The sequence below is a fragment of the Scardinius erythrophthalmus genome (assembly GCF_964197995.2).
Source record: "Scardinius erythrophthalmus genome assembly, chromosome: 13".
Classification (NCBI taxonomy): Eukaryota; Metazoa; Chordata; class Actinopteri; order Cypriniformes; family Leuciscidae; genus Scardinius; species Scardinius erythrophthalmus.
In genome coordinates, this window is record NC_138233.1 from 24,319,509 (window position 1) to 24,391,597 (window position 72,089).

Consider the following 72,089-nt stretch of genomic DNA (forward strand, 5'->3'; position numbering starts at 1 on the left):
AATGGTTATTGCCAACATTGAAGACACCTGATGTTAACAAGCAGAATCACTGAAGGAGAAAACCGTAAGTTTAAGTCACCATTATGGTGATCAGTGTTTGTTTTAGTTGGGCTCTTGACCCTTAAATCATTTACTTTAGATTTTGTTTGGCTGCTGTACCTGAGTTATAACAGCCAGATGAACAACGAGAAAAGGTGATCTGATGGTGTTGGTTGTGTTTTAATATAATCGTTATTTCACAATCATTTAACCTGAATCACTGAACTGTATTCATTTTTACAGTGTGTTACCAATATATTATAAAATAAACAGTCATTGTAATTAGTACAGTGACAGTAAATAACAGCCATTATGATTAATTTAGTCTGTGAAAGTGATTCAAGACTTAGTATGTCAAAATAATTATCTGTACAATACAAGGAACTGTCAAAGAGACTGTTTTCATGCATTTTAATTGCTGTAGAACACTGCAGCCAAAAACACATTAATCACTGAAAATGTCATCTAAAGAAAGTCTCTTGTTTATCAGAAACAGAACACAGATAACTCTTTCAATATGTAGGCTACTGTAAATTTTTGCCAAATATATCTGTCAGAAGTATCAAAGCTACTTTTTCCATAACTGTATTATTATCCTTTGTTATGCAAGTTCAAACGTTTGATAAATTAAAGAATAAAGGGGCTAACATATGGCTTTTAGAGATCTGATTACTGAAGTGTTTCACTTTCCTCTGAAGCGGCCTTGCACTGCATCGAGAACAACAAGCAACAAATTCCATAAAGACAGCACCCAAGATGCTCTTATCGTGTATTTGCCATCTGTTCCCTATAAAACGTGTGGATGTCTGCCTGCAACATAAACATCTTTCACTCAGCAAATCTGTACACACCACCTGCCTTTTCTATACCTCCTAAATACAAAAGGAGAGTGTGACTGGGGATCAAAAGATTAAGCTGTCTGAAAAGAGCTTTTTTGGGGGGTTTTCAGTCAGCTACTCAAGAGATGAATTATTTTCTAATAGACCTTAATATGTCACGCTGAATCAAATGGCTTGAGAATGTAACGTGTAAACATCTGTATATTGAATTTAGAATCTAGGGTGGGCCTATATATATTTTTTTTTAGATATTTGGGGAATACAAAATCACCTTTAAAGCCACACTGTGGACTTTGTGACCTAAAGAGTTGACGCATACGAGTTATTTTAAATGATTCCTCAGCCCAATATACAGCGTTTGACACTATTAATGCTCCGAGCGGGGCTGCCCTCTTGAAATACCGCCTATGTAAGTTTGGAGGAGACGGACCGTCGTGTGACCTGGAGAACGTATCGCTTTACGGCCGTCACGTGACCATAGGCTCTGATATACTAGCTGTGTCCCAAAGTGAAGGCTGCATCCTTCGAAGGCCGTATTTGAAGGCCGGATGGCCGTATTTGAAGGCCGATTGCGTCACCGCGGCGCGACGAAGGACGTCCCAATTCAAAGGCTGCATCCTTGGAAGGTCGCATTTGAAGGCCGATTGCGTCACCGCGGCTCGATGAAGGCTGTCCCAATTCAGTTCTGCATCCTCCGAAGGCCGTATAGAGCTGGTAAGTCCCGCCCCTTCCGTAAAACCCCGCTGGACCTCAAAGTTGAAAAACCTTCAATGCAAGTGAATGGGAGAAAATAATTATTTTCTGATCCCGTTTGAATTGTGCCATGAATTGAACATATGTTGTCTGTGAATTTTTTATATAACTCTCCATGCTACGAGTTTGACAGTATATGGTATGATTCTTCAGCTAGCAGTTGTGGAAAAGACATAACGAGAAAGACTACATGTCGCCTATGTGACGTCACCCCATAAAGTTGACTTACCCGTGTTTTTCGCCAACCTCAACGATTTTGTCCTCTCCCTGAAAGAAGGCGGTGAAGTGCACCAAAGACACAGCCATGTTTAGCGGGATCCGTGAGCTAGTCCGTGTGCTAGTGGTGTTGACGTTTCAAACGCGTCGAGAGTTGTAGTCCACAAAGTGCTCTCACACAAAGTCTAACCGTATCAAACTTCTACCCGCTAAATTGTATCATTCTTTACACGAAAAGTTATATAAAAAATTCACAGACAACATATGTTCACATTCATGGCACAATTCAAACGGGACCAGAAAATAATTATTTTCTCCCATTCACTTGCATTGACGGTTTTTCAACTTTGAGGTCCAGCGGGGTTTTGCGGAAGGGGCGGGACTTACCAGCTCTATTCGAAGGCCGGTTGCGTCATCGCGCCGCGACGAAGGCTTCCCTGATTCAAAAGCGACGCCAAATGCACCCTTCGTTTCCCAGTGAAAAGAAGGATACATAAATGGACACTTAGCGGCCTATTCTACCCCATAAGTCATTGCGCGCCGTTGACGACAGCATTTATTTATTTATTTTTAAAGGCGGCCGAGACTAGAGATCGGTGGTGGACAGCAAATTCACATTTAAATGTAAGTATTATGTTTTCATTTACTCAAAAAGCTAGCAAAACCAGAGTTAAAGTTTCTTATAAACTTAACTCCTTCGTCACCATTGCGTGGCTACATTTATCAGGTAGTTTTAGGCAACTTGTGGTAATAACGTTATTAGTTTAACGACCTATTTGTAATATTTGCACTTGTGTATTATAAAAAATATCACTCACCCAATAAAGCCCAAAACAATAAGAAAAGCAGTAGATAAGGCAATGGGATTTCACTTTTATGTGTTTTTGTAGTGCTGTCATGCAAGCTATGTGGTTTTAACCAAATTTTAGTATACAGAAATATGATTTCTTAAGTATTTTGTATGCGTGTCTTGATGTGTCATATTTTTCAGTGTTAACAATGCATTTAAGATTGCTCCTCTGTGTTAAGTACCCTTTTCTGCTTTTTTTTAGAACAATTCAGGAAAAAATGGGTATATATATATATATATATATATATATATATATATATATATATATATATATATATGAAAAGTAATACACACATCTTTGCTAAAAATGTATTGTCCTGTTGTTGTTAACAAGCCATGGTTCATTTGCTCTGCCCTTAGGATTGCAAGTGTCCTGGGACAGGTGAGGGTGTGAGTGGGAAACCCACTGCTGAAACTTGGCCCTGGTTTGTCCTCATGGATGAGGTGTTGGGACAGAGGCATTGCACCAACCCCCCTGTCCTCATCGCCTTAATCCCTGAGGACACACCAGGGCCGAGTTCAGTAGTGGGTACCCACGATGATGAGGAGCCAGGGGCAGCAGCACCAGCCCCACCAGTAGCACCAGCAGGAGCACCAGCACCAGCACGAAGGCGGCGAGACAGGACAGGTTTTTGGACTTGATCGGAGAAGAAATGCAACTACAGAGGGAGGCAGAGGCGAGGAGAGCACAGGAAAGAAGGGAGAGGATGGACAGGCTGTTTTCTCTTCTTGAGAGAATGATTGAAAAATATATACATTTTCTACATATTCTTGTTGAACTTTTTTCACTTTTATTTTTTAAAATAAAAATTATGTACATTTATTTTTATGCAACTTTAATTGTGTAAATAAAAGAGAATGAATTGTTCTGGACATTGCTTATTTTTGTAATGACAGTAATACTTTCTGCATGAAACAAATTCTATACCTTTTTATTTTTTCAAATAAAATTGGTAAATGAAAGTCATTTGTTCTATAGGCTACATTAAAGTACTTTTTCCAACTATTTACAAAATACGTTAAACATATCCAAGTCAACATAAACATTTAATTTTACAATACATAAAATAAGAAAAAAATGATGTAGACTCTATTGAGCTGAGCCGCTGGACCGGAATGGGCTGCCCCTGGTAAGGCCTCCTGCTGGTGGGACATCATCTGGGACGGTCTCCAGAGCGTTTGAGTGCATATTTCCACTATCCACTAAGTTGTCTACCAACAGGTTTGCAGGGCTGATTCAATCGACGGCTTTCTGAAAAAAGTACTTTTAATAACTACTGCATTTATATTAGGCTACTACTGCATTACTGCGTAGGCTATGTTGCATTTTACTTCTGTATATTTTCAATATACAGTAATATCTGGTTGTTACATTATATACTTTTGTGTAGTTTAATTATATTGTGATGTGAGGGAAAAAAGTACTTCAGTAGGTTACTTGTTACTTCACATTTGTCAGTGAATACTTAACGAAATATGCAGTTCCGAAAATTAAAGTAACAAAATGTAGGCTTATTGTCACAATATTAACAAATTGTTGCTAACTACAGCAGCGTCCCATTTCAAAGGGTGCATCTGACGCGCTCGGACCCGTCTAGCCTACGAAGGATTGTTCTTGTCGCCTGGCAACTGTGACAGCTGCAGATGACGAGCGCGAGAAATACTGGACTTTTTATATTCAACTGGGTTTTGTATTCAGACAGGGCTAAACTGAAAATACATGATCCGGCAGCGGATCTAAGGCTAAAAAATCCTCACCATGTCCTCCAGTAAAATATAAACCATAAAAATGACAATAGCCAATTCTGGTTCCATTGCTGTTTACTCAGTTATCAAAATGAATGATCAGGATGGCAGCTGTCCTCTCGCACCGTTGCTTGGCGCCAGGAGCGGTGATCGGGAACACCTGGTTGCACAATTAGGAAATCCTAGGAAGGCTACATGGTGCGTCCTTCAGAGGACGCATAGGCTGCATCCTTGAAGTCTGCGTCCTTCAAAGGATGCAGCCTTCAACATTGGGACACAGCTAGTCTTCTAGACTTTCGCAACAGTGCTGCGGCGCTTGTGGCCTCTAGGGGCGCTAGACGTGAAAGTTCCAGGTCTAGTGCCCCTAGCGCCCGCAAAAGTTCCGCGGTGTGGCTTTAAATGTTGTCTTTAAAGGTACACTATGTAACTGTTGGCCCTCTAGTGGTTAAAAAACAAAACTGCATGCATTTTGCGGAAGAACATTGTTTTGGTTGTGCTTCGGCTCATTAGAAGTATTCGTAGACTGGTAGGGTTAGTGTTAGAATACTGTAAGTCGACATGTAGTTGCAAAGTTACTTTTTAAAAGTTATTTTTTAATAACTGTGCTTGGAGACATTCATGTGAAATCATATTAATATTATCAGATATGAGAAATTGTAGTCCTTAAATTTGTCAGATACAAAGGGACATGGTGATGGGGAAAAAATTAGATGGGAGGAAAACTATTTCAATGCGTATGTGTTCACTTGCAAAAGTATTGTGTTCCCCTGAGAAACTTTGCGTTTGCTTGCTAAAACTTTACTTTCCACTGAGAAACTTTGCGTTCGTTTGCAAAAGTTTTTCCTCCTAGCTCATATTATTTCCCTCACAAAGGTTTTGCGAGCGTATGCAAATTTTCTTGGGGAAACGCAAAACTTCTCAAAAGCATTGAAAGCATTTTTTTCTTTTGTCCCTTTAGGTGCTAGGCAGATAATCAGAAGAACCATACCATACCTCAAAACTATAAAAGTTATTGTATAACTACAATACCCCTTCCAGATCAGAAAAAAAATCTGATGGGAAATTTTTAGTGTCAAATAAACATGAATCACATCAAACAAACACTGCTTTCAAGGGAAATCTGGAAATAGGGCACAAAAGAATGCAAGAATTTTCCATCTGAAATGAACTATTCCTACATTAAGACTGACTAAGTTAATTAAACCATGGCCATAAAAACAATCCAAAGCACTAAAAGGTACTGCAGACCCTAAATGTCTCCAGTATGCCATAATGAGTAGGGCTATGGGCCTCGGCCCACCACAGGCAAGAAGGCTCTTAATGTAGGAGTTTTGTGCTATTTAGAGAGAAAGCCATGGTGAAGACCCTGTCAACTACTGAGGCCAAGAGGGGAGAATGCAGGAACTATGGCTGAAAGCCAATATGAGCATTCAGTCCTACTTACGGCAATGACAGAAGACAATAAAGCCTCAAGGCCAGAGAGGAGAGCATGAGATGGAACAACAAGCCCTTTCATGGTTGATTTAGCAAACAATAGCCTTGGCACAGGATAGAGAACTCTAAAAGGATGAGCTGATTATGAACAATCTTTTATTCTCTTTTGTTTCATCACTTAATCTCAGACTATCCAAATGCATAAAATGATTTCAGAAATCTAAACCAAACTGAGAAAAGAGCCAACAAAGAACTAGATTCAAGCCTAGAGGTCCCGAGAGAAATCCAGCTGCCTCAAAATGTAGAAGTATGTTCTGTAAAGCACAGCGTAATACAACTTTCCCTTCAAACTATAGAGTTTCCACAGACAGGAATGAAGGTCATGATGCATGAGGCTTCCAACATCCCCATGAGATTGTGTCATGTTCCAAACTGGTGCACATGCAATCCTTTCCACAAGAGGGGACGCACATGTGTCATTGCACCAAAGAAACTGACAATTCAGGCAAACACATTCTGTGGCTCGCTATATCCAGACCGAGAGAATTGCAGTTTTCCACACACCTGCCAATCAAGACTAGCTTCCACTAATTACATCCTTTTTAAAGGATCAGTCATAGCCGTCAGATAAATAATCCTTTTTTTGAACAAACTAGAAACCTAGATATTTAGTCCACTCCCAAAGGTGCATACCAATTCGCATACTTACAGTATGCACTGTTCTATGCAATTTTGTAGTATGAGAAGAGTAAGTAGTGTGTTCACAATGAAAATTCAAAAAAGAAAAAGTGCACTTGACAACCAGTGAATGTAAACAGTCTGTGGTCTCCCAGTCACTTACATCATTGGATGTTGAGCATTATGTGAATCTACAACAAAACAAAAGAAAACATGTCTTCAATGCCAATAACATTATTATTATTTTCATTTCACTAAGTAGCCATTTTCCGCCAAATCTTTTTTTGTGTTTTGGAATGTGTGCAAAGGATTGTGGGTGTTTCACAGTTGATGTAGCCTTCAAATTACACCAAATGAAGGATGCCTTCCAAGGATTTTTCAAATTAAGATGACCTTCAATGCTTGATGACATGTCGGCAGAGAAATTAAGCTTTATAGGACACAGCCTTCCAATTTATAAGCACCCGATGTGTGTAATGTTGGGCATAAGCGAACGCTCCCCTCATGTAGAACAACGTTCACTTAAATCCCGCTCCAACAATACATTTCTCTGTAACAAGTCTTTCTATTTGTAATTAATTTCTTGAATAGTCTCAAATACAGTCTCATGTAAAGACAAGTTATGATATTTCATAGCGGCGCTCTGATTTTTCATTGCTTATGGGTTTAGCGGTGCAGCATGGTGCTCTGATCTTTCCTTGAGCACATGCCAAAGGCATTCTGCCAGAGGTGGACAGTAACAAAGTACATTTACTTGAGTACTACTTGAGTATCTATACTTTACTTGAGTATTATTTTTTTCTGGAAACTTTTTACTTTAACTTCACTACATTTGAAAGACAAATATCATACTTTTTACTCCACTACATTTCTGTCAAGGTCCTTGAGTAGAGAGTCGTAACGTTAGTCAGGGGATAAAATGTGATTGTTTTTTTTTTTGCAGGTGACAGACAGCCTATCATTAATCACTCTTGTTGGGTCACATGTCGTGAAGTTCAGCGATTTCCCATCATTTTCCTTGAACACTAATCAACTGGTGGTAAAATGGATGAAGACAGATCCTCTGTGCATGCGCGCATCCATGGCAAATAGGTATTTCTGGTTAGCTGTTTGTTTAATTTCTGTAGGTTTTATAACATTCTAAAATCTCTTAATTCCACAGATACTACTAACTGGTAGGTGTATTCACTAGGTTGCTTCAGAGGCATAATACTGTAAGTATATAATAACAATAATAATATTATAACAAAAATAAAACAATGCATTGACATTTACTTTTTACTTTTGATACTTCTGTACTTTTACTTGAGTAAAAATCGGTCTTTACAACTTTTACTTGTAACGGAACGTAATATTTGACCAGTAGTAAGGAAGCTATAGTTCACTCAAGTAAGGAAGTTGTGTACTGTGTTTTTTTCCTCTCCATTCTGTCACTTTGATGGGGTTTTGGTTCCTTGCCACTGTTGCCTTGGCTTTTTGCTTGCTTAGTTGGGGACATTTAATATTCAAGAATATTATTGATCTGTGGACGATGACGCAATTTTCTTCTAGAAACAAACTTTGTTGTATTATTTTCATCTTATCACTGTGAAGCTGCTTTGATACAATCTGGGGTGCGTTTCCCGAAAGCATCGTTAGCCAACTATGGTCGCAAGTTCCGTCGTTATCAGCATAGTTCAACGATTTGGTGTTTCCCGAAACCATCGTTCCAACGAACGTTCGCAAACAGCATCGCAAACTTGTGTGGTTGAAGCGACAGCTCTCGAGCTGTGGTTAGAAGCATAGTTTCTAGTTTACATGAGATGTAGACTGAATAAATCCTTATCTTTAGCAAAATAAGCAAGCTGACATTCAGTACAACCCGTGTTATTTATTTAGAATACATACACATGTAATTTACGTCTTTTAGTTTGTCAAGAGATTTAAAGCACCGTTTTTGAAGACTGCGCATGTGCGAACGTGCTCTACTATGTAAGAACGAGCCAAATATTGAGTCTGGTAATAAAGCAAAATAACTGAGAAAAATTAGAAATGGTCTTCAGATGCCATGTCTGTAACTTATATGACAAAATCTAGCGTTAATTCGATCTCAAACAGATTAATTAAAATAAGTTATTAGTCCACCACGTGCGAGACGTCATAAACCAACGTGGTTGAACGATACTTTGCGACATATGGTTTTGGGAAACAGTCGTGACTAGCTAGTTGATTACTCCAATGATGCATCGTACTATGGTAGTTAAGCAGCGAGCTATATAGTTGTACGGAAACGCACCCCGTATTGTAAAAAAGTGCTATATAAATAAAGGTGACTTGACTTGACTTTGTCCACCTCTGCATTCTGCTCTAGTGCCCTTGGCACGTGCCCGGTGGGTCCGTGCGTTAATCCATTCCTGGTTACACCAGTAGGTGGTGACAAGTGACTGCCTTTATGGGTAAGTCATTAAATCATTCATTCATCCAATTCATTCAAAAACACTGATTTAATCAGGAACAAAACAAGTTGCTCTCTTTATGAGTGAGTCACTAAATAATGTACTTGATTTGTTCAAATTAAAAGCACTGATTAATTCAAGAAAAGCATGTTGCTTCCTGCTTTGGCTTTGTTTATTAATATGTTTATTGGCGGAGCAAAAAGGGACAAAGTAACTGGCAAAAAAGTTATAAAATGCAAGTTAATATTAGCTTTTTGTTTACTGAAGTGGTGTGTTAAAGTCATATTAAATTCGCAGTCAGCATGCTGGCCTGAATATTTTGCTCTCTTGGATGTGTCATATTGCTTATAATAGAACACAAGTCAGCAAAAACAAGTTGATCAATAGCATTTTTATTACATTTTATAATTTATTTTTACTCCTGAGATTACTATGGGTTGGTGTTTTTAGTGTAAATTTTAGTGTTTAAAAAAAAGAAAAAAGAACTAGCCTTAGTGTGCAAATGAGGACATAGTTAAATACTTCATGTCCACCCATATAATATATATATATATATATATATATATATATATATATATATATATATATATATATATATATATATATATATATATATGAAGAGTTCAGATGCAAAAGCCTCTAAGTGCCATCTGAAATTTTCCTCTAGAATGATCATTTTTATCAAGCTTGTATATTTAAGTTCAATAATTTCACTTAAATGGCAATGCAAATTACCTATTAATTGTCATTTAAGTGAAATTACTTAACTTAAATATACAAGCTTTATAATGATCATTCTAGAAGAAAATTTCAGATGGCACTTAGAGGCTTTTGCATCTGAACTCTTCATATATATATATATATATATATATATATATATATATATATATATATATATATATATATATATATATATATATATATATGTATGTATATGTATTACCAGCATAAAACTATTGATCTACGAAGTTGTCACAACGTCAAAATTAATAAGTTACATTGTCAGTAATTGGGAAATTATGACAATAAATAAAGGAATTTCACTTTTCCAAGTTTTCACAATGTAGCTAGTTATGAAAACTATGAAAGTTTGTTCATCAGATTACATTGCAGTTATATATTTTAGTTAGCCAGGCATAGATTTATGCCAAAATGGATTAATAAAACTCCCTTTTTATGTTCTTGATAAACCAGATGAGCACAACTGGAGGCTTTTTTTTTCTTTTTTTTTTCTCTCTTTTTAATCTTCGCTGCTAGTGCGGATTATCAGATGAAATCGAGGTCCTCGGTACCCCGTAGACGTATTAAAATGATTGAAAAGCTTGACAGCTCCCAGCTGCACATGACCAATGGAAGCCAGAGTCTAGACCGAGCAGCGTCCAGGCCTGGCAGCGCGGGGAGGAAAATCCAGAGATGACTAAGCACAACAGCCTGCCAGCTTTAAACTGCTGCTGGAGGACTATACATCCAACTCTCCCATGCTGGACCTCTGTCGCCTCAGATTTGCTCACGCGGTGCATGTAAATACCATGCAGAATTTCCACTGATTCGCAACCTCATTCTTCTCAAAGTGGCTCAGATCCTTCTTTGCTAGTGAGGATTTCACTGTTTATACAGAGGTCAGAAACACGGAGAGACAGCCAGTGCAACAACACCCCCTTAAGGAGCCTCTTTTTTGTTTATTTCTGTGCAGGTGGTGGAGGGAAGAGGCAGGACTGAAGGCAGGTCTCCAGAGTGCGCCGTCAACACTAGGTGTCAGGAATCTTTGCATGAGACAGGAGCAGCAAGATGGCTCTATTCTCAACGCTCCCTTCTGCAGCTTGAAAACCTTTCCTGGTTTGTTAGACAGTTTTTCAGCTCCTCCTTGGGTGTCGTTGTAGATCTCGCAGAAATCTTTGTAAATCTGTGGCCAGTCAGCGGTGCGTTGCCATACCACGACACTCTCAGCCAGTTCCGTTAGGACTGTCACTCCACATTAAGTCGCTTCTCCTTTAATCTGCTGCTGTAGGGTAAAATGCAGTCATGCTTTTACATAAGAAATTTGTTCTTGTAGAACTTTGACTGCTTCATCCACCCTTGTGTGATTCACACGGTCTGTTCATGTGACTCAAGGACAGCGCTAACCCTTCCCTTCAAGGACTGTGTCCTTCTACGGTCTCTAAATTTAGCGGTCGATCTTGTTTTGTTTCAGCACGCAATCGTGTTGCTCCAAGAGTTGGGTTCTTGATTTATGAATTATACATCGGTTTAATATTTGTAGTTGCTACTACTACTGTACGGACAGTATAGACGCCCACAGATTTTCCTGTCTGCTGTTTTCCGTTGCCCTTCACTGTGATTCTCGTTGTATGCAAATGAGCTTTACACTCCCTAGCCAATACAGTGGTCATTTCCTTGTGTAATTAGACTAGATTCCTGGATTGCAAATTACGTTGAAGCGCAAAGGTAAATATTTTACAGCTTACACTAGTGAAAACAAAATCTGTAATGCTATGAGCACACAATGTCATTGTCCCTGTAAGCCGTAGTTAATGGTTTTACTTTCAACTGATTATCTGAAAGATTGTTTACGCTCCAACTGTCACTGCACAGTTTCATATATTTGTCAATCTTGAGTTTAGTTTGCCTGCACACAACTGTTTTTAATAAAAAGAAAGTTTTTTTTTTTTTTTATCCATATGGAAGTCATTGGCTATTTGTCTGCCATCAACTGTTTGGTTACCCACATTCTTCAAAATATCTTCTTTTGTGTTCAGAAACAAGAAAAACGTGATGGTTTTGAACAAACTGATGGTCAGTAAATGACAGAATTTTATTTTTTTTGGGTGAATTGTCCCTTTAAATTGATCAAAGGTGAGAGTAAAAAGTTGTTCATTGTTACAAAAGATTTCTGTTTCAAATAAATGCTCTTCTTTTAGACTTGCTGTTCATCAAAGAATCCTGAAATTATCATTGATAATAATAAGAAATGTTTACTGAGCAACAAATCAGCCTATTAGAGTGATTCCTGAAGGATCATGTGACACTGAAGACTGAAGTAATGATGCTGAACATTCAGTTTACAAAAATATATATTAAAATGGAAAACAGTTGGTTTAAATAGTAACAATATTTCACAATATAACTGTTTTTACTGAATTTCTGCTCAAATTCAGCCTTGGTGAGAATAATACTTTAAAAAAATTCCCCCAAAAATTCAAAACTGTAGTGTATAATTAAATAGAAAACATGAATATAGACATTTTTGCTGCTATAAAAAAATAATAGGAACTTTTTTTATTCCGGTGGTGTGATGGTGTAATCAGCTTCAGAAGAAATAACCATAAATGATAAAAAATTTAAATAGTTTCAATTGTTAATGTAGGGTTACATACATTTATATATAAAAAGGAGAATGAAAGAGAGAGAAAGACAAGTGAATTGTGGGAAAAAGGATATCATTATTACAGAACCAATGAGTATTCAGTTCCATGATCCATCTGCAAGGGCAGAGGAGTGCGCGCTGGAAAGATTTATAGGAAATTTCACCTTTCCACATTTCCACTGAACTGGAGGGATCGGTCCGAAGCCTTGTGCTCCGTGATTAGAATCTATAGTAAGAGAGAAAAGGTCAGTGGTAATTAAAGTACAAAACCATGGAGAAACCAAACATTTTGTATAAGGTTGGCAAAATAATAGATTATACTATTCTGCCCCCTTGTGTTCACTAGAAGAGAAACATGCTTGAGTTATCAAATAACTGCAGTTTGTACACAAAATTACAAACTTATCTCTCGGTTATAAAACCTCCCCAAAAATGAATGTGCTGTTTTTTCTTCTTCAGTGCAGACCCAATACAGTAACAAAAGTGGTTATCGCTAACATATACAGGCTTTTTTAGGTTTGCATAATGATGAATTAGCATTAGCCATTTTACCGAGCTGAATCTGAATTTGCTGTGAGTGCGTTTGATAGCAAAATACAGTATTCACAACAAATATTTGATTGGACACATACCTTGATGGTAACTACATACATAAGATGGGAAAAGTTTTTTGTTCTATTTTTTTTTTAATCCTAACAAAACACACTTATATGGTTTAGCATTGTTTTTTTCCCTACTGTCCATACGAACACACCACTGCTGTCTTGTAGAAAATTAATCAACTAAAGTGCTCTTAATTCTTTAATCTGGCAAATTTAGAGGCCATGCACTGAAGGTGTGAGGCACATAAAAAATAAAACAATTCTCCTTGTGTACCTATTGATGTGATATATATTTCTGAAAAATAATGGCTATTGCACCACACAATAAGTGGTAACCTAAATGACTGTAAGATTATACTAATTATTCTAAGATACCCTTAAAAGTATTGTAAGAATTGCACGTGCACTTTGACCTGATACCTGGAATATTCTGTAGTTCGTGTTTGTGGAATTACTGTCCAAATGGCGACATCTTGTGATCAGAATATGTCATGTGCCTACAACGTGATTTTAGCTGTGGTGCCTTTGAGTTTAATATATCACCTGTAGTCTAGTAGCCAGCCCATAGAGCCCCATTGTGAACCCGGAAATGTTGAGTACACCAAAGTTTTATTGCAGAAATGTGAAGTATGGGTCCCCAGCATACAGAAACTGTTGGATGCTAATTTACATATGTTGAGCAATTTGCATAATTAGCATAATTAGCATTATTAGCTTAATCGTCCATTTTGACCACATAATTTGCACTGTATGGGCAATTTCTACAATGTGTGAGTGGTTTTAGAGGTTTTAGTGGATGCTGATTTCATTTCTGGCACTTTCAGAATTCAAAATGGTAATTCTATAACAAATTTGGATAAATTTAGACATTTTTTATTAATTTCGGTCAAAAGTTTTGGTTATTTCCATGGTAAACACAATAATCTCACATTTCAGAATCACAAGAGCTCTTGCTCTTTGATGTGAATGTTGCTAACCTAAATTTGTTTACATTTCTTGAGGCCCAGTTATGTTTTTATGCAAATAAGCTGTTGCAGCTTGCTGGTGTAGTTGTAATAAGTATGTTGTAAATCAAGGGAGCATAGTCTAGTTTTAAAGTCGAAATTCACCTTGCAAATATTTTTTTCTTATATCACCTTAATAGTCGTAAAAGTCAGTCAAGGGACTTAATGTTGACATTTTAATGTTGATATTTCTTATGTTTTCACATTAAGATAAAAGGTGGACAGTTATAGTGACAGTATTGTTCAATACATTGTACATTTCTAGTCAGATCCATTTTGTGGGTGAATCTGGTGTTCTAAAATTAGTTACCATTATTTAAAAATTTCGGATTCTTCTTTTTTTTAAATTCAGACTTCTTGTGGTTTGATAAGGAAAGGATTAAAAACAGTCGATATTCAGTGTTATTGCTGCTTTCTCAAGTTGTTGTGGAGGATTATTTAACCATTCAACTCTAGGGTTAAGTACTTTCAAAACAAAGAGAGATGGTTTGATCAGGTCGAAATGTCGGGAAAGAAGTGTCTGTTTGCTCCATGCAGTGGAAAAGTTGGCAACTTTAAAATATCTGGGTCCAAAGGAATCGCTACTATGCTAATTAATAGCTCGGACGTAGACACAGCCATACATGAGACTTTGTCAAACATTATTGCTATTGATGGTGCTTCATCAGCTTCTGTGCTATTTGTCACAAATCTTGCTACAGCTCATATACTACTAGCTCTAGAAACGTGAGCAAACGCAAGTCAGACTCATGTCAGAGTCAGCCAGGAAAACGAATCATTCGTTCTCAACTCTCTGCCTTTGAGCATTCAAAACAGTGCTTGTTCTGTGGTCTTATTTGTGAAGAAAAAGACTCTAAAAATCCTAACAGGTGGAATCCAGTTAAAAAATGTCAGACTTTAGATAGGCCAGGCCTTCCACCCTTGAAATATGTGATTTTGTCTAAATGTGATTAACGGCTAGCCTAGAAATCTAGATGCACCCTACCGGAAGCAACATTTGTTTTGAAGCCAGTGTAGTCTAGCAACTCTCCGTTGACTTTCGAGCTGGAAAAACCAAACTCTAGTCAGGCCAATCAAATCATGTATAGAGTCGGTGGGCGGGCTTAACAATGACGGCAGAGTTGTGATGGTTCTGCGTGAATTCCCTGCTATTTGGAAAACAAAGAATGGCAGCTGCTGCTGGCGAACAGCGGTCTTTCCATTCGGCTTTGACCGCGACTCTGGAGGACTTGGAGTTAAGCTTTTCTTTGAGAAAAGAGCAAAGTATGACACTTAAGTCATTCTTAAAAAAGGAAGATGTGTTTGTAGTTTTGCCGACCAGATACGGCAAAAGTTTAATCTATCAACTAGCTCCGCTGGTGGGCAAACACTCTGGTTGGTTGTAGCGCTATCCTATTGCGTGAAGAGGGAATTTAAAAGACAACCATTTATCCCGCCCCTCGGAATGAGCCGTGCCAATGGTGAGTTGCCAGACCTAACATCTTGATGTAGGTCTGGCTTTCCAGGCTAATGAACGGCAGGATGATTGGGCAGAAGCTACGGGTGAATGGCATCATGGACCTACCTGCAGCTGATGCTCAGTATCACTCCAAGTGTTACAATGCTTTCAGGAAGGTACCTATTGACTCTAATGCAATTGCTAGTAAACCAATTGACAGCTGCCTAGCTTTGGTCATAGACCACATGAGTGCAAACAAGTCAGTGACTTGGACTGTCTTATAATTACATGATGTTTTTGTAGCTAATTCTGGGAGATTGTGCCGGAAACAAATGCTAGCACACCTGTGTGATTATTATGGTGATGCCGTTATTGTACTGAGAGTTGAAGGATGTCAGACGATTGTTGGCTTTAGGCCGTACATTGCTATATAACTCAAATTAGTAGTACAAACTGGCCTTTTCAATGATGACGATGATGATGTCGACAAGTAGGATTTGTCGTCAGAACAAATCAGAAAAGTACTACTTGCTTTGTCACCTTGTCAGAAAAGTGCGGGGAGAGGTCCAGAATATTCCATTGCCTCGTGAATACGACCTGGGCAGCTTTAGGCATGAAAGGGTCATTCAATATACAAGTCCATCTCTCCTAAGACTTGTCTCCAGTCTTTCTGTCCAACGGTGACCAAACCAGCACTCAACACTTGCTCAATGCATCAGCACATCCGTAAAAGCTGGAATCACACAACTTTGGGGCTAGCTGTAAAACTTCATCATAAGGTAGTTCAGAACTGTTTCGGGACCTAAATGAGCATGGTCTTGTTGTAACATATGATGAGGTCCTCCGGGTTCTGGAAATCAGCTGCCAAATACGCCTCAGATGATGCAGATACACTGAAATAAATGATTTGTTGAATTTAATCCATTTTTTTTATCGTAAGTGGTTGCATTCAATTTATTTTACCTACATTTAAACAAACGTGTTAAGCTGAACTAAAATTGATTAAGTTCAATGAATAATTTTTTTCAGTGTAAGTACCTGCGGGTATGGACTGAAGAGGTGCATTGGCCCTATTCACAGTTGGGGTGACTTTGATCTTGCAGTCTTCACACCCAATGGTTGCCGCACAAGACATGCCATGGCCACTCAGTTTGCGCAAAATCCTGCAGGGATCCTGTTCCCTGGAGTGGCGACTTCAGACGATGGGATTACTTCACTAAAAGTTCCCCGTCTGACAAAGCTCCAAGCTGAGAAATTCTGTCCGATAGCTAACAGCAGTCTTGCCATTGAACATTATACATGCCCTAAGAAGCTGACTCCACCTGCTCTGAAAGAAGTGCCAAGAACAGCTACTGTCCAAGAGAGCATCCGAGAGAGGGCTTCTAGAGCACAGAGGAGGGATGATGCTTCCATTCTACTCCTCTTCCCCTGGACTGGTCAGCCTACAGTGTTGTGCAAGATCGTCACAGTGATGAAGGTGTGTCTAAAATGAAGAATATAAGTGTCTTTGGACCATTGCTCGACTCACCAGGACAGACGAGGATAGTGAAGATGATGAGGCTGCCTTTTGTTAATTAATTGTGAGGCATAGCAGTTTGCCTGAAGGTGGTAGCCAGTGTGTGCTTTGTGTGGTGCGGAGGTGAGGCCCTCTTGGTTAGCCTTTGGTGTGGCGGGCTGACCCGGGTTGGCCAGACTCAGTTTTAACTCTTGCATCTGGCGGAGTTTTAACTGGGTCCCCGTTGGATCTTACGACTTGCGGACCATCCTGGACAGCCCTTCTGCCATTCGGGAGTTGCCCTAGCGACTTGCGTGGCATGTCTTGAATGGCATGTATACAGTGAATATTTGTACATAGTTTGTTGATCACACATGGTGATGGGCTTAGGTGATGTCATCTCATTGGGTGTCTTAAAGAGCTACCCCATTAATATGTATCGTACAGTTGCAGGATCCAAGTTAGGTCAAATACCCGTATTGCTTTTCCCTCCAGAAATGCATAACATTCAGCCTAACAAAGATTCATCGTTTATCCAAAAAGCAATTTTGAATCTTCAAAAGTGTCAGGAGGGGATTCAGCCTCACCACACTGTAAACAATGCATCAATATTCACAAGAGCACTCAAGATTCTGAAATGCAAGTTATTTTGTATACCATAAAAATAACCTAAAATTATAACTGAAAGTAATCAGAATTTGCCTAAATAAATCAAAATATGTAATAAAATTAGCTCTTTGAAATCTGAAAATGCCAAAAATGAAATCAGCATCATCTAAAACCTCTAAAACAACTCACATATTGTAGAAATTGCCCATACAGTGTAAAATATCGATTAAGCTAATAATGCTAATTATGCTAATTATGCAAATTGCTCAACATATGCGAGTTAGCATCCGGCAGTTTCTGTATGCTGGGGACCCATACTTCACATTTCTGCAAAAAAACTTTGGTGTACTCAACATTTCCGGGTTCACCTAGTTGGCTACTAGACTACTGGATATCGCAGCAAATACAGCACTTTTTAGCTGCACAAACAGGAGACTTTTTAAAAGAAACTAGAAACAACAGACAGCAAAAAAAGTTGAAATTTCATATTTTATGAACATCACGATTACTTTTATAAACCCTTTTAATTGTTTTGATTTTATTATAAGTGTTCTTAATGAATGTTAATAAATCAACAAACAAACACACACACATCACTAAATTTCATAACAGCACCAAAATCAGTGATCAGTTTATAATAAGCTTCGGTTTATGTATAATTAATTTCATCATACTGAATGTTTAAATTAAGACATCAAGAATCATTTAGCTTCAGCTCTTTCTGATTATCATGCCATTAAAAATAAAGTGAACTGTTTTACTGAGTTCTTCATTATTTTGTAGCCTATATGTCTTTCGGTTTCGGTTTATTATTTTGTAAATAAGGTTTAAACAGTGATTAACAACAATTGATCTGAAGGGTGGGGTCTGATATAAATGATAGAAACCAATAAAGTTCATTTGTTTAAAGAGAATAACCACCCCGCCCTCTTTTGTCAATCACTGCAATGCGTCATGAACATGAAAAGAATGTTCGGAATCGTTGATGAAGCTTCTAAATGACTCTTTGTGACGTCAGCTGTAGGAATCCCGTGGATTTAAACTCTCGAGGTCAGTCACAATCTCAAACTTTTCACAAATCTTTTGTCAAATCGGCTTAGATTCACAAATGCTGTTAAGATAACATAATATTTTGGGTGTCTGTTGAATAAACTAATCTCCTTCTTTGCATCATCAACTCAAATTTTTTGTTTAGATGAACTCAAACTTTTTAAGTTTGAGTTAAAGGCATACTATGCAAGATTTGTACCTTAATATAACAGCTTCGAAATCATTTCGATGGTAAATGAACTCGTAGTAGGGTGATTCATCCCGATAGCAAAGCTGGCAAAACCAGCAATGCAAGTTTGAGAGGTGGCGCCCCGACAAATCTTGCGAGAATCACGACGTGCTTTACGGCACTACGTCACATACATCAACAACATATGAAGCAGCCTCTATGGAAGACACTAGCACGCATTTCAGACATGAATCATGGCAGAGTCGGCGAAGAAAACAAAGAAATTGCGGTCGGAAGAGTGCAGAGACGGCTCTGCGTGAGTGGTATTTCCGACAGTAACGTTAAATACAAGTACTCCACAGCGAGTCTAGGGGGCGCTGTTTGACAAAAACGGAAACTGCATAAACCAACAAATCATTTTTTACAGTGTATTTAATAATTTATGTGCATGATGTTACTCTAAAGCCACATCCAAAATAATGCGTTTTAATTAAAATAAAATAAAAATTCTCAAATGAAAATACCATTCTCTAAAGTATGTCTTCACATTCCATTTTCGCAGGAGGAAAACAACTGTAAGATGAGGGGTGTGAACGCAGGGAAAACTTTACAGTGGATGTAGACCTATTGCTCCCGCATCATCCAAACTCATTTTATGATAAAAGACCTGCATGCAGATATAACAATCTATCAATAGACACACCTTGTCCTCTGCTTCTACCAAAAGAACACACGGAACGCGCTGACTAAAAGACGGGAGGAGCTGCTGAAGCCCTCCTAAAAAGGGCTTAGCGAAACCATTGGTTTGATTGGCTGTCTGAGTTGCATTCATAGTTCATGATGACAGTGGTGTATCTTGAGAAATGTTTTTATGGCAAGATGCCATTCAGGATCTTAGGCTGTATAGGCTATATCTGCAACACTTTGGTGCACTGAGATGGAACTGGTTAAAGGAGAACTCCGGTCAATTTTAACATTGAGCTCATTTTTTTGTACATTTGGAGTGCTGTCAATACAGAGAACAACGACAAAAATCGGTGTTGCCTACACAGAGTTATTCTATTTTTAAAATTTGCACCCTATTGACTTCAATGGGGCAAGTAGTAAGCCTGCTTTTTAGCCTCTTAACATCCTTGATGTGTCATTACAAGTGCACAGAAAATGTGAGTGATTCCTTCCGAGTGAACACGGGTGAATCTGACTGCAGTAGATGTTAGAGATATTAATAAAAATGAAGTTAATACAGCCAGCGCTCATACCTCTGTTTACATCCTGTTTTTGGTGGAAGGCCATAGTAATCGATTGTCGAGTTCACACGCGTGATCATAGGCACTAAACCTATGCGCGTGAACTCGACAATCCACCGAAAACAGGATGTAAACAGAGGTATGAGCGCTGGCTGAATTAACTTCATTTTTATTAATATCTCTAACATCTACTGCAGTCAGATTCACCCGTGTTCACTCGGAAGGAATCACTCACATTTTCTGTGCACTTGTAATGACACTTAAAGGATGTTAAGAGGCTAAAAAGCAGGCTTACTACTTGCCCCATTGAAGTCAATAGGGTGCACATTTTAAAAAGAGGATAACACGGTGTAGGCAACACCGATTTTTGCCGTTGTTCTCTGTATTGACAGCACTCCAAATGTACAAAAAAATGAGCTCAATGTTAAAATTGACCGGAGTTCTCCTTTAAGTAACATTGTAATCATCCCCTGACAGTTTCAATTTAATTTTCACAATGACATGTTCAAATAACATTTTTACAGATAGCTCGCTCAGCTCTTATAATTGCTGCTTGCTGCTATATTCATGGGAATTCTTACTCATTTAAGCTGATAGTTATTTTCAAGTAAATTACATATCTCTCTGACAAGAAGACATTATTGCACAAAGGATGTTGTGCAAACATGTAAGGCGCGCGTGTGTGTGTGTGTGTGTGTGTGTGTGTGTGTGTGTGTGTGTGTGTGTGTGTGTGTGTGTGTGTGTAAATACATCAACATGAAAATATACTGTATAGAATATAGCAAGAGAGGAAAAATTATATTTATTTATTTTTAGTATATTTAGCACTTTAGTATCGTACTTTGCACATCTCTTTGTGGTTTACACACTTGACTTATCAGGCTGGTTACTGTTAGTCTGGGCTGTCCAAAAAGTTTATGCTTGCAATAATGCTGTTGGGATGTACAGGTGTACACCAGGTGATCAAAGCATAACAAAAAGTATCACTGTTCTACAGTTGCAAAAATGACCAGACTTGACAGGGCTAAAGCTGAAGGTCTGTGGCTTTTATCTCTGTGCACTGAGAGCCAATGGGAATCAACAAGTTTAACACACCCTGATTGTCAAGGTTTTACAATGACGTCTAAAGTGACTCAACATATTTCATTTTATTTGAATTCTGTGAATTGAACATTTACGCAACTTTGGGGTCAAATGAACTATTCCAAGTGGAGGGGAATTCTAGAAAGGAATAATTGTAGAATTCTATGTGTGTGATTGTTTGGATTAAACTATTATTATTGTTGTTGTTGTTATTTATAATTGCTATAATATGTTATTATTACTATAAGTAAGAATAATATAATTAATATAACATAACACAACACAACATAACATCATATAATATTTGTTCTATTTAAATATATCCTTCTATTTGGAAGTTTTTTCATTCCGGATAGGGTTTTGTACTGTCAATTTCAAAAATAACAAAATCAAAGGTTACCGATGTGTGGTTGCGATTCACTGTGATCCGTGTCAACACTTCACTTCAAAACAGGCTGAAAACATGTTCAGGTCACTGACCTATATTTCTTTGTGATAGGACAAAATGAATATGTCAGTATTGAACATTTTGGTTTTAGGCTGTCACAACAACAGTTTTTTTTTTTTTTTTTTTTACAGTATTGTTATCATGTTGTTTCTCTAATTCTGAGATTAAAGGGGGTCATGAACAAAACAATTTTTTTTATTATAATGTTCTCTATTGTCAGGAGTTTTACATCAAAAAGCATTCAGAAGTAATATGTTATTTTCTATCCTGTTTTTGACCCTCTCTTTCAAACACTCCGTTTTGATATTCGTTCCACATTCAAGACTTGGAAGTAAATGCCCACTGCTATGATTGGGTAACAGTTTTGAATATTAAAATATTTTCAACATCCCCACCATTACACGTGTGGAATTGTTTTGAAAACTTCCGATGTTTAAAAATATCTTGTTACATAATTGAAACATTTGCAAAAAATGTAAAACATTTATGCGTATTATGCTTTATAAGTCTTGGTTGTGGTTAATAAAGTTTAACTAGGCCTGCTGACTTACCACAATTATATTTGTTTCATGTAAATGGAATTAAGAATGAATAAATGTACCATAGTTTGTCACAATGTCATTCTTATAGGCTATTCATAGTTCATCCTTTTCGATAAAGTGAAAAACGTAGGCTATATACAGTACATTGTCATTTGCAGTGTTTAAATAAAATGAAACGTGTTGTAATGTCTTAATGATGGCAAAACAGATGTCGCTCACTGAAGCTTTTATTCAGGATTACAGATAATAACAAAAGCAGCGTTCCCATATGTGCTTTCTCCCATATCTGACAATCTAACGCATTAAAGGGATAGTTCACTTTGAAATTAAATTTTGGTATGTTTTAGCTTACCTCAAGGGCATCCAAGATGTAGGTGTCTTTTTTTCCGCAGTAGTTTCAATTTTGATATTTTTAGGTCAAACCGTTCTTGTCTGTCAGTCATATAATGCAGGTCTATGGTCACTGTCTCAAAGAGCATGCACAGAGTCCAAATTAAAACAATTCCCCATTGTCCAAATTAAACAATTCCCCATCGTAAGTACACATTGATGGCCTAAGACACGAAACGAGCGGTTTGTGTGAGAAAACGAACAGTATTTATATCGTTCTTACCTCTTGTAACACAGCCACGTCCAAGTGATCTGAGGGCGCGGGCGCATCCTGGTGTGTGACGTGTGCGCAAACTGGTGCATAGATATATATACACTAGATGTCGCCTTAAAGACATTTGTTCCAATCAACTGCCGTAGCCAAGGCGATATCTAGTGTATATATATCTATGCACCAGTCTGCGCACACGTCACACAGCAAGCCTGCACCAAACGGTATCTTGTTTAAAAACTAATCCACAGTATAATGAAGTGAACAAACGAGTGTCTTACTGACATCCACTAAGTTCATCCACGCTTTCTTATAGGCTCACAAGGATGGCAATGCAAAGACTGTTTTTCCACAACTTGGCACTGTAAAACATCTTGTAATCCTCAGAGCATCTCTATGGTTTTGTTGCTGCAGTAATCCCGTGTTTACGTCTCTCACATTTACTACTACGTGAAACACGTGGATTGGTAGACGGGGTTAAATAGGCAACGATGTAGAAGTATGCTTTGATCTTCTGAGAGTTGGTCTTTCATCGCACTATGACGTTACAATGTGACAAAATCCGAAACAAGCTGTTCGCACAGGTTTCAATAAAAGCTGTTTGGCGACTACTGAGGAAGTTTTGAGTTCTGAAACTTACAGGAGATTTCTCAATTCATGACCCCTTTAACTATGTCAGTGGGTCAAGAGCACATGAGTTGGTTAAAAAGAGTTTATCTTTCATTGCACTGAAACCAGAGACCTTGACCTGTCCAACTTCTAATAGCAGACTCAAAGAAACCTGACCAACAAGAATGCTCAGCCTTCTGAAATGAATTATAACCAGAAGTATCATGCACATTTTTTCTTTGGTCATGTCTTACAGTATATTTCTGGGGGATGAAATGATTCAGACCTGCAACTGCATGTGATTTTTTTTTTTTTTTTTTTTTTACCAGAATTCAAAAGAAGTGCATGTCCCAGCCTATTTTAGTTGTTTGTTCCTCATCCCTCACCTCAGACCAACAACTTTTTACAGTTGTAAAAATGCAAAATTGAAAGCTTAAGAGAAAACATCCGAAGGCTGCAATCTCACAGGCATGCACTACTCATTCTGTGTCAGAAACAAAGACTTTGTTTTGTCCACACAATGTTGGCTTTTAATTTATTCTGCTGACGTTTGACAGAATTTACAGCCAAGCCTCTTCTCAACACCCAAACAAATACTCATTAGTAGTCAAGTCTACAACAGATGCACAGGAGACCTCTTGTAGTGCATGAAAATGAGTACAAGTACATTTGAGCTGCCTAGTCAGTTATTTGCACAGGCAGACGGGGCATTCTGTACCTTGCATGCAATCCGGTATGCTGTGATAAGACGGCTGTGTTGTGTGGTTAAATATTGATCACTTATCACAAGAATACCTGTGCTCAGAGACACTAATCAGAGAATCCTGATTTGCTCTTTTCAAAATCCTTAAAAAACCTTTTATTCCACAAACTTGCATTTCAAAGCAACCAGGACACGGATTGCTGCAACACATGAGTGGATTGCATCGTGGCCTCACCCATCTCAGGTCAGGTGACAAAGCATAAAAAGGCCCATACAATATGACTTTATTACTATGAGTGAGTTAATGATAAGTCACAATGGGCCAAATAGTCAAACAAAACATTAAACCAGATTTTCTGCCATTTTGACTGCACCATTAGTGTGCAACATGAAAAAACAACATCTTTTTATTTTATTTATTAATATTTGTATTTATTTTGCATGTGTTCGCTCTCTGTATAACTAATTTCATGCAGTTGCAGGCAAAACCTGATTTCACCAAGTGTAACATTTCAATCAACCAATCAGATTTGATGGGCAAGTTTACAGTTTATGTCAACTTTAGGTTTACAACTACGGTTATGCTTCTACATCAGTGTTATTCACCTATCATTTCCCTCTAATTTTAAGGATACCTTATTAGGTTTTGGGGTAGAGATATGGTTATGATTTCCCGGCTGGAGTGTTGTTCCAACGCGTCTAACTCGACAAACTCAGGATGTGGCAGTTGAGCCTTGCCAAAGTTTTTAATATTGTTTTGCCCAACCCCATGGCAACTTCTGTACATTGTGTTTAAGATACAGTACTGTATGTTCTAAGAATGTTTTTCTAACCGCCCTATTAAGACACATTATTTCTGAATGTTCTCTAAACGTTAAAAGAAATCTTTGTTCTTTGTTATGGAACACTGCATTTGGCAAACATGGGAATGTTCTCTGAACATTCTGAAACAAGTAGTAACATTTAAAAATTGTAACAAACATTTCAACAACAAAACAAAACAATTCCATGAACGATGTAGAGATAATGTTTTTGGGCTAACATTTCGAGAACTTTTTATGTGTGTATGTGTTCACTCTCTAAAAAACAAAATTCTTCTTTAAATTCCATAGTATCTGCGTGCCCAAGTTGATTTTTCCAACCAACCTGCAAGGCAATCTCTTTATTATGTTTGTTGTGTACAGCATATTTTCACATACGCTGTAAAAAGTGGTAACATTTTGACAATATTAAAGACCAGATAACTTTTAACGAAAGCTCTATTAAAATAACTTTTTCATAACTTAGAGAGAAAACCTAGCCTAAACGTTAGGGAAGTTCTGAGAACATTCCCTGTTAGTTGGATTTACAACAGTGTTACAGCTATATGTCATAGGGTTCATTTTCCTTCTGAGACTCATAGTTTGTGCCAAAACTTCTTGGAGAGCATGTGAATCAACAATATATTTCACAATGAATTGAACAAATGAAGTTTGTTCACAAGAGAGAGATTTCAAGAGAGGATTTCAGACTGATTCAGGTTGCACATTTCCATCTAGCCTATATGGTGCAGGTGATATTAGCTAAGACCTACAGTATATCAGCCAACAAAAATTCCTGTCACAAAAATTTCTGACATTTATTGACTACTTGATTCTATGAGCTTATGGGTTTCAATCAGAATCAGAAATGAAATTGAAAGTGGACTAAAAAGTGCAATGAACTCACTGTTGGTTGTACCATTGGCATCATTTTGATTTAAGGCACAAACTACATTTTCAGTTTTTGTGGGTTGAATTTTTTATAGTGTTCAATTGCTCTTCTGATAAGTCCTGCATATAGATGTCCACATACAAAAGTTCGCAAAACTTCAGTACAGAACTATTTTCCATTATGTCAGTGACACTGACTTGTAACTTTCCACGTGGACTGAAGCATATTTACAGAACGTTTGTTTACATCTCAACCTATAACGTTGCATGTCAAGGCCTTGAGAGTAAATGATTGTCAAGATTATCATTTAGATACAAATTAAGCATTATTTTCAACGTTTGTGGTTTGTGAAAAACATATTGGTTTTGTTTTATTTTCTGTGAGCATGGACAGCACCACATTCCAGGCATTCCTCAGTCTATAGAGGAACTCCGAAGCTCCGTAAAGAGTCACATGATTCACGCATTTTACCCATTATATTAGCCTACTCAATAGTGAGAAATATGTTTGCAGCAAATTGTTTTAATCAAGTCGTTATGGGTGTTGGTGGACAAAACTATTTTTGTATGCCTGCAACGCCCCCATACACTCCCTCCTCGCCGATTTAAATGTCTGGATGAGACTGAAGTGAACTAACTTACCTTTGCTTTTATCGATCTGACGAACTGTTAGATGAAGTTTACAGATGATTAACGTCAACATTTAAACCGTATCAACGCCGACTCTTATGTGGAAATCTCCAGTGAAGATTCAGTCTGTTGTACAATGACAGTCTTTCATCTGGATGATTTTGTAGCAGGATGGATTGGAGGTGAGTTTTATTTGTTTTGCATTTAGTAAGAAGCTTTGTATGATTAACATTGCAAACAAACCCAACCCGTATACATTTTCGGAGAGCAATAGGGCGATTTAACAGATTGTATGCGTCTTTACTGAACAGTTTACTTTTTTTTTCGTGAAGTAGCCTAGTTCTAACATATTTGTACGTTTCAATTAAACTACCACTTTTAAGCGGTGTAAGAAGCATATTATCAGCATTTTTAAAATGTTTTTTTTTTCAAGTAGGTCCTACCGCAAAAATGGGAAAATTGTCAATTAAAAAGTAGAAAAACACGTTTGATTGAGAGATGGCAAGAAGCCGCGTAAGGGGCGTCGTTGAGTCGTTGTTTATGTTTATTAGTTATGTGTTGTTTCTGCTGTTAAGTCTTAAATTAATATACATCCATGTCTATTTTAACGAAATGTGTCACTTGTAGGCTACGAAACCATTTCAGTAAAGTGTTACAAATCTTTGCTCCATCAGACAAAAATATTTAACTATTTTTCGCGCTCTTGCAAACAACGCAGATTTCGTTGGCACAGTTTTTTGGCAAATGGTCTACATTTCTCAGCCTTAAACGATTTTTGGTGGAAAAACGGGTTTTGGTTCTCCATTCAAAGGAAGAGTCTGTTCTGTAAAGCCCTATTGTGCATGCCCTGCCCATTCACCATGAAATGTTCAAAACAATGTAACTTGTTCATGAAAACGGACACTGTGTTCTGCAAGAAGAGCCTCCTACAAAGCTATGCAATACATCTATCATTATAATTGTCTTTGTACAGTTCAGTTTTGACATTTTGAAACCAAGGTATGTCACTGTTTTTGTTGCAGGAGCATCCAGTGTAATTGTAGGACATCCGCTTGACACAGTCAAGGTAAAGTTTGTGATTTGTTTTGTACAAATGTAAGATGGAATAAGATATGTACTTATTATATATTTATAAATAGTTAATAGGTTTTACACTGCAAGTAACTTTATTAGGCATTATTTTTCTTAGGAATGAAGTCAACCCAGGAAATAATGAGAAAAATTAATTTGTGCTCTTTTACAGACTCGTTTACAAGCTGGTAATGGATACAAGAATACTCTCCACTGTATTGTATCCATCTACAAAAAGGAAAATGTAAGACTTTACATATTTATAGACTAAATGAAATAAAAAAATAACTGAAAAACATTTTTTTTATAACCGTATCACAATTAACCCAAAAGGGCAGACAGCCTTGTATTTATTGAGCCATTTCTGTTTTGCTATACCTTTACAGCTATTTAGAGCTATAACCTCAGGCTCTTTAACTTTATAACTTATATAAAAAACTTATTTACAGAATGAAAAGATGGCTATTACAGCATGGTATCAGGAAAGTTAGCCATTGTTTTAGAGATTGACACTCAGCCTATATGAATAACTTGGAGTTACAGTAATTTAGGTTTATTTAATTTAGAATTTTATTTACTTTAGATAATTTATATTAGTCATTTATAGTTTTTTCATCCTGTTCTCAAATGTTGTTAATACCATACTACGGTAGTCAACTTTTAAAGTGGATCAAAACCTTTCATCAAAGTTATACATGAATTTTGAACAATACCCATTCTTGTCTTAGGACAACTTTGATTAACTTTTTTGATCCACTTCAAATGTTGACTACTGTAATACCAAAGATAATGTCACTTCCTAGAGGATTATTGAAAACAAAATAGATGCCAATAATGCCAAAGAAAATATTGGTAAACCTTCTAATTGAAAAAAAAAGAAAAGACATCTGAAATATTTCCTAATAAATTGCCAGTTGTTCATGTTGCAGCATCTTGGGATATAAATGGCAACACCATATTTTTACTTAATTCTGTATAATATATTAAGACGTATAGGATTGACCAAAGTCACCAATAAATGTCACAGAGCATAGGACAACATTTGTGTAAGTGTGCCCCCTCACCCCCCAAGCCCAATGAGTAGGCTATACTCTCAATCACAGGGCCTGGGTCTATGTTCCCAGTTGTCCCCAGGATGGACTGCATATAACATTTTTTACCTAATTTATGGTATGAACAGACTTTTCCTTTGCTTAGAAGCAAAAGTAGACAACTCATGACAAAGACATCTATCTCTTTTGTGTTGTCTTACAGGTTACAGGGTTTTTCAAAGGCCTGTCCTTTCCACTGGCTAGCATCACCCTCTATAACTCAGTGGTGTTCGGCATCTTCAGCAACACACAACGCCTCATTAGCAGATATCGTTATGGTGACAGTAGACACCCTTGCAGCATGCTTGACTTGACTGTAGCGAGCATGTTAACCGGTCTGGTTTCGGTGGGGGTGGGTGCCCCTGTTGACCTTGTCAAAATTAGACTGCAGATGCAAGCCCAACCTATTCTTGCAGGTAAGTTGGAGTCTTGACATTTTAGCACCCTGGAGCTATGATGGAGTAGAACTGAACATATACATGTTGACCCTTTCAAGCTTGATTTATGATAACCACAGTCAGTATGTGATTGTATTGCTCTTAGGGCATGAAAAACAAGATTTGAACTTTTTTTTACACATATTTTACAAGTGGACAGTATGCGTTTTAACTGGAGATACTGTATTAAACAATACAGTAATAGCACCGTAATACTGTGTGTATTTAACAAACCAATTAATAAAATTATATAAAATCATGTGAAAACTATAAAATATATACAAAAATACAGATTCAATTATTGCAAATGCACTCAAGTTTGTTCTTGAGTTTGCAATTCACGTGTGTTTGATATCAGAACACGAGGACGTGATTCCACCAAAGACTTCTACAACCGGTGAAGGTACAACTCTGTGGAAACCCAACTCAGACTGTAGATAATGCCCATTTACAAGTAAAGTGCGTTATAAAATCAGATTACTTTTTGATGTAACAAGTAAAGTAACGCATTAAAAGTCATGTGCATTACGTAATCAGAATACTTTTTTGATGTAGGCTAACTGCAAATTACTATGTAATAACACAAATATCTTCAGCCAAAAATGATACTGCAGATGAATACAGCATTCACAGTAATAGTATGAACTGTAGCTGAGATATAGCTAGTGATCCTTGAAAAAATCCTTGCAAGAGTCTTCTAGAAGGAATGGATGGATATTCCAGTGCAACTTGGCATTTCTGACTGGCCATTGGCAATCTTGGTTTGGAGAAAACCAAAAATCCACATATAAGGATTGCCACTTGGTGGCACTGTAGTGGATGATGAGCAACTATGCCATCAAAACCCATGCATATGTAAATAAATGGCTATTTAATTAGATGCCCACTGTAGTGACCTCTATGCAAGAAAGGGTTAAAGGAAACAATCCGATGTAATGATTACTGAAAGCTAATCATTTCCAAGGAAACGAACAATTGTGAAAAAACATGTCTATGAAAAGACACAGTATTGCTCACGTGCTGTTTTGTGTGTTTTCAGAGAACTTTAACATTGCTGGGAATGGGAGTGTCCCTCTTCGGTCAATTGGAATTCAGTCCCAGTCTATGTACAGAGGGCCGCTGCACTGTATTAGTTCTGTCCTGGAGAACGAGGGCATTCAAGGGCTCTACCGAGGAGCGGGCGCCATGATATTGCGGGATGTACCTGGCTACACCCTGTACTTCATACCATACACATTATTCTGTAACTGGCTAAATCCTGATGGCAATGGCACCCCTCATCCCTGCAAAATATGGCTAGCAGGAGGTTTAGCAGGTAAATGAGACATGAGAGCTGTTCCAAAACCTAGTAGCTGCTATACTGAGTGGAACCTAATAAGTGACTGATTTGAAACCCTCTCGAATGCACGGGCTCGCAGTAGATTTCAATAGAATTTGATGTTAACATGTTGCTAGGCTAGTCCAACAATAGTCCACTTGAAATATATTGCACTTTTGATTTATGAATTATATTATATAATGAATTATATCTATAATCATTTTCTTGTTTGGATTTGTTTTTGTTTGGATTGCCTTCTCTGCAAAAGATACATGTAATGCTGCCAAACCAGTTCAGAGCAAATCCCACTCTCCAGCCAATTCACTGGTGAATGTTAGGGTGTAGGGTTGGGTTAGGGATTAAATTGTTGTTAGCTCTGTGTATGCAATCAGCACTGAGATTGGCATAACCAATGACGTCTTCGGAATCGGCTGCGGGCAGAGATTGCGCTGAATTGGTTCGGAGAAAAAGAATCATGCCCTTAAAATGTGGTCAAATATTATCTCAGAAAGCATTATCATACCATAAAACTTTAAAATGCTCTCTCCAGAGTTAGTTCACTAGGTTTAAGAGAGCTATTCTTTTCTTGCCTGAATGTGATCCTTACTTGCACTCTTTTAAATAAAGGTTCTTTCTTTATTGCCATTAATGGGTTTCATGAAGATCCTTTAAAATCCATGGTACCTTTCCACTGGGATTTTTTTTTTTTTTCATGATACAATTTTCATCACACAAAGAAAAAAATAAAAGTTTATTTTAAGAACTGGTCACTTAAAGTTTATTTTGGGAACCCAAAAAGGTTTTTCAATGGCATTAGTTAAAAAAAAAACCTTTTAGAACCTTTATTTCTAAGAGTGTAAAGAAACACCAGATGTAGTGTTTTTAAGTCTGTTTCAAAAAACACAGCTGATTTCCAAAATTGTTTTCTCAAGTTCAACTGAGTTAAAAAGATGTGTCAGAACCTCTGTATGACACCAAACTACTTCTCAGCAGTCATGCACAGATTAGCAAGTGTACTGTTGGCGAAGGGGAGTCAGAGGGTGGATTGTTTTGAGATTTCTCACTGTACTTCCCATTTAAAATTCCCCTCCTATCGCTAAATTACGGGAAGCGCTTGGTTTAACCTAAATATGATTCTAGTGGGAGTCAAGCATTTTAAGGATACTCTACATGAGATTTCACTTGTGTTCATGCTGTTGTTCCACAGGATCCATCTCATGGGTAACCGCCACACCTACGGACGTGGTGAAAAGCAGGTTGCAGGCCGATGCCATGCAGCAGAGGAAATACAAGGGCATTATGGATTGCATCATGCAAAGTTACAAGACAGAGGGAATACATGTAAGTTTGTGATGGATGTTATACAATATTTGTTTAAGTAAGGTTGAAAACAAAGTTTTAATGTAGCAGCTGCATAGCTGCTAAACAGTTACGAAAGGAAAAGTAAACGAGTACACTGTCAAACACGTTTGGTCAGCCTAAAAAAATGTGCTTCATGTGGTTACATCCAAATAAGATTAAAGTGCCCCTGTTATGCTTTTTTTGAATATTATCTTCCATGTAGTGTGTAATATACCTGAATGTAAAAGGCCTGCAAAGATCAAAGTGCACGATAAATGGAGTTATTGTCTCATAAAAGAAAGAATCGATTTTGAGTTGCCGAAACGAGTCGTCAGCAATTCCAGTCTCATACCCACGTAACAATGCAACAAATTTGCACAATGCCAGCCTATGGTCTTCATTGGCTGCCTTCGACCGGCATCTACTTTAACCCTCAAACACTGCAGTAGTAGGTGAGGCCTGGAATTTGAGCCTCCGGAGCTGTAATTCAGATATGGTAGTTTAATTTATGACATGCACGGTAAGCGTTAGACCAGTGGTTCCCAAACTTCTTTCCAGGAGATCCATATTTTAACATTCAAAATCTTTAACGACGAGCTTGGTGACCCCTAGTAAATCTTTTGCGGCCCCTAGGGCAACCAATCACAACAGACTGGGCCATGTAACCAATCAGAGTAGAGTAGACCAATAACAACAGACTGGGCCATCTAACCAATCAGAGCAGAGTAGACCAATCACAACAGACTAGTCCATCTGACCAATCAGCAGAGTAGATCAATCACAATTGACTGGGCCATCTGACCAATCAGAGCAAAATACTTACACCATGGCATTCACTATTCCCTATGTTAGTCCACTAATACTGTTCACTTGAAGGAGTGAATGAAAACGAGTGAGCGAATCCGGACAGCCGTTGAGTGTACGTCGGCTGTACACACTCGCTATTGCGGTGCAATGTGGGATTGAATGAGTGCACTCAATAACAAGACAGCACTATGGTTTCGGACACCACTATAAATGGCTGTCCCCTCAAATAATGCCCTATTTGAGGGTATAGGGAACGATTTCGGATTCAGCCTGACGCGACCGTTGACGTATCGCATCACGCCACTCGGCAACAGCTAGAAGCTGTCCATACTGGACACGACAAAGCGACCATTGCAAAACCATTAGTCCTTCCTATGAGAAGTGTTGGGGATTTGTTGTGTCGCGCCACATCCAGTGTAGACAATATCACTAATGCTACTATTGTCTTTTGTTGTGTCACATAGTGCCACTCTCGTCCGGTTTAGACACAGAGTTAGAAGGGAGGGATTTAAAGAGACTAAATTAATGTTTTCAGACTTTTTGAGAAATGAGGTGATGTGCAATGTATATATTATACTTTGGGTGCATGTAAACGTATTGTAGGAGACCTCCAAAACAAAATTAGGAACCTTAAAAATAGCAAAATAGGGGCACTTTAAAATGAGGGAGTCATTCAAATATGCACTATATTACACCAGTAATGTATATACAATATATTACACTAACTGAAGTAATTTAAAGGTCAGACCAGATAAAATAGGTCACGGGCACAAATGAAGTTAATTGCTGTTTATGTTTAAACATGCTGATTCAGAGTTAATGAATTATATGAAATATAATACTGATGCTTTTGTTTTTTCATTTGATTGTCAATGTCCAATGCAGGTTTTCTTTCGTGGGGCGACCGTGAATGCTATCAGAGGATTTCCAATGTGCGCAACCATGTTTCTTGGTTACGAGCTTTCCCTCCAATTTTTCCGCAGTTCCTAACACAGACTCTGAAACAAGCTAACGCACAATATATGCTCTCAGAAATGATTTTATAGGATTCGTGATTTTAATGGCATGTAGACTTACATGTGGCATTTATGTGAGTTCATTGTTGATACAATGAAGAGTATCAGGGAATCTGTGTTTCTTATATTAAGAAAATAGTGAACAATTTTGAACATTGCTGAGATTTTAATATATGATTATCTTTTTAGATGAGTTCAGTGGGCTTTCACTGTGGAGTGCCTTTAGGTTTATCTGCTAATGCAATAATATGCAAATGGAAACAAATTATATAGTGAACCTGTAATATAAAGTGTTTGCATGCTTGTTTGTATGAATCACCTTCAAATGTATTTTACTTGATGTAAATAGGAATTTTTATTTTTTTAGAATAAGTTTGCACTCAGCTGTGGTATGTCGGAAAATGCTCATATGAAAACATTTTCATGGGTCCTTGAAAATACTTTTAATGCTTTTTTACACAACCTCCACTATCCCCTTATCATCTAATTATTATGGAAAGGGGAATATAAGGTCAAGGAAATATATGTAAAAGTAATATAAATATAATATATAAAGTGTCCTTTGAATAAATCGTGAATGATTTTGGTGTTATTTCTGATTCTCTAGGTAGCGCTGTTTCATTATGTCAGAAAAGTGAGCAGTTTCATGGAAATATAAAGACAAAACGTTTCCACCAGATGGTGACACTGCATCTAAAACAAACCTGCCATAGCAACGTTTTCAAATAAGCATTGATGAGGGGTCATCAGTATGTCTGAATAATTACAAACCTTATTCAGAAACAAAATTATTTCCTCTGAAAACATGCTGCAACCCGACCTTCTGAGCACAGTCCCAGATCTCTCGTATATGCAGTAATAGCGGTCTCCTTTTATGTAGAGGCAGTGGAGTGATAGATGAGGTTTAAGTGAAAACAGCTGAGGACACAGGCAGCGTTTAAAGCACCAGCCAGCATTGTGTTACTGTCAACCTCACTGCAGCTGAATGGCCTCTGCCAAACTCCACCACCACTGAAAATTTACGCTGCTTTTCCCAAGCCACAAGCAAAACACCATAAGTCCAAGTCAATTAAGCCACATAGATGCTGCCAAAAACCCTTTTAGTCGTGCTTCAGAAATCATAAACCACAAATGGCATTCTGTTTGTATATTATGTCTCTATTTTAAATCCATCCATGTTCATCTAACGCTCATTGTTTGGCTTTAGCTGTGTACACACTAAAAAAGAAAAGTAAAGTTTAATGTACCAAAATTAATTTCTAAATGTTACTATTCTGAGAATAAAAAAAATAGATGGAATAATGATAACACCTGCAATTAAAAACTCTAGACAGACAGCAACGATGACTCAGATGTGGGGGCTCATATGCAGCAGAGATTTGATCTATTTTTGTTGTTCATCTTATTAACTTATTTGCGTGCATGAATATTGACAACTTCACATGTCACTGAATTCCGGACTGCGTGAAATCCTAATGAGGATGGATGACCTGCTTTTGTTCAAATAGATGATGTGTGTGCTTGAGATATCAGACCATCATGTAATAAAAATATTATTTTCTATAATTTATATATAGTGTGCTGAGCACACAAAGTAAAGCAATATGTTGCATGTTTTTTGCAGGTTCCCTGCTACTACTACTACTAATAATAATAATTATTATTATTATTGAAACACCCCAACAACCACCCATCTACCGCCAAACAATGAAAGTGTATCTATTACGGGTATTACTATCACCATGTTGTACGGTTCAAAAGTATTGAAAGTATGCTAATAAGTTACTAACACAGAATGAAAAAGACTCACCATGTGACATGGCGTTATTGGCGGCCGAATGCACACCAGACATTAATCTGTCCAAAACCTTCAATATGGATTTTATCTTTAAAGGGTCCCTCATGGCTCACTCAGTGACATATTAGGATTATGATTTAATTGTGGCTCCCATTACAGCTACCTAAACTTCATTGTTCTCTTGTTCCAGACGTGATGTCATAAAGCCAGTTTTAAATGGAGCAGATCTCTGAAATCAGACCCCATATGGCTGGTGCATGTTCTGCTTTGTTTGAACTGATTGTGTTACTCAGTGTAGCCCGAGCACCTGTCAGTAATATTTGTTCAGGTCTATGTCCAGGAGGTAATGAGGGATCAGTAATCAACTGTACACAGCGCTTTCACAACCAGATCCTGCTGACCTTCAGAAAGGAAAAACACTATGTCTAAAATAGCTGAATGCACATAATACCACACTGCTGACAGATAGTGTCACTGAACATTTTTCTTTATTATTTGTATTGTTTATACTCAACACCGATTCAGCACCTTTGTTGCACCTTTAAAAAAAAAGTTTTTTGTCTTAAAGGCTGTTAAGCTTTTTAAAGTCAGTTACATAAAAATGCAGATTGATCTAATTTGATACCGAAAAGTAACACTGGTTGCCCTTTGGCTATTGGCCATACTTCTTGAGACAAAACTTAACATAATGGCTATATATATCCAGGCCATGCCATATACCCACAACAACACTATTTTTTGTATGGCTTATAATGGTCTAAAACCAAGCTGGGATTAAAGGTTCTCTCTTGAACATACCTTCACTTCACTTTTCCTTTTCTTCATTTTACCTTATATATTTACCAGTTCAGGAGGCCTACTGATAAACAGAACTGTCTCCACCTTGTTGCAAAAAAAATAAAAAAATAAATAAAAATGTTTGCATCGAATCTAAATTTATCAAAGTATTAATATATGTGTTGATGGATTTTGTTTTTATATTGGAATGACTAAACAAAACTTTATTTCATACAAATATAGTAAAACTAATTTTCCAAATTGCCTAAATAAGTAGGCTACATCATGACAGTATCTTTTAAGAAAAAATCTAATAATGAATCATGTATTATGATAACTTTTTGTGTTGTCTGCCCAAGCTCCCTCCCTATAAATCGATGTGAATATGTCTGCTAATGTAACTTTACAATAGAGATAATAATGATGTCCTTTTGCATAGGCTACAGTATTTTTATTGAAGAAAGTAATGGATAGAAGTTCTACAGCTAACATTTGCTAGCAGTTTTTTAATACTTCGCTATTTACAAATGAAACTGACCTGCACTTGAAGCCCTGAACTGCTCAGTAATTTTGTCATATTTTGCTGCTCCTTCTTGAAGACATTTTCCTTTCTTCTCCATCTCACAACTTTCTCCATCTTCGACTCCCTCGCATTTTTTTCGAAACCGTTTTGGCACAAATATAATATAAAATAATCAGAATAATAATAAAAACAAATAAATAAAACAAAAACAGGGCAGCGGCAACAAATAAAATTTTATTCAGCAGATAAGATTTAAGTCATTATTCAGCATACAATTTCCCAAACACCAAAGCAATGGAATTTCATTTGCATTTACATTCAGATTTTTAAAATGCTGCGATTTAACTTTTAATGTTTTAAAAAATAGGAAATCCTCATGGAATCACGATTTAATCTTGACTCATGTCTCGAACAACACATTGTAATTTGGCGCGGTGAGCTAAATGCTAATTAACGTTAGCACATTTAAAAAACAAAAACAAAAAACACTAAAGTTAGATTTTGATATCTAGCTACATACAATTGGAAGATATTAATGGCCGTGTTTTGGTTTTGCCGACCGCAAGTGCTGAAGCGGCGTATTGTTGCTATGACTACCTCTTACTAACTTCCAAATCTAACCTTAGTGTTTATTGTAAGGTTTGAAACCCCGGCTGAAAAACGTATGTACAATTGTTTTTAAAATATATATTTACCCCGCACCTTTGTTTGTACTCTGGAGTTGTTTTAAATCTCCTCATAATGCTGTAGGATCAGTTGTTGATGGCAGAGGGTGGAGGCAGAGAGAGAGAGAGAGAGAGAGAGAGAGAGAGAGAGAGAGAGAGAGAGATACGATACGATACGGAGCAGCACACACACACATCACATCAGACGCTGAATTCAAAGCAGTCAGGACCACCTCGCGCTCTCTCTCTCTCTCATCGCGGAGGTTTGTAAATGTTCGCTCCTCGCATGCTCTCTTTTCTCCACCCTTTTGCTCAGACTCGGCGCGATGTTGCCATTGAATGCTGCATGTTCCTGGTGCTGAACGCACTCGGCGATGGAGAGGGTTGGGCACGCAGGGTAAGGCGTGATCTGCCAGTTTCAGCTCCATGTTTGTAAGAAAAGGGCAAGTGAAATGTGAGTTGTCAAGTGCTTTGAGAGATGCCTTGTGTGTTTTCAGGTAAACGGTAGAGATAGAAGCGCGCGCGACGTGCATGATCAGGGAGAGAGAGAGAGAGAGAGAGAGAGAGAGAGAGAGAGAGAGAGAGAGAGAGAGAGAGAGAGAGAGAGAGACGACTATATGCGCAGGTGCAGCAATTGATGAATCTGATGGACTGCATGATTGCATTGTATACCGGTGGAGAGGGCAAGGCCGAAAACAACTGAATAAGATAGGCCTACATTATTCTACTGTTGATCTTTTCTAGTACAGTGAGATTGAGCTTCTCTGATGTACAGTGGGTGTATGAGAAACCTGTCTGTGATTACAATTGCCTTGAGCTCCAGGTCTTCTCTGGTGCACAGTGGGTGTATGAGAAACCAGTATCTGTACAATTGCCTTGAGCTCCAGTACAGTATAGCATAGCTGGTATACAGTAGGACAGCCCCTTTCCTATATATATGCTACTTTTACTGTCCATTGCATTGGTTCATTATGTAATTCTTCAAACATGAACACTTAAAGCATCTAACTGTCCTTAAATAAAAATGTTGGAAAGAGTTTATAATTTGATTATGGTTACCATGAGTTTTTCAGAGCTAAAGTAACAAACTGCGTATTTACTAGTGACATATTGAGACAAACTGTTTTTATGTGAAACCCCTACGATGCAAGTGTATAATAGAAATTGTGAGATTAACCTCTTATTTTCAGCTTCAAATTCTTTAATATGCTTCTTTGAACCACAAGACAGATATTAACTTAAATTAGGCGTGCATTTTTTTCATGAATTTCAACCATAACCAGTATAGTAGTGTTTTTGTGGGGTTCATTTGTACAGTAAAAATCTGATTCAAATTGCTTGGAATTTAGGCTTATCTTATCATGTGCACATGAATTCATTTGTGTATGTAATATTTATATCTGGGGTTGCTGAGAAGAACCCAAACATAAGTATTGCAATATTTTTTAAGCATGTCATCAAGATGAAATTTAGGCTAGTTTATAATCAGTTCTCATAAGATACAATTCTGAAAACCTGATACTTCAGTGTTACAGTGATTATGTTATGAGCTATTCAAATGGCTTTTGCATGCATCATGACTATTTTTATATGCGTAACTCTAGCTTTCAAAAGAATTCGCCCTGATTGGACGTAGCAAATGCACATTACTATTTCTTACTTTTGGCCCCAGGCAAGAATGGGAATTAGGCCTAACCCTTGACCATTATTCATGTGCTGTGAGAGTGAAAAGAAGAGATAAAAGGAGCAAAAGAGAGAAAGGATGCATGAAATGGATGTATAGTAGAGGAACAGATAAGATCACGTTATTTCTGCTTCAGAAAAACGTGTTGAAAATTGGATTGGCTATGCTGCAATTTAGATTGGCTATGCTGCTTGATGTTTACTGACGTTATAGCGTTCAAACTGCCATGCAATTTTGCAAAAAATAAAGTACAGTGGTGTATGCACCATTTTCCTTGACTGTTTTTAATGTTTGTGTGTAACGCACATTCATGTGTGATATTTCTGGATAATAATAGCCTATTTAACTGATTTTTATGCTAAAGAGTTTGCTTTAGATTTGGCTATAGCCTACTGAATTAAAAGCAACAAGGATTTAAAGTTTTATTTTAAGCTTTTTTGTGCCACTAGCGTCACTGAATAGAGTTAGCCTAGAGAATTGGTCTGCCTGCTGTAGCCAGTTTTGAAAGTATTTTAATACCAATAAAGGAGAAATTCAGACAGGCATAAAGTTGATTCATGACTGTTTAAGTCAGTCATATGGACACATCTGTCCACCAGCTCGAGTGTAAGGTGAGATGTTGTTTGTGACAGGTGTGGAGTGGCGGTTTTGAAGCCTCCGCTGTGTGTTTGGTACTGAGAGTCGTCAGGAGAGGTCTAGCTGCAGGGGAGAAATCAAGTGCTGAATTATTTATAGCTGTGTCCAACCTCCATCAAATTGCATTGTGAGGCTTTATGATCATATTCCTTTTTGCAGGCTATGGTTCTGCTGTCACCATTGAAATGCCCTAAATTTCTCAGAATTGTAATAAAACAGCTGCTAAACAAAACCCAACGGCCAATAGGTGTGGAGTGACAGTTTGCCAGAAGCTTTTGTCTCTTTTGTGATTTTTGCTAAACTGGTTTAGGAAATTTGAAAGATAATTTTTCCTTCAGATAATCCCTTAATTAGCACGACTAGTTTCTGCATGCGATAAACACAACACAACAATCTAACGCTTCCTTAAAGACTAAAGCTTGGTCTGCACCTGGTTTGATTGGGCGATTTTGTGAACTAGATGTGTATTACCGTGTCAAGCTGTGGAAAGATGTAAGAGAGGTTGATTAGAATTTAAGAGACATTTAATCTGGCTAAATGGTCTGAAGATAATGCTCTTTGGGTGAAATGCTTGCACCAAGTATTTCAACTGAAAGCTTATCTCTCTTCCCCAGATTTCTAAACTCCCTCTGCATGGTTAGCCACTTGGCAGACACATACACACACCAAACACACTTCAGACTCAAGGAAGAGGCATGATTTAGCTGAAATGGACAACCTATGGGTCAACAGCAGTGTGATACTTTTAAAAGTAATGCATTACTCACTGAAAAAGTAACTAATTGTGTTACGAAAAGTAATGTGTTATGTTACTTTTGTATTACCAACTTGAGTCTGAGGTATTGTGACTATACAATAATTTAATAATTCAATAATGAAAGACTTTTATTAACTTAAACATTTCTTGGCCCCAATGAAGATTATTCTGCCCAAGAACATCCGGAAAAACCATCTGTGTGACATGGAAAGCAATAGGCATATTTCATAATGCATAAATTCGAATCTCTTTGCACAGGTGGTCCAGTGTTTCACAGTATGAAGTATACAAATTTATTCTGGCATTTTCACAAGATTGCACACGAAAATATTGTGTGCGCACAGCATTTTTTTGCAGTCAAGGCCCATCTGTTTGCAATGCACAGACCTGGTTTTGAATACAGCAAACTGGAAAGTGTGAATCAGGTGTTAAGCGGTGCAGTCAACAGCAATAGAGTAATGTGTATATGACATGCTAACTTTAATGTAACAAGAGCTAATTGGCCCCCATTGGAGAGGGGGGTTCCCATGACCTCTTGTGTGAGCCCAACCCAGCACGCAATGACAGGCTTTGACACTACATAGCAGGAGCTCAGTGGGAGTCGCTGCAGACCCCCTTCCTGAAATCAAGTGTCTTCAACTGCTCTCACGCACCAGGGGGTGTAATAATAATATGCTGTCTTAAGTGGGTCAATGTTGACTCTTCATTGCCGTAAAATATCAGATTTTTCTTCCGAGACAGTGATTCCCACCCAGGGGTACAGGCTTTACTTTGGTTGTACACTGAAAATGGTTTTATTTGCTTTGTTAAACCTATAAAACAGAAATTACAATTTACTGTACTGTAAAAATACTGTACAAATTTCAACCTATATTAAATTGAGTTCTGCTAAGATTTCATTGCACTTTTTCCACCACTTTTAATTTAATTATTGATGAATACAATTGATTACATTGTATATTCATTACATGGCAATTCTGTCATTTTTGTCTGAACATGAAAATTCCCTTATTTCCACCACATCTCAAATTATGGGTTTCATAGCATTCTGTGATGAAAATTACATTTTAAAATATTTTGGGACTCTCTTGTCTTAAGGCAAATTGTATTGCTACAGTAACATTATGTAGCTGAAATATAATAAACACACAATTAAATAATATTATCTCACTTTTTCCTAATTAATTAGACATAATTATAGTACATTAAGGTAAATATCACTTGTGAACGAATATTTTGGTCCCACTTTATATTAAGTGGCATTAAGTACTATGTACTTACATCCAAAAATAACTACAATGTACTTATTGTGTTCATGTTGTATTGTAAAACACTTTTGCTGCTATTGAGGTGTGATACGGGTAAGGTTAGGGACAGGTGTGGTGGATTGGGTAGGTTTAAGGTGTAAGGGAAGGGTCAACTGTGTAATTACAAATGTAAGTTAAATGTAAAAACATGTAGTTAAACAATAAGTACATTGTATCAAATTATTAATTTCAATGTAAGTACATAGTACTTAAAGCCACTTAATATAAAGTGGGACCGACATTTTTATTGTGTCCCATGCACACAAGTGATATTTACCTTAATGTTTGTTTCTTAGCACATCATATCTTTCATTTTTATCTCAAGCATGCTTGTCGCTAAAACGTCTTTTTGGTAAACAAGTAGACTAAATTTAGAAAAGCTTTTATTAGGGGCAAAATAGTTATATGTTTGAAAATGGCAACTCAAATTGAACATTATAATCATGCTAAAAGTTAAAGAAACACTCAATGACAACATTTTACAGTGGACAAAGTGTGTAAATGATACTTAAAGACGCAGACAGATTTGGCATGCTGTAGAAAAAAGAGTGAAAGTCTTTAGAAATAATATTTAGATATTATTATAGTGACAAAGTAAAATGACCATTGTGACATTATCAAATACAAAGTAAACCATTTTGTAGGGAATTCAATGTCACATGTATGTTAAATGATTTAGAATTATAATAATATATTTTATTTTTCATTACAGTCAAAACAAAACATTGTTTTTTATATTTACATTGTACTTTTTTCAGCCAAGACATTAATGACTAGCTATACAGACCCTATGTGGTTTTCTGAGACATTGAAAAATGTATTGCTGCTGCCCTGATAGATCATGATAGACCTCTGAGGATGCCTTTTCATCCGGCTCTGTGGAATTGCATTCATTCTGCAGTGTTTTCGTGATATAGCACTGGACCTGCAGAACAGTACACATGGTCCACACGCTCTGCACTAGGTCTGTGTTTTGTTGTGCAAATAAATGCAGATTCCCGGCAAAATGATTCCAGGCATGATGTATTAATATATACATGCTGAGAATGAACAGATTGCTTTCCTGCTTCTGTGTGTTGGGATGGATCTGTATGGTATTGTAGCCAGGCTACATGCCCTATATTTAATCTAATTGTGAATGGTGCTTTTCTGTCGGAATCACTTTGCTCAGAGTTTAACCTAATTACCCTTCATGCCCTGCCTTCCTGTATCCCTCCCACATCTCCCCTTTTGCGGAAAGTGTATCAGTTCCTTATTTACTGTCCAGACTAGTAGGTTGAAACCATTTGGTTTGTTGTTACAATTGTGTAATCAGTGCTTTTATTTCTTATGTTATGACAATTAAACAAAATGATGGCATATGGTTTAAAGATTTTGCGCTGGCAGACTTCCAGGCTCCAGATTGTGTGTATGATTTCATACTTCTACATGATAATTTGGCATTTTTGCTATTTTTTTTATCAAGTAATAATTGAAGCACAAAGTAGGATTGGCAAACTCAGCAGAAATGTCACAGAATAAATGTAACTGGTCTAAGTGAACGACTCGCCATAGGCATCATTGACATACAACTCAACCGAAAAATATTGTTCATTTCAGGCTTGTCTCTGGCTGCAAATGTCAGGGACTATTATGTTAATAACTTAATTTCAGCATGAGAATTAAACAAATAATTAATATATTTTCTTTATCATTTACATTTTATTGCTTTACTCAAGATAAACATTTTTGTTTTCATCTTGAAATTCGTTTTATAGTTTGAAACGGTAATTATTGGTCATTTGTAATGGTGTAAACCTCAAAAAATTTCTTTGTAAATGTCAGGCATGTTTATTACCCTCAGGTATTTTTATTAAAACCGGGAAAACATCCTCATTTTAGAGGACACAATATAAATGGGACAGATCTACTCACCCATTATTTTCTCCGCAATGCGACCTAGTAGAACTTCTCTCCTAAACAACTGGGCAAATTTGATCATACAGTGTAATTGCAAAATTGCCAATAATCACACAGTACTATGCTACTTTATGGTGCTAAACTGATTGGATGGTTAGAATACAAGCCTATTGTACAAGCCTCCCTTTTGTTTTTCTTTGTCGTTTACGGTATGCATAAATAATACTGGTCTCTAAAAAGGCTCACTCAAAAGGTATTATGCTGCCTTCACAGGCTATCGGAAATTTTCTATTTCCCAGTTCTGAATCATGGAATCATGAAGGACACCAGGTTTATTCTTGCCTATATATTGGGAAAATCTTATTAAAGCCAAAATTATATTTAGCGTCCCATTTACTGACAACTATATAAACAATAGTCAGCTAGATAGTCAGCTTGCTGACAATTCTAGAATTTTCGCTTTGTATAAAACATTTAATATGCTTCAAATGATTATTCATGTATGTAAATATGCACTACTTTAACGACAAGACAAGGCATGTAGCTGTTGTGGAAAAAACTAATTAAGAATACCAGTCACAGCAGCAGATGTTCCTCCCTCCTCCATGTTTTAAGTTTATGGCTTGCCAAACTCGGGAACTTGGGTACAGGGTCGTCGGTAGCAGTGCGAAAGGTGATGGCGATTCTAGAGTCCATGAAAATGAAACTAAAGCTAAACTGAACATAGTGGTGACAGAACGCACCCCCTCCGGAAAGGCGCAGCCTCGCACCGTAACAGATCGACAGAGGGACAGGGAGGGTGGGGGCTCTGGAGGCTGTCGAGGGGCTGGCGAGGAACCAGAACAAGGCAAGAAGAACCAGGGTGGAGCAGACGGCAGAAGTACCCCTAGAGGAGCTGATGGTGAACACAGCAATGGAGTGTCTGACACTGGAAGGAAAGGTGGATGCCCAGAGCACAGGTGGTACAAAGACCCATGGCGGAATCGATGGTGGGAGGAGCTAAAGCAGAGTTAGCGGTCCAACGACCAGCAGTGTAACCGAGATGTCTCTGGACACCCTTGTGGAGCCGAGAGACTGAAGACACCGGGAGACAATGGAGGTTCTAGGGAGCAGTGCAGAGTCGCAGTGATGAGCTGCCGAAGTGGAACATGGCCGTCGGAGGTTCTAAGTGGAGCCGAAGCACGGAAGAAAGCTCGAAAGTTTGTGGTGCAGGCAGGGCAATATCTGGCCAAGGTTAAGCCGGTGGGACGAGGAAGCATGGTGGAGCCAAGGAGACAACGATCCCTGGTGGAGCCGAGGGAGTTTGGAGCCAAGGCAGAGTTGACTGCTCGATGGGCTGAGTTGGAGCTACGGGCCTGGAGGTCTGAGGTGGAACAAAGTAGTCGACACATCTTGGCTTGAGCTGGCAAACTAGAAGTGCCCGGCAGATCCGAGCAAGTTATAGCCAGTAGAGGAGCAGAGGAACTGAAGGGCGCCAGCAAAGACGGGGCTGAGGGAACAACAAGCCTGGGCAGAGGAGGCGGGAGAGTGAGGCAGGGTGGGTGCATTATCAACGACATAGCAGTCTTTGAGCTTGGCAAGGCCAGTAGCGATGTAGGCTTAAGGCTGGGTGGAATCAGGGGAGGGAGGCTGTCATCCTCTTCAAGGTCTTCTCTATTTCACACCGGCTCGTAGGTAGAAGTCGACACACACACACTTAGTCAAACTAGGCGGCTACTTTCGGCTCTGGGACAGACGTGGCCTCACGCTCGGGCTCCATTATAGGCATTGACATTGGCTCAAGGTCCGTGGCGGGCATCAGCACGGTCTCCAGCTCTGCGGTGGGCTTGGGCTCCTCTCCTGCGGTGGGCGAGTGCTCTGGTTCTGCAGTGGCCATTAACGCTGGCATCAGCTGAGGGTAGACACACTGCAGAAATCGGAGGATTGCCTCTCTCCAGGTTTCTTCTCTCCATATTTGGAAGTTCCAGGGAGCTATAATAATTCACCAGTTCAAATAAAGACACTTTAGCGTCTCATTGTTACCCAGTGTCCCAAGTCTGCTTTTACAACCAGTTGATTACTTACTTTTCCAGCGTTCTGCTCTGTGTCACGCATAGTTGAGTATGTACGCGTTTTAAAGACTGTGAGCTCTAAAGTGTGCACTATAGAAGCGGACCTTTCGTATATTTTGTCCGTGTTTAAGTCTGTGTTTCACGTACTGACATCAGCAGAGATGAGAAAATTATGCAGACTATAATTTATCCCTGTACATAATATTTTTTTTAAATGATGTGCCCTCACAAACTATAATCAAAATAAATTCTCCTACCTCTTGCAGGGACATCTCTTCTCTGATTATGTCTTTACAGACGTCAGGGCGGGACAACCTGTCAACAGCAATAGAGAACCACAACCATCCGATCATTTCCTGATAGACAAAATCGAGTCCTGCCCTCCATTTTTTTATTGTTTAAGAAGCGTTTCACTCAGTTATATGTCATATGGAAGAAAAGACTATCGCAACTTCCATTTCATAGGGACTTCTGGAATGAACAAATCTGTGTGGTGTATTCATATGGCAGAGTTCATCAAGAAACAAGAAAAGATGATTACCATGCTGATATTTCCTCAAGGTTTTGATGCTATTGTCTCCCCCTTATGCTTTCAAGGCATCTGTGGATAAGAAACTGTCTGCCAGCAAGGTTTTAGAGTTTTAATGTGTTTTAAAGTTGTGTATCTGCACTTACTCCTCCCTTCAAGCTGAAAGCTCTAGGGTTGTCGGGAAAGTCATGAATCTTTCCTTGTTCACATCTATTGATTTGAACTGGCCCCAGACGTCTTTTACCTGAGTCATTAAGCTGTGGCTGAAGGTAGCTTCCAATAGGCTTAATGGATGCAATCAGGGACCATGTGTATCACTCCTAAATGCATGTCCTTCAAAGGATCTGTAAGAAAATAAGAGAGGATGGGGATAGAATCATGGAGAACTAATCTTCACTGAAGTCATTATTCCACTGCCACAGAGAAAGTGACTTGTGGGAAATCTGCCAGTTACAATGTACCAGATACATCCACAGTTATTTACTTTATTTAACAAGTTGTTCATTTGCCCAAGCAAATCAATTGATTTGTGAATTTGTGTTCAGACCAAAAAAATTGGGAAAAATCTCTTATGTACAGATCTGCTGCGATCTGGCTGAAGTGTTTTCTCAACCAGGCATGTCAGAGTCTTTTATAATTGCTTTTTTTTATAGGCATATTATTGCTGTTTTTTGTGGCAAAGAAATTTAATAGGCCACAAAACCCATAAAAAGCATCTATTATTCTTAGCAAAGCTAAAGCAATGACTTCCTCAGAGAGGTTTCCTGTACATGTGCAAAGACCATGTTTCTATTCATGCATTATTGTGTTGCATAATTGTGTAAAGTCTTTAATAGGAAGAGTAATAATTTCATGCCTGATTGGGCAAAGTCTTAGCCAGCTCCATCCATGCTTTAAGCAGCTATGTTGTTTTCCTGAGACCTTTGATTTCAAAAATCCACCACAGCATTTAGTGCAATAAGCATCTCAAATTAATGATCATATTATCGCAATGTTATTTTGTGCAATACATCAGTGAGTCTCTGTTTAGGAAATCAAACGCCCTGTGGTGATCTCGTAGTTTGCCACTGAAGTAGAGCTTACGTAAGGATCCACTAATAGCTACAGAAAGTATATGATCTCCTCTTCTTCTTTATTTTTAGTACTAAACTACAGCTATCCTGTGCAATCATGCGTGCTTTAAGAAGATCTAAAGGAGCTTCATAATAAAAAACACTTTTGAGTTTCAGTTTATGCTTTCAGTTAGCAAACTGTAACCTTGAGGCTTCCGTTCTAATCCCATTTTATCATTTTAGAAGCTCAAAGATGGATGAGATGCACAATCAGAATCAATCAGAATGTCGTTTCTCCTTGACATCTTCCCACCATTAGTGCATTGTGAGATTTCAGATGACATATATACTTTTGCTGTCTTACAAACCTACACATTCGGATGCTAGATAATTTGCATTCACCAGGACTTATGCTTGAGCTGGATAGAATATGGTTTTATAGGGGATGACAGAAAGAGGTTTATAATTAGATGCAAAGCAATGTATGATAATGCAAATCATTCAATGCACATGGTTATTGCACCACGTCTTTTCTCGGTCTCTCAATTCATTACACGTATGAAAACACTCTAAAGACAGTTCAATGGAAGCATTTCAAAACACTGTCAAGACTTAGTTTGCTACATTAATACGGTGATTAAACTGCTGTGTTCATGTGGTAGAAGTGATTTCACAGGAGTCAGGTTGAAATGAACTGGTAAATAGCACGCAAACCCGACCTCAAGGTCACATAAGGACACTGTGTTATGCTAATCAGACATGGTGGGTGTTATCACAGCCCCATTTTGACTCTGGAATAGAAGATCAGCATGTAAGGATGGGTCAGGGTTATTAATTTGTGTATTATTATTTTTTTCTTGGGCAGAAGGCCATAAAACCCTACCCCCTATCTGATAAACACTTTTTTTCCTACTATTAAATACCACATTATTTCCACTTTTCGAATATTTTCTTCATTTTCATTTAAATTATCGCCTTTCTGATCTGATATGCGGAGAAGAATGAGTTAAGAAGACTTAATAATTCAAAAAAGTTACCGCAACCCACTTTACTCTCCACACCACTGCTCCTGTTATTAGACAGATTTCTTTTGTAATTGTATCTGGTCCAACCTGAAATTGGTGGGCGGGGTTAGTGTAAATAGCTTCTGCCGAAAAGGTGGGCTATTTGTACTTAGTCTATATAAAGTAGAAGAATTTAAAATTCTTTAAATTTGCTTTTTTACTATTTCTTTTTTTGTTTGTTTTCTTGTCTAAAACAAAAAAAGTGATTTTAATCTCAAGGGTCTAGCTTCGTAAAAAGCAAGAACAATAAATATTGTGCATGGGGATGTTTTAGATGGGATGAATTTAGAGAATTTTAGCATGTCATGCTTTTTTGCTTTCTACATTCATCCCCTTTTTATATTTATGTTATGTGCATGTAACTATTGCTTTTAATTAATTTTGTGTTTGTTTAAACAGAAGTGTAGGAATATACAATATATATATATTTCTTCTGGGATAATACTGGAAAAACGTTATAAAAGTAAAGAATTGTTTAAAAAAAAATTAAGCTAACAGACACATGCAGTAATTGGGGTAATCCGTCCTTTAAATTGAACAAAATGAACTTCCTTTTACTGAAGGGAGATGGAAAGATGAGGAGGCGGAGTGTGGGGGAGTATGAATGAGGCTATTGGAGCGACAGACAGAGATAGAAAGAAAGAGAGAGAGAGAGAGAGAGAGAGAGAGAGAGAGAGAGAGAGAGAGAGAGAGAGAGAGAGAGAGAGAGAGAGAGAGAGAGAGAGAGAGAGAGAGAGAGAGAGAGAGAGAGAGAGAGAGAGAGAGAGAGAGAGAGAGAAAGAGAGAGATCGGTTTATCAGGACCCAGTGAGCAAGTTGTTTTTTTGTTTATTCATCGTTCAGTTACTTTAAGAAGAACAAATAGCAAAAGTCAGTAAACTGGTAAGTGGAAGCAGATTTATTTAAGCAAATACATAACTGGTTACAAACAGTTAAAGACATAATGCTAGTTTGTTTGTTTTTTTATATATATACAGTATATACATATATATAAGAACTACTGTTCTTTAGTATTGTGTCTTGTCTCTTTAGAGTGGTTTGGCTACCATCATAGGGTTCTGGTTTGTTTTCGTTGTTCCTGCGCTGGAAACATATACGGATGTTTTTTATGCAGATCATATTTGCTTTGAAAAGCTGAATGATTTTTTGTGTGCATATGTTATGGTCTGTTGTCAATGACTCAAATGTGGCAAATGACAAACTATCTCTTGTCTGCTGAAGAAAAGCAACCTTTTATAAAGTTTCAGACAACTCCTTGAGATGAAATCTGCAATAACTCTGATAGCCTTAATGTCACGGTGTAGCTGGAAATGTTCAGTGTGTTCCTGTAAGCAATAATTACTTTGACTTCCGTGGGTTTTCAGAACTGACTGTGAATTTATTTTGAGCACCTGCTGTGTGGGATTTGTCTAGAAGCTCAGAGTAACATAAATGTGCATTTATTTGCAGATATTGCGACTTTTTATGGTAGCTTTGTAAAAATTTCAGCTCAAATACTAACAGATGTGGTGGATGAGGTTGTACTGACAATATAGTGATCAATATTATACTGTAATCTGAGTGTTTCTGATTGACGTTGCATGCTGATCAGGTTTTCTTCGCATTTTTTCCCCCCAATAGGTGTGAAGGATTCATCAGGACACAGTAGACTGACACACTGTGGTGGAGCAGCAGAATCAGGATCACGGCATAGACTAAATGCAACATTTTCTTTAGCTGTAAGAGGACCAGATATCTGAGTGCATCATGGATTTTGTGATGAAGCAAGCATTGGGCGGTAAGTGTCATGTTATCAAACTAGCATATTAGTCTCGATCCAAATGTCAGTTTGGTCAAGACCATGATGAATCAGATTGTATTGTTTCTATATGTTGCATTTACTGTATTTGGTTCATTATTTAACTTTCATTTGACGCATGGCAGAAATTGATGAAGATTACACATTTTCCTTCACCGTAAAATTTAAAATAAACAACAACATTTATTGATAATTAAATAATTGAAACATTATAATTATTTTTTACATTTTTATTAATAATACTAAAAAGTATTTGTTAATAATACCAGTTAATTTGCTACATAAAAAAAAATACATTTCATAATTATTGCATTTCAAATCGCCTGCTGTAAGCACAGGATATGCCTGTTATTATACGTAATATGTAGGTCTATGTTTGGTTCTGATAACTATGATCAGTTTTTATATTTATATTTTATATAAATATATTATTATTTTTATTAAATATTTATATATTGAAAAATTGTACATGCATAGCATGTAACCAGGAACTGATGATGGTTTTTAAGAGATACATATGTATTCACTGTCAAATTAATTAATGTGCAATTAAAATTAAAATGTGCAATTGATTTATTCCATAAAAACCAACAATATTTATTGATAAGTATTAGATTAGATTATGTAGTATTAAAATAATAGATTTATTTAGAAGTTAACAAAAAATTAAATGTGGTTGCTAGTATGCAAGACAATAAGTCAGCAATATCTTTTTTGTAATTCATACATTTCTAACTGTAATAAAACAAACTGCTTATTGATCTGGTTATAGTTTTTTTGTATTTGACATTTATTTGTTGTTTGTATAGGTTATAGATTCGCACCATACCATGAACATAACTTTGTCTAAAGGTCAAAGAGACTTTAAATCAATTTCATGATTTTGTTTTTATCAGCTGAGTGACTATGGGCAATAAAACGAAATGTATTTCTCCCCTTTCAATTCCCTTGAGTGGGCCAGATGTAGCAGATTGTGTGACCACACAATGACCTTCTGTGTGAGGTGTCTTTAAGAAACACAGATTGTCTTTTCATTGCACGTCATATTTTACACAGTTCCTTTGGTGTTCCACATGGATGAGGCCAAGACGTCAGATTGTGAAATGTAAAATGAAATATGAAAGAAATGTTTCGTGTAGCACTTTTAATACATCAAGAAAGCTTTGATATGTAAATGTGCCCTGAACTGTATCCTGAAGTCTAAAATGTTTACCAAATGTAGTGATTTTTACTGTGATAGCAGCATAGACCTTATAAAACGACATAGTTTAAATTCTGCTCCATAGCTCCGAGGTAATGAAGCATGATTTACTCATGAAAATCATCCATTATTAAACAGACTTTCCCTAGCTAGTTTTTCTCAACCCTTGCAAATTATTCAGAAGCATATAGAATTTCTTCACGATCCCACAGAGAAGTCACTTTACGCTGCCCTCTGCGTTCAGCAGACTGTAAAAAACAGTTTATGTTTGTTGTCTGTTGGTGTGAAAGACTTTTATTAAAGAAAGATGGAAAACAGAAAAAGGCATAAAATGTAATAAAAATGTGCTTCAGGACAGCTATGCTTATTAATGGACAGGGCTGTAGCGTTCATGTGATATTATAAGAGTGCATAATCACACAAAAAATATCTCCAGATAGACTCACCAACCTCTTATTAATCATTCTCAGAATCTCTTCTCCTTATATTTTATGCAAGATATTTGTTTTTGAGGCTTTATTAAAGGCTAGCAGTGCTTCTAAAATACAAGTGACCTATTTTACTACTACTACTTTACCGTTATAAAAGAACGTAATTAATATGCTAATTTCCTAAGCTCCGATAATTCACATATCATTAAGAATTAGCCTTTTTCCAGAGATACTGGAATACAGTTCCGGCCGCTGCGCCATTGTTATCCAGAGCCCAGATTTGCTCTTCCATCCATAACCATCACTGCTGTTCCTGCCAAGCGCTTTGATGTAAAGCCATAAAGAATCTGATAGAGGGAAGCAGTTCTTTTGTTATGTTAACCACCCTCTGTGTGTCTTTAAACTTGACAACAGAACTACATTCAGTGGCCTACATCTTGCTTTAAGCTCTCAGGAGCGGCAATTGCTTTGTGTTTGTAGAACAATTCATGTGACATGAAAATCTGAAGAATGTCTCAATCTTAATGCTGTGTAGCATGTCATTTATTTAAATACTTTGTCATATCCCAGTTTAATATTCAGAGACAATTATAATTAAGACATCTGTGGATTTATTTCCCCATAAAGAGTAGCACTGTGGCTGTTTATCATTATCAAAACTTTACTCTGTTTGTTTGAGTATCCCGACTAGCCCGACAACAGCAACATTGGCTCAACCAATTGTGTGAGTTTAAGGCAGGGCTATCGGTTTGATCGACCAATGGCAGAAAGGAGGAGTGTTCATTAACCTTGTTTAAAAAAATCATAATTTTAACATTTTATTTGGTAGCACAGGAATTACACCCTAAGAGGCCATTCATACAGAATGTGTTTTTCCATTCCACTGCGCTATTTTTCCGTTGTTTTTCTATGTAAACATGCACTAGACAGACATTTTTGTCCATGTTTTGCTCATTTCTCATGTCTTTTGCAGCCTCTCGTGAGTGGCACTGAATTTTAAAAATGTGGCGCTAAGTTAAAGGTGCTGTATGTAATCTATATAGTATTTCGAAAACCCTGGGTTGCCATATAGCACAGCGTATAGCAGGCATGAAAGCCAACAAACAAACTCAGAGATTGCTCGACTAAAAAGCAACGCTTCTAGCACTTGGATGCTTCAAAAAGTTTATAAAGAGATCGTAAAACTAATCCATATGAATTGAGAGGTTTAGTACAAATTTTATGAAGAAACTCGATCGCTTTATATGATAAACAGATTTAATTTAGGCTTTTATTCACATATAAACTTTAATCTGCGAACATAAACAGAAGCTCAACCGAACCTGCTTGATGCGCGAGAAAAAAGTAATTTGTTCTTGCAGAAGCTCAAACGTGCTGCGTAACACGAGAATGAACCTCATTGGTTCTTGAAGAAGCTCAAATGTGCTGCGTAATACAAGAACGACCCTCATTGGTTCTTGTGGAAGCTCAAACGTGCTGCGTAACACGAGAAGAACGAACCTCATTGGTTCTTGAAGAAGCTCAAACGTGCTGCGTAACACGAGAAGAACGAACCTCATTGGTTCTTGTGGAAGCTCAAACGTGCTGCGTAACACTAGAATGAACCTCATTGGTTCTTGTGGAAGCTCAAACGTGCTGCGTAACACGAGAATGAACCTCATTGGTTCTTGAAGAAGCTCAAACGTGCTGCGTAACACGAGAATGAACCTCATTGGTTCTTGAAGAAGCTCAAACGTGCTGCGTAACACGAGAATGAACCTCATTGGTTCTTGCTGAAGCTCAAACGTGCTGCGTAACACGAGAATGAACCTCATTGGTTCTTGAAGAAGCTCAAACGTGCTGCGTAACACGAGAATGAACCTCATTGGTTCTTGTGGAAGCTCAAACGTGCTGCGTAACACGAGAATTAACCTCATTGGTTCTCGAAGAAGCTCAAACGTGCTGCGTAACACGAGAAGAACGAACGTCATTGGTTCTTGTGGAAGCTCAAACGTGCTGCGTAACTCGATAATGAACCTTATTGGTTCTTGTGGAAGCTCAAACGTGCTGCGTAACTCGATAATGAACCACATTGGTTCTTGTGGAAGCTCAAACGTGCTGCGTAACACGAGAATGAACCTCATTGGTTCTCGAAGAAGCTCAAACGTGCTGCGTAACACGAGAATGAACCTCATTGGTTCTTGTGGAAGCTCAAACGTGCTGCGTAACACGAGAATGAACCTCATTGGTTCTTGAAGAAGCTCAAACGTGCTGCGTAACACGAGAATGAACCTCATTGGTTCTTGAAGAAGCTCAAATGTGCTGCGTAATACAAGAACGACCCTCATTGGTTCTTGTGGAAGCTCAAACGTGCTGCGTAACACGAGAAGAACGAACCTCATTGGTTCTTGAAGAAGCTCAAACGTGCTGCGTAACACGAGAAGAACGAACCTCATTGGTTCTTGTGGAAGCTCAAACGTGCTGCGTAACACTAGAATGAACCTCATTGGTTCTTGTGGAAGCTCAAACGTGCTGCGTAACACGAGAATGAACCTCATTGGTTCTTGAAGAAGCTCAAACGTGCTGCGTAACACGAGAATGAACCTCATTGGTTCTTGAAGAAGCTCAAACGTGCTGCGTAACACGAGAATGAACCTCATTGGTTCTTGCTGAAGCTCAAACGTGCTGCGTAACACGAGAATGAACCTCATTGGTTCTTGAAGAAGCTCAAACGTGCTGCGTAACACGAGAATGAACCTCATTGGTTCTTGTGGAAGCTCAAACGTGCTGCGTAACACGAGAATGAACCTCATTGGTTCTCGAAGAAGCTCAAACGTGCTGCGTAACACGAGAAGAACGAACGTCATTGGTTCTTGTGGAAGCTCAAACGTGCTGCGTAACTCGATAATGAACCTTATTGGTTCTTGTGGAAGCTCAAACGTGCTGCGTAACTCGATAATGAACCTCATTGGTTCTTGTGGAAGCTCAAACGTGCTGCGTAACACGAGAATGAACCTCATTGGTTCTCGAAGAAGCTCAAACGTGCTGCGTAACACGAGAATGAACCTCATTGGTTCTTGTGGAAGCTCAAACGTGCTGCGTAACACGAGAATGAACCTCATTGGTTCTTGAAGAAGCTCAAACGTGCTGCGTAACACGAGAATGAACCTCATTGGTTCTTGAAGAAGCTCAAACGTGCTGCGTAACACGAGAATGAACCTCATTGGTTCTTGTGGAAGCTCAAACGTGCTGCGTAACACGAGAATGAACCTCATTGGTTCTCGAAGAAGCTCAAACGTGCTGCGTAACACGAGAAGAACGAACGTCATTGGTTCTTGTGGAAGCTCAAACGTGCTGCGTAACTCGATAATGAACCTTATTGGTTCTTGTGGAAGCTCAAACGTGCTGCGTAACTCGATAATGAACCTCATTGGTTCTTGTGGAAGCTCAAATGTGCTGCGTAACACGAGAAGAACGAACGTCATTGGTTCTTGTGGAAGCTCAAACGTGCTGCGTAACTCGATAATGAACCTTATTGGTTCTTGTGGAAGCTCAAACGTGCTGCGTAACACGAGAATGAACCTCATTGGTTCTTGTGGAAGCTCAAACGTGCTGCGTAACACGAGAATGAACCTCATTGGTTCTCGAAGAAGCTCAAACGTGCTGCGTAACACGAGAATGAACCTCATTGGTTCTTGTGGAAGCTCAAACGTGCTGCGTAACACGAGAATGAACCTCATTGGTTCTTGAAGAAGCTCAAACGTGCTGCGTAACACGAGAATGAACCTCATTGGTTCTTGAAGAAGCTCAAAAGTGCTGCGTAACACGAGAATGAACCTCATTGGTTCTCGAAGAATGAACCTCATTGGTTCTTGAAGAAGCTCAAACGTGCTGTGTAACACAAGAACGAACGAACCTCATTGGTTCTTGTGGAAGCTCAAACGTGCTGCGTAACTCGATAATGAACCTCATTGGTTCTTGTGGAAGCTCAAACGTGCTGCGTAACACGAGAATGAACCTCATTGGTTCTCGAAGAAGCTCAAACGTGCTGCGTAACATGTTGATGTCCTAAACATACACACGCAGACAGTTAAAGGCCACTTAAAGAGTACACTCTCACTCCCTTCCCTTTCAGTGCCCTGAGTGTCATACGGAAGCAATTAAACACATGTGAAGGTAATGCGTAGACCTTGACGCTGGATTTCAAATACACACTCATGCATTATAAATGACTGCCTTTAATAATAAATGAGTGTACAGTTGCTTGTAGAGACACATTACGCAAAGCCATTATGCAAATGATTAATGACTTAAAGCAAGAGGACAGCATTTGCAACCAAATCTTTCAGCGTGTTTCTGAGACCGTCTGTACTAAATTTCAAACACAGCTGTGCTTTGTATATTAAAAAAATATAGTTGAAGTGGACATCTAGGTAAATGCAAACATTGCTTAAAAGCATTTATTGCTGCACTACCCATAATAACCTGTGGCTGTTGTTTGCTGAAACTGAAACATGTCAAATACACAGCGTGATAGGTAGAGTTGCACCATTTAAACAGATGGCAGCGAGAGGAGTGGCACATGCATCATTCTGGTCTCTCTGTTTGCCTTCATGATTTTGGCTCCAGTATATCATCATATTAGGAGATTCTGCAGTGGAATTTTTGTTTTTGAAGTCTCTTATGCTCTCCAAGGCTGCATTTAACCAAAGTCCTTTTAGGCAAGTCGTGCCACTCGGCCGCCATCTTGGCAACGCCTCCGGGCAACTATTTCGGACTAACAAGACCAGGCTCCTATCTAAATGAATGGGCAGAGAGTCAGAACTGCACTTTCACTGCTTTAATGAACCTCACAGGTTATACCTTTACTACGCATGCACAAGGGTTCACGTTCACGACACCAAACTTCATTTACGTCTCTATCCAGAATGCCGGTGTTGTGCCAAGCACTTAAACAATTATATGTATTTAAATGTCTGAAACCTAAAATAAACATTATGTGGTTAAAACACTGAACAGTTGTGATATAGCCCAGTGGTTCCCAACTCCAGTCCTCGTGACCCACTGCTCTGCACATTTTGTATGTATCTCTTATCTGACACACTCAGTTCAGTTCATGGAGTCTCTCCTAATGAGCTGATGATCTGGTTCAGGTGTGTTAAATAAGGGAGACATACAAAATGTGCAGAGCAGTGGGTCACGAGGACTGGAATTGGGAACCACTTATATAGCCTATGACAAGCGCTGAGCGCGTCCGTCTTTGGCTCAGCGCCAGCCACAGCGCGAAAGCACAGGTTGAATATGGCAGTTATGTCACGTCACTGTACATTCGCTCCTTAGTGGTCAGCTGCTGACTGTTAAAAGCAGATGATTGGCTTTCCAGCGGGAGGGGCGGGACATGTGCATACAACCGCCATCTTTGCCGTTACGGGTTTTCCTTATATAGTTGTATTGAGGATTGAGGAAGTGGCATGTCTCATATACATTGTCTCTGATTTAGCCTAACTGATCAAAAATACAGTAAAAACAGTAATATTATGAAATATTTTTAAAACTGTTTTCTATTTGATGAATTTGAAATGTTATTTATTCCTGTGATGGCAAAGATGAATTATTAGCATCATTACTCCAGTCTTCAGTGTCACATGATCCTTCAGAAATCATTCTAATATGCTGATTTGCTCAAGATGTTTCTTCTTATTATTATCAATGTTGAAAACAGTTGTGCTGCTTAATATTTTTGTGGAAACCATGATACATGTTTTTCAGGATTCTCGAAAGAATAGAATGTTCAAAAGAACAGCATTTATTTGAAATAGAAATCATTTGTAACATTGTAAATGTCCTTAGTGTCATTTTGGATATATTTAATGTATCCTTGCTGAATAAAAGCATTATTTTTTTAAACATCTAACTGACCCCAAACCTTTGAATAATAGTGTAAATAAATAACAGCTTACTCTCCTCTGGGAAGGCTCTATATATCAGTTTCAGCCATTGAAAACCACTTATAGGTGACTTCTATAATAGTAATAATATTTCTTTGCTGTTTTTTTTTTGTTTTGTTTTTTTGGTACAGGGGCCACCAAAGACATGGGGAAGATGTTAGGTGGAGAGGAGGAGAAGGACCCTGATGCCCAGAAGAAGGAGGAAGAAAGGCAGGAGGCGCTGAGACAACAAGAGGATGAACGAAAAGCCAAACATGCTCGTATGGAGGCAGAGAGAGAAAAAGTCAGACAGGCCATTCGAGATAAGGTACTCGTTTCACATTTCCCATCCACTGTAGCTTCTCGTGACAACTGTTTAGACTGAGTCCGGGAAAATTAGAAGAATTGGTAAGCATGGGATCATTTGCTAATTGCTAATCAATTTCGAACTAAAGCAAGATGAAGCCGTTATACCATGATGACGGGACTTCATGATTAATGTGTGTGGGGGGATAATGCATCAAATAAAAATCTCTATTACCCTTTAATGAAATGTCACATTTGCAGGAGGTCTTAATGTCAGCTAATTACAGCTAATTTAACAGCTCCTTCTTTGGGAAGGAAAATAGAGCCGAGAGTATGAGGTCATTACAGGATCATGAATTTAGCCAGGAAGCAGCATGAGAACATCTGGACATGGCCTGATCCAATTCGAGCCTAAGAGACTTTAGAAATGTATCAAAACTTGATTTCAAGGCCAAGATAATAAATATTGTTGGCTGTTTGGCGAATTGCCTGATCCTCTTTTGTAGGTATTTTCAGACACAAGCGTCTGCTACATGTATATAAATACGACAATTAAATCCTGCAAGATAAATGTTTTGATGATTGACTTTTAGAATACACTATTGCACAGTATGTATAAAAATATATCATGAATTTAAAATACAAAATAACATTTGTGTATGGAGTTTTGATCTTAAAACACAGCAAAGTAAATAATTTTACTTTATTTCCCATAAATCAGATATAGGCTATACAGTAGACCTACAGTACAATGAGAAATGGCATCATTTCAACATTCTAACAAGCCCTCTTCTCCTATTGTCTAATTATCTTGATTATATTGTATATGTGTTTATATAGTATGGACTAAAGAAGAAAGAAGAGAAGGAAGCAGAGGAGAAAGCGGCTATGGAACAAGCGTGCGAGGGCTCCTTGACTCGCCCCAAAAAGGCCATCCCAGCCGGCTGCGGGGCAGATGATGACGAGGATGAGGAGAGCATTCTAGACACCGTTCTCAAATTCCTGCCGGGACCTCTGCAGGACATGTTTAAAAAGTAACAGACACAAAGCTGTTTCTGGAAGAAAATGGGAGAGGGGGGATTTTTGCCAAACAGGTGAAAGGCTTTTCACTGCCTTGACGGAATTTTATTTGTTCCTTTCTACGGATAGAAACACAAATCATAACCCAACGACGTTTGGTCTTTTCACTGCCATTCAGGTTCAAACTGTTTACACTTTCTATAGATATATATCTATTTGTTTACTGATCACCAGGGTTTCTGATACTTAGAAAGTTATCTGCCTTAGGTACTCAGCGATCAGCCCCACAGTAACGGCACATTCCAGGATCTTGGTACTGAGCTCGGGCACTGGGGATATGATGGTTACTTGGAGATTTATCTATCTATTTCAAACACAGTGGGGTCAGAGCATTTTAAAACAGTAGCTTGGTATAACCGTTCCTTCTTTCACAGAAAAAACAAACAAAAAAACGTCAGTGAAGTGCAGAATGCAGCCGTAACGCTTTTAGTAGTGTGCATGAGGTCAAAATCTTACTATAAGATGAATTGCGTTTGCCATCGATACGTATTTGTGAAAATGGGAGACGCTGATAAACTGTCTTAGTTGTGCCATGTTAGACCACCTGAATGCAGCCTGGCAGTTCTCATTTGTCTGTGATGTATTGATATTAATTTTATTTTTGTTACAAAAAAAGGTTCTTAATTGGCATCGATGGTAACGTGAAGACCCTTTAACATCCATGGAACCTTTTCAATGCACAAAAGGTTCTTTATACTAGAAAAAGGTTCTTTAGATTATAAAATGTTCTTCACACTAAGAAAAACCTTTATTTTTAAGAGTGTAGTGTAAGATAGAACTTGATTTGACCACAACTGATATTCACATTAGCCTTGCCAGCAAAAGATCAGGAAAAGCTCAGTATGTACTAGAACTGTGACAAAACCACAGTTTATCTTTTTTACAAACTGGACCAAATCTTTACAATGAAGAGAAATCCAGGACGATTCAAGTTCTGAAAAACATACAGAGCACGAAATACAAGATTCTACAAATGTTTCAGTATGTATTCAGAGGTCAGTCACTGTTTTACAGCACATTCATCACTGCCAAATCAAATACGACAATCAGAAATGAAATGGTCTCATACAAACAATTCAAACATAATCAATTGGCATTTTTAAAAAAAATATATATATATGTGGGATGTTCTGCAATATGAAAATACCTGCCTTGAGGTCTGACATGACTTTTAATGTGCTTTCAGTAAAAAAGTAGGTAATTGTTAACGTTAAAAAACAAGCCTACATGTACTGTAGGATAATAAATTTAGTTCTGTTGCAGAACATGGAAGCATGGCGTTGTTGAAAATACTAATTTATTGATCAAAATACACTAAATAAATACTGAGAATACATGAGCTTCAGTCACAACAGTAAAATAAAAAATACCAAAGAGAGAGTTATACAGCTTAGTAAAGATGCGAATGGCACAGTACAAGAAACGGTTAAATGATCTATTACAACGAAATATGACGTGGTCATTTTGAGAAACCGTTATATTCTGATCCTGCTGTGAAACTATATCAACATGATTTATAAAAATGCTAGCTCATATTCTGCCCAAAATCTTACTGCTGGCAAAATGGGATGTGGGGTTGTAAATATGATGAACTAAGGCTTTTTATTTCAATTATCAATGTCTTCATGTTTTTAAGCTTTGAGTATCAACACTGCCATTTGATAAACATGTTGGACTTTTTTTTGGGAGGGGGGGGGGGGGGGGGTTAAATGTTTACATTACTGTTAATGAAAACTGGGTTTTAGAGGCAAATTCATTTTGTAAAGTAATGCTCAAATGGCTATTCTATTGCATGATGGGAAATATAAACCTATAGATAAGTTTTCATTTTGTAGATTACTCAAAGTTGTTTTCCAATTGTGTCCCTTTTTAAACTCTGTTAGCAAATGATATAACTACAGGAATGTATCCGTACCAATTAGGCTTCGTTGTTCTGTGATCAAACTGCTTTTAAGATTGTAAAGTTTGTCAAAAATAAAATCTTAGTAAGAACAGAATGACATACTTTAGAATAACACATGCTACTCTCAAGTAGACTTTAATTTTAGCAGTAAAGAGGTACTTTTTTTTATTATAAGGAAAGAATGAGACTGACTTTTTATTTTTTTGTAGTGCTGAAAGGTTTTTCACTAGTCAAAGCCATATTGTTAGACTGCAATAATTAATGAAAAAATGATCATCTTGTAGTCATGCATCTGTTACCTGTAAAAATATGTTGATATCTATTTAACTCTTCATAGTACATGTCAGAAAGTGTATATACTAAGGTATATGACATTTCCGTGTTTCTATGTCAGTTCTCAATGTGACCGTGTATTTATGTGCGTCTATACCTGTTTGTGCTGTAAAATGTTACTTCCTGTTGATGTCTCTTACACTATGTGCAGTCTAAAGTAGGCTGTGTTCACTGTCATGAAGTTGGTGGAATCGGGTTATGGGAGTCCTAATGTTCCTGTATGCATGCAGATAAACTTTGCATTAAATACCAAATCAGAACGTCAGGTTGTACCTGTTAATGTATTTATGTCCCTGCAACAGAAGCTGCACCCTTTACCTGGGATTAGTTCCCATCTGTCTGATGGGATATGGTGAATTATCATCAGGCCTATCAATCAGGTTGTTTGGTACTGACAGAACTGAGAGATCATTTCAAAACTCTTGCTACTGCTAAACTAGGGTCATTTCTAGTCATTTATCATTTGACTAAATATGTAATATTATAGTTGCACTTCCAATATACCTCTTGGCATAAACATTCATGCAGTGGTTCACCCCAAAACGTATTTGGACACTTAAACATGTATGAATGTCATTGGACACAAAATATCAAGTGTCATCTGCAAACAACTGATTCTAGACTCTTTCTCAGAACTGACTTCAGTTCATCACATTACCTCTATGAACTTGTTCCACTTCTATTGTTCGATAGACATTTGATATTTTGGGTAACTCTTTATTTTACAGTGTCCTTATTACACGTTACATGTACTTACTATAGTAATAACTATAAATTATCGTGTTCCGCATGGACATACTATGTCCTTATTATAGTAATTGAAATAACTGGTTAATAACTAGGTAATAACCCTGAACTTACCCTTAACCCATGTAGTTACCTTGTATTGCCACCTACTTTCTTAGGTAAGTACACATAAGTGCACATACTGTAAAATAAAATGCAAACCCTAATCCTATAGTGAGTGCATGTAGTTACTTAATATTACTCAGTACTTAGATGTAATTACATTGTAACAAGGATACGGAAATAAAGTTTAGCCATTTTGTTATCCAACGCAAAGAAATTTGTACATTGATTGCGGCTCACGTGTTCAAATACTTTTTGAGGTCACAGTATAGTTGGTTGATTCCCCACTGAATCAAAACACTTTAGGTTTCAATTCCCACTTTATTAATATCCATCTTTCCGTATGTATCACAGTCATATTTGGAATTTTAATTTATGTAATTTTTATTACATGAACATTACATAATAAACTGGGCAAAAGGGCTGACTGTTTTGGTGATTCTGTAATCTTTAAGACACTATCAGACTGTCCAGCAGTAGAAAAATAATAATAATATAGATTTTAAATTGTTTTAATGATGAGATCTGAAGCACATTATATTATACCTGATCTCTTTTCCTTCTCTTAAATATTGAGATATTGTCAGTGCTCCTATTGTTGTTCCATAAAGAAAATCTTTTAAAGGCTGTTTTTTTTTATTTATTAAATTTATTCCTGGGATAATCAGCAACATTGTTAATGAATATATAATAGGCTATATAAAAGTGCACTAAATTGCACTGATGACTGATAAATGCAGAACTGTTAAATCCAGAAATCTATCATTGAGGTTTCAGTGAACTGCATCAGAAACAGATAGCATGTTCCGTAGCTTAGCGATGTTTCTGAGGAGGAAGAAGGCTTTTTTTTCTAACATATGAAGTATGATTTTTTTGAAAAACAAGTTGCTGTCATATATAACACCCAGGTCTTTAACTGTAGAGAATGAAGTAACAGTACATCCTTCTAAATGAAAATTGTAAGAGATTCTGTGTACAAGTTTTTGGTCCAATAAGTAATACCTCAGTCTTATCCGAATTTAATAGAAGAACATTTTTTATATCTTTAACACACTCTTGAGACTTGGATAATTTAGAGCATCATCGGCATAACAGTGGAATCTAAATTAATGTTTTCTTTTAATATTACCAAGTGGCAGCAATGAAAATAGCAGAGGGCCTAACACAGATCCTTGCGGCACTCCATAATTTACTGACGTTATCTTAGATTTTTCCACGTTTAAATAGACAAAATGGTAACTGTCTGATAGGCACATCTAAACTACCTTAATGCATGTCCCTGAGTATAATTTTGTAGGCGATCTAAAAGCATGTTATGATCTATAATGATCTAGTTGTGGTTTCTTGATGAGAGACTTAATAACTGCCACATTTCCACCACATACCTTTCATTTGGGTTGAACTAAACATTTGCATGCTTTAATTTACTTCAAGAATGGAGTGATACGAGATATTTGTTTTCATTCTTTGCCTACAAATGCATGATACTCTAACGTTGTCGCTTTTTACTTCAGCACTATCCATACCATGTATGTGCAAAAATAAAAAAGAATTTGGATTTATCACTGCAAATATTCAATTAAATACATTTATTTACAGTGACCTTGACATACTGCACAATCTTCAACACTGTCAGCTGGAGAACTGTCAATCTGCAGGCCATGGTCGTAACAAAATATTAATCATTTTGTACATATAAAGTACTGAATTTTAGAAACACTTAGGCCTAATCAGTACATAAACATGACATAGCCTACCGTTTATATAGATTTTGACATGCATGTTTTCACATTGTGCCATAATTTTGTGGCTGTTTGGGGTGAAATAATGAAAGCACTATTCAACTGAGCTAGTTTCTGTTGTCAGCAACTTGAATGAATTTGTAACAGTTCATTTCAGCTTCTTAAACATCTGAAAATTACTGGTATATATATGATGTAGTAAAACGTACTCGGTTACTAACGTAACCTCGGTTCTCTCTAGAAGAGGGAACGAGTACTGCGTTTGAATAAACGCTGCGGGAAAAGTCTCTTTTCACGAAATACTGAAGCAAAATTATCCTTAATTTTCATATTTGTAAAACGCATTGCAGCAGTGCACAGCCATGGCGAGACGGCTCGCTCACTCATTGGCTGTTCTGCGGCAACTGCATGAGCCTATCGAGCGAGGGCTGATGCAACATCAGACCAATGAGAGCGCTTCGCGCGCTCCTCGTCACATCCCGCCGAAACGGGTGTGGCCATCCCCTATAAAAGGAGCTCGAGTAGGCTGATTCAACTGGTTTTCATCGCCGAAGCGAACCAGAGCGAACCGCGCGCACGGCAGGGAACGCAGTACTCGTTCCCTCTTCTAGAGAGAACCGAGGTTACGTTAGTAACCGAGTACGTTCTCTTACGAGAGTTCTCTCGTACTGCGTTTGAATAAACGCTGCGGGAACCACTTGTAAGACGCCGTGCGTGCTGGGATGAGAAAACACCGACCACTGGAAGCTAGTCCAGGTATACAGTGCATAATCACCCGGTAGACTCGGAGAGTCTGGAGGGGGGGGGGGGACAACCACCCTCAGATAGCTGCGTCCTAAGACGCGATATACCATCACATAGGCAGGGGAAGGCCTGGCTAATGTGGGAAATGTGGGTCTTACGCAAATTTGCCCAGATATATGCGCCCTTAGGCGCAAAACAGCGCCACATAGGCAGGGGAAAAACCTGGCTGATGTGGGAGATGTGGGTCTTACGTAATTTCGCCCAAATGGATGCGCCCTTAAGCGCGATACAACGTCACATAGGCAGGGAGAGCCTGGCTGATGTGGGAAATGTGGGACTTACACACTTTCGCCCAAATAGGTGCGTTCTAGACGCGATATAACATCACATAGGCAGGAGGGAGCCTGGCTAATGTGGGAAGAACATGGGTCTTACACAATTCTGCCCGAAAACTTCGGCGGCGCTGTGCGTCTGCGATATCAGTGCCGTGTTTAGACAGCTGACTCGAATACACCGAAAATACTTGGCTTGCAAGTGCGGTGAAGTCTTCGGTGGCGTTGTGCGCCTGCGAAATCAGTGTCGTGGTAGACAGCTGATACGGCTAAACCGAAAACAACCTGGCCTGCAAGGCGGGAACTTCTAGGTTGTAGAACCTTATGAATGTAGACGGCGAGGCCCAGCCCGCCGCCGTACATATTTCCTGTAAGGAAATCCCGCTAGACCAGGCCCACGATGAGGCAACGCCTCTTGTGGAATGCGCTCTAATGCCCAACGGGCACTGAAGGCCCTTGGTAGTATAAGCCATTGTTATGGCGTCAACCACCCACCTGGACAGGCTCTGTTTCGAAACAGCCGTTCCCTTGGAACGTCCACTGAACGAGACAAAGAGCTGCTCCGTCTGTCTGAAGGCAGCGGAGCGGGACACATAAGCTCTTAAAGCCCTAACGGGGCAAAGACAGCTCGAGTCCCCTTCCTCGTTTGATCCCGGCAGGGCAGACAGGGAAATAACCTGAGCCCTAAACGGAGTGTTGAGGGATTTCGGCACGTAGCCGTGCTTAGGTTTGAGTATGACTTTGGAGTCATTGGGCCCAAACTCCAAGCACGTTGGACTCACAGAGAGCGCGTGCAGATCGCCTATGCGCTTCACCGAAGCGAGGGCCATCAAAAACACCGTTTTGAAAGACAGATGTTTGAGGCTAACAGATTGGATAGGCTCAAAGGGGGGACCTTTCATGGCTGCCAAGACCGTAGAAAGGTCCCACACCGGGACTGAGGGAGGTCTGGGGGGATTCAGCCTCCTAGCTCCCCTGAGGAAGCGGATGACTAAATCGTTCCTTCCCAGTGACTGGCCTGGCGTTGCTGTCGAGCACGCTGCGATAGCCGCCACATAGACTTTGAGCGTGGAAGGGGATCTGCCCTTGTCCAACAGCTCTTGTAGGAAGGAGAGAACCTCCGTCACCTCACAATCGAGGGGTGACAGGCCCCGAGCTGTACACCAGCTGGAGAAAACCGACCACTTCGAGGCATAAAGCCGCCTGGTGGAAGGCGCTCTAGCCTGAGTGATGGTGTTCAGCACTCCATCCGTGAGGCCAACGGGTAACCGTTGAGCGTCCACGCATGAAGGGACCACAGCTCTGGGTGTGGGTGCCAAATCGAGCCCCTGGCCTGCGAGAGGAGATCTCTCCTCAATGGCACTGGCCATGGAGCGGAGTCTGCTAACTGCATCAGGACTGGAAACCAGGCTTGGTTGTCCCAGAACGGTGCTATAAGCAGTACTGGGCATTTCACTTCCCTGACTCGCTCCAGCACCTGAGGTAGGAGGGAGACTGGGGGAAACGCGTATAGCGGGCAGTGCGGCCACTTGTGGGACAACGCGCTGTCGTTCTTTGAAAAGAACACGGGGCAATGAGCGTTTTCTGGGGACGCGAATAGGTCCACCTCCGCCCTGCCGAATCTCTGCCACAACAGCCGGACTGTTTGTGGGTGTAGAGACCATTCGCCCGTGGGAACATTGTTCCTGGACAGCCTGTCTGGACCCAGGTTGAGTGTCCCGGGCACATGCACCGCTCTCAGCGAGCTCAGGTTGCGCTGAGCCCATATTAGGAGGCGCTCGGCCAGCCTGTAAAGGGAACTGGATCCGAGACCGCCCTGGCGATTTATGTAGGACACCACGGCCGTGTTGTCCGAGCGGACTACGACGTGTTGGTCCTTGATGTGGGGACAAAAGCGCGTCAGCGCGTTGTGAACTGCTAGCATTTCCAGGCAGTTGATATGATGGAGCTTTTCTCGTTCTGACCAAAGGCCAAAGAACGGCCTGCCCTCGAGCAGCGCTCCCCATCCCGAGGTGGATGCGTCCGTAGACACCACTTTCACTCTCGAGGAAGTCCCCAGGCTTACACCTGAACGGTACCAATCGCCCGCCGCCCATGGTCTCAGGGCTGCTGCGCAGTCTTGATCGACTTTGAGGCGCAATCGGCTGAGTGCCCACGCTCCGCGTGGCACTCGCGCTTTCAACCAGAACTGCAGAGGGCGCATGCGAAGCAGGCCCAGCTGGAGAACTGATGATGCTGAGGCCATGAGGCCCAGCATCCTCTGAAACCGTTTGAGCGGGATAATCGCACCGCAGCGGAAGGATCTCGCTGCGTGCTGTATGCGCAGCGCGCGCTGTTGCGACAGCCGCGCCGTCATAGAACGAGAGTCCAGAACGATGCCCAGAAACGATATAGTTTGACTGGGGTTCAGGGAGCTCTTCGTCCAATTGATCGTGATACCAAGATTCTCGAGGTGATCGAGTAACATGGTTCTGTGCTCCACGAGCTGAGATCGTGACTGAGCTATGATCAGCCAGTCGTCCAAATAGTTCAGCACTCGCATGCCCCTGAGTCTGAGGGGGGCGAGCGCTGCGTCCATGCACTTCGTAAATGTACGGGGTGCCAGGGACAAGCCGAATGGCAGGACTGTATACTGGTATGCCCGACCCTCGAAGGCGAATCTCAAGAATCGCCTGTGGCGTGACGCTATCTGTATTTGGAAATACGCGTCCTTTAGATCTATCGACATAAACCAGTCTTCTCGGCGAATGTGCGCGAGGATTTTGCTGGTCGTGAGCATTTTGAAACTGCGTTTCACTAAAGCTCTGTTTAGTCGTCTTAGATCTAGTATGGGTCTGATACCACCGTCCTTTTTGGGGACTAGGAAGTATCTGCTGTATAGCCCCCCTTCGCTTTGAGCTTGGGATACATGTTGTATCGCCCCTTTGCTCAACAGTTTTGATATTTCGGCGCGAAGTAGGTGTGCTACTTCTGAATTCACCGTAGTTTCGACGCGCGCTGTGAAGCGTGGAGGGCGCCGACAAAACTGTAGCGAGAAGCCTTTCTTTATAATGTCTAGCACCCAGTCCGAAACCCCTGGAAGCGCGGCCCATGCGTCTGCATGGCCGGCTAGGGGTTGGATGCGAAGCGCGCTCTGTTCGCTGTGCGACGGCGGCGCTTCGGGGCGCGCTAGCATAGGCGTTACGCCTGTGACATTTGAGGCGGGGAGCGCGCGTAATACAGCGGGCAAAACGCTCATCCTCGACCCCGCTACAGTGTTTATCTGAACGAGGGAGGTCTGAGAAGGTCTCATGGGACTCATGCAGCCTACAAGTGAACGTGGGCGGGGACCGGGCACGTTTACTGCTTTGGCCGCGCTGTCTGCTTGAACAGAGCGGGCGCGCACAGGTCCCGTTTTTACAGGGAGCCTGTGGCTTGCCAGACATAGCGTTTGTGGGCACTGGGAAGTGGGCACTTTGACTATGTTTGTGGCGCGATCGAACTGCGTCGATCTTATGAGTACGGGCCCTGTGTGCAGGGCTGTGCTTGTGTGTAGGGATGGGCACAGGGAAGTGGGCATCAACACTACATTTATAGCACCATCGGCCTTGGCCGGGACACCAGAAAATACACTCTTTTCGGGATTTATCTGGGTAGCCGTAAAAACGGCTTTTGTGTGCAGGCAAGCGGGCAGCTGTGCGGGCTTGTGCTCTGCTGAGAACGCTGAAGCAGTCGCAATTCCTGGGACTGAGACAGCGGTGCGCTTTGGTGAGGGCCCGGTCGCAACGGGGCTTACACACCTGCGCTTTCCTAGGCGTGCTAGGACTTCTTTGGGGCTTCCGGCTTCAACACAACCCTTGGTCGCGGCCCGCGGTGAGTGGGGCGGCGGCTGGTAGAGCGAGAGCGAGGGCGTGAGCTGCGCTGCTGTCGCTGAGAGGGGGCGGCCGGAGGCTGAGGCTGTGAGCTCCGAGGGGCCTGTTTCTCACGGCCCGCTGCGGAACTGGAGCGCTTCGGCAGGAAGTGCTTGAATGCCTGTGACGCTTTCTGGGCTTCGGAAAATCTCTCCACGAACTCGGAGAGAGAAGATCCAAAGAGGCCAGCGGAGGATAGCGGGGCGTCGAGGAACGCGTTGCGCTCTGCATCAGCCATCTCCGTGAGCGTCAGCCACAAATGCCTCTCGGCTACGGTAGCGGAAGCCATACAGCGTCCCATGGCTTGTGCTGCAGCCTTGGTAGCGCGGAGGGAAAGATCCGACGCGCTTCTCAGGTCCGTGATGCAGATAGCTTCAGGTCCTATCTCGTCCAGTTTGCGGAGGAGATCGCCTTGGAACACCTGAAGCGTGGCCATGGTGTGCAGGGCCGATGCCGCCTGCCCAGCGGCGGAGAAGATCCGCGCGAGCAGCGACGACGTCATGCGGCAGGCTTTCGACGGCAGCACTGGCTTAGTCCGCCGTCCAGCAGAGGGCGGGCAAAGGTGGGCTGCTATCGCCTGTTCCACCGGCGGCAGAGTGAGGTAGCCTCGATCCTGAGCATTATCCAGGGAGGAAAATGCTGGGGATACAGACGAACGTGTTCGTGCAGAAAAGGGAGCGTTCCAGGCCTTCGCCACTTCTTCATGAAGCTCAGGAAGAAACGGAGCGGGCTTAGACACAGGAGAAGAACGCTCACCAGGGAGGAAGCTACCATCAAGCCGGGTGCGCGAGGGGAGTTCCGGTGCAGACCACTCGAGGCCGAGGCTCGCCGCGGCCAACGCGAGTACTCGCATGAGCTCCCTCTCGATGCTAGCTCTAGCCGACGGCTTTCGGGCAGGAGGCGTGAGATCCGCAGAGCTCGCCCAGTCCTCACTGCCTGAAGCTAGCAGAGAGCAGGAATCCTTATCGACCGACTCGGCTTCAGAAACAACTTCCTCAGATGAAGCGGCGGCAGACTGCGGGCGCTGAGCATCGGGAAGTGCTTCGGGGGAAGCCGGCGAAGCTGGCGGGCGAGCCGGCGAGCTTTGTCGGGAAGAGGTGGGTTCCGGGGCCCGCTGCGAGCGGCGCTTCTTGCGGCGCGGCACCGCGGCGGGGGGCGCAGGCTCGGAGAAATGTGCCAGGCGAGTCCGCAGAGTCACCATCGGCAAAAGCTCGCAGTGAGGGCAGCCGCCGTCAGCGAGCGCGAGCGCTGCGTGATCTTCGCCCAGGCAGGAGACGCAAATAACGTGGCGGTCTCCCTCGGTGAGCGGGGCTCGGCACGAGCCACAGGATGGCATCTTGATAAAGACGCGGCTCTTTTAGGGGTGAGTGTTCGGGGAACACTGCACACACACACACAGAACAGAGCAGGTAAAGGATATGAAGCGCCGGAAAGCGCAGCAGGTACGGCAGTAGAGGCGGCGAAGGCCAGCGGCTTCAAGGGCTCGTCCCGCTGAAAAGCTTGCCTCGACGACGCTTGCTTCTCCGTGATCCAGCGATGCGTGAGCTTCGCTGAAGAGATGAAAATCAGTTGAATCAGCCTACTCGAGCTCCTTTTATAGGGGATGGCCACACCCGTTTCGGCGGGATGTGACTAGGCATGTGCCGGTATTCGGTAATGCGATAAATCGCGGTAATGAAAATGCACGATATTGTTATCGTGGGCACTTCAAAATACCGTGAAAAATAATAGATCAGAATTTATATTTATAGAACGCGTATTAGCTTATTTTCCATCAACCGCTTAAACAAACACTGCGTATGCTGTGCGAAACACGTGCGCGCTCTGATGTAAACAATCCCCACATGTATTAGCACTGTGTGCATGCGGCGCAGTGCGCACTCTAGTCTAATGTAAACAACCCTCACATGGAGAAGAAGCATGGCGGAAGGAGGCACGCTGCCGACGATTTATCCCCCTTCTAAAAGCAGAGCTGTCAATACGCATTCAGCGTGAGACTCACGCAATTTACACTTTTCAAACGCTCTCGCGCCACATGCAGTTTCTCACGCAGAGAAAAATCGCGGAGCAAAGAGGACACGGAGACCGACAGACTAGACAGAGCAGGTTATTATGGTATGAAAACAATTCTCAGCTCTCATGTTCTGTCCATTTTATTACGAAATTCAGACAATAAATACTGTTTTGGTGCTTGTAAATGTGACTTGACAGATCACTGTAGCGCCTCAGTTCAAGCGATCATCTGTTACTTTTTATTTAAAGTTACAGTAGGCTACAACTTACCGAAAGGTATGCCTCATACATAATATCGATCATTCAGTGTTTTTCAACCACGGAAAGAGGTTAATAAAACTGCAGGTGAACAATTATGTCACAGAACGTTACATTTACCTCAGGAAAGCCATTTAATGACCAACACGTTAGTTGACTAGACAAAAATAGATATAGAGAGGAGTATTTTGCTAAATATGTGCACTATATTACATTTGTATTATATTTTTACTTGTGTCATAATTGTTATTACAATGAAAACCAAATTATATTTAATTTAATTAGTTAATTTTTAACCTTTAATAATACCAGCTGACAGGGCTCTCTGTATGTTTAAAGCATTATGTGAGATATATTTTTTCTTGAGAAAAATTAACGTCTATCTACTGTAGCCTACCTAATATTTATCCAAAAAGTCAATACTGAATCAAGATTGAAATCAAATCCCAAGAATTGAAAGCGTGAAAATTGTGTAAAATTCTATTTAGTTACCAAATGTTTTGACAATCACTATTGTAATGTTTTTATTAAAAAACTATTAGTAGTTTTTTTTCTACATCCCCCCCACCAATCCATTCATTTCTCTTGAGCAATTAAAATATCGTGATAATACCGTATACCGTGGTAAAAACTCAATCAATTAATCGCAGCATGAAAAGTTGATACCGGCACATGCCTAGATGTGACGAGGAGCGCGCGAAGCGCTCTCATTGGTCTGATGTTGCATCAGCCCTCGCTCGATAGGCTCATGCAGTTGCCGCAGAACAGCCAATGAGTGAGCGAGCCGTCTCGCCATGGCTGTGCACTGCTGCAATGCGTTTTACAAATATGAAAATTAAGGATAATTTTGCTTCAGTATTTCGTGAAAAGAGACTTTTCCCGCAGCGTTTATTCAAACGCAGTACGAGAGAACTCTCGTAAGAGAACAGATTTATATCCTCTTGCTGTGTGTTTGAGGCTTTGATTTCTAAAACAATCAGGGAACGAGGGTTACATACGTAACTGAGACGTTCCCTTTCAGTCGCTCACATTCGACGTGCTCGACGTGTCGACTGATTAGGATCCCTATTAAAACAGCACTAGTTCTGCCACCTTCCAGTGTCTAGACAAAAGTCTCCTGAACCCCCCGCATTATTGAGGCGGAGATAGGACAGGGCTTAGGCCAGGGAAGTCACTGCTGTTCCACAAGACCACTGGGAAAGCGTT

The 72,089-nt window shown here is 39.5% G+C and overlaps 2 protein-coding genes across 2 annotated transcripts; both read left to right on the forward strand.

Moving 5' to 3' along the window:
• The first annotated feature begins 26,339 nt into the window (after positions 1-26,339).
• slc25a48 (solute carrier family 25 member 48) lies at positions 26,340-33,938 on the forward strand. Its single transcript, XM_081382150.1, has 7 exons — positions 26,340-26,457; positions 27,298-27,341; positions 27,519-27,590; positions 28,601-28,853; positions 29,914-30,189; positions 31,400-31,533; positions 33,226-33,938. The coding sequence occupies exons 1-7, from the start codon at positions 26,412-26,414 to the stop codon at positions 33,328-33,330; spliced, it is 930 nt and encodes a 309-aa protein (XP_081238276.1). The 5' UTR covers positions 26,340-26,411; the 3' UTR covers positions 33,331-33,938.
• A 3,333-nt stretch (positions 33,939-37,271) lies between these two features.
• Positions 37,272-58,987, forward strand: cplx2b (complexin 2b). The gene is made up of 4 exons (XM_081382175.1): positions 37,272-37,382; positions 49,718-49,874; positions 57,586-57,761; positions 58,580-58,987. The coding sequence occupies exons 2-4, from the start codon at positions 49,844-49,846 to the stop codon at positions 58,775-58,777; spliced, it is 405 nt and encodes a 134-aa protein (XP_081238301.1). The 5' UTR covers positions 37,272-37,382; positions 49,718-49,843; the 3' UTR covers positions 58,778-58,987.
• Positions 58,988-72,089: the final 13,102 nt, after the last annotated feature.

Bases quoted from the DNA above. Each gene is read 5' to 3' on its own strand.
- slc25a48 (XM_081382150.1), top strand. From the start codon at position 26,412: ATGACAGTCTTTCATCTGGATGATTTTGTAGCAGGATGGATTGGAG. The intron at 26,458-27,297 runs GTGAGTTTTATT...TTTTTGTTGCAG, and splicing joins TGTAGCAGGATGGATTGGAG to GAGCATCCAGTGTAATTGTA. The intron at 31,534-33,225 runs GTAAGTTTGTGA...TGTCCAATGCAG, and splicing joins ACAAGACAGAGGGAATACAT to GTTTTCTTTCGTGGGGCGAC.
- cplx2b (XM_081382175.1), top strand. From the start codon at position 49,844: ATGGATTTTGTGATGAAGCAAGCATTGGGCG. The intron at 49,875-57,585 runs GTAAGTGTCATG...TTTTTGGTACAG, and splicing joins GATGAAGCAAGCATTGGGCG to GGGCCACCAAAGACATGGGG. The intron at 57,762-58,579 runs GTACTCGTTTCA...GTGTTTATATAG, and splicing joins GACAGGCCATTCGAGATAAG to TATGGACTAAAGAAGAAAGA.